We start from the raw sequence: 72,089 nt of genomic DNA on the forward strand, positions 1-72,089 counted from the left end.
TAGAAAGACAGTTTTTTTTAACATTAAGACTTGCTTTCAAAACCTTGAGAAACGTGGCCTTTAATACTTTTTTTTGTAAATGAAACATAGTTTTGGAGATCAGGCCTGCAATGTATCAAGCAGGCATAAACTATTTAGAAAGGAGAGAAAAACAGAAAAGGATATAAGAGATATAACTGAAGGGGAAAATGATTGAGCTTGCACATTTTTTGACCTAGTCCAAACCCCTATGAGAGAAGGGACCAGACTAGAGCTTTTAAGATCAAAGCTGCCAAAAACAGTCCTTTACATAGAATGACGGTTTAATAATGTCAGTCAGAAGGAAACATCCTTAGCTGGATACATGGAGATTGCAAAATACTACCTTGATACAAGTTGTTTTCAAGATGAAAAACTCACACTTGAATTTATTTGCTTGTTATAAGTTTTATATGCTGCTGACTCCACATGGTCTCCTGATTATTTACGTCTTAATAAAAACCATTGAAAAGTCAACTGCATCCATTAAATCTGCAGCCATCACTTGATATCTGAAAATCCAAGAGTCCTATTATTTGTTAAATTTATCTGCAGCTTAAGTCACCTTAGGGCTATTCTAGGTGGCATAAAAAGGAAGAAAAATGAAAGTTGTATAAACAGAAGTTAAATAATAAAACAATATAATAAACAATGACAAAGCGACACAGTGAGAATAAATACATCAGTATGATGGCCCAAAGGTACTTTTTCAAAAGGCAACTAGAATAAGACAGATTAATTTTACAATTGAGGTTTTGAATGAATGAGTGGAACACAAACTCCAGGAACTGAAATCACTTCTACCAATAGAATAATTGAAGGAGGTCACAAAATTTACAAAGAAGGCACCAATAGCACAATACTACAATAGCAAAGAACAACAGAAAGGTATTTTTTTACTCCAGACAGAGTCAGACAAACCCACACACATACACACATACAAAGAACCAACAAAAAGGAAAACAAAGTCCAATTGCCTTTTGAAAAAGCACCTTTGGGACAACCATGACCTGGAAGACTGAGTATCTCCATAGATGTCAATATGATGACAACTATGGATCTGTAATGGATGGATTGGTGGAGTGCAGAGAGCAAGGGAGAGAGAGTGTATCATCAATCTAGCAACCACTTCCAGTTTGTTTATTGATTAAAAGCTCAGTGAAATTATGCCATTTTCACTACTGAAAGTGCCTAGCGAATGATAGTAAACATGATTGTGATCCTGGTGTATCCAATTATTGGGAATGAAATTGTTTGCCATCTGAAGAATTTTGCAGTCTGACCTATCTCTGACACTGATGCAGCAATGAAAGGCACTCTTTCCTCTTGGCATCACTTCATCTCAATTGTTTTTATCACTTTGTCCACCTAAAGCTCACCTTGTGGTATGAATTTGGAAGGAAAACGGGTCAGTCAAACTTTCCTTAGAATTAAATATACTTCAGTGGGGCAGGTTAACGTATGGTGTTATTTTTAATTTTAACTTTTAATATGTTTTGCATACCCTGCTACAAGATATATTTGGTGTTTTAAACAATTTTGTCATGACTTTTCGAAATGGATTGCACTGATATACACATAAGGTGAGATAGAAATAAAATAAAATAAAACAGCTGGGATTCAAATGTCACATTAAGCTACAACATGGTTTATTTGGTTTTTACCTTTAGCTCAATCTGTGAATTGAGAGAATAGGGGCTTAATCAACAATAATTAAATAAAACAAAGCAGCTTTATTGTGGTATTTTTTCAAAAATTAGACATTTACTTTTGCCCAGATAGATACATTTCTGTGTGTCTCAAAACATTTGCCAGCTCTAACATTGCTGAATTCCACCAAATAGCTGATGGAGAAACCAAATCGTCCTTTAGGCCCCTTATTTTTAATTTATTGTTAAACTTTCCAGTTTATAAATTGTGCAGGTGTGGTGTGAACCCAATCTGTCTTTCTTTAAAAAACATCTACAACAGGAATGACAAATTTGCATCATCACAGCATTGTCACGTGATGTATTGGGACTTTCCCCCCCCCCCTTTGCTATACCAGGCAGGGGCGGGGCCAATGTGTGATGCATCCAGCCTGAGGGCCATGAGTTTGACACCCCTGACCTACAAGATAAGTCAACATAGCTGTTGAGATCACCATATATCTTTCTTCAAAATCATTCTCCAGTCAATTTGCCTGTTACATTTTTAATTTGATCTTCATTTTAAGTAGTATTTCTAATTCATTTTAATTAGCATATAATTAATATCCCTTAGGTCATGGGTGTGTGAACTCTGTCCACCTGCAGTTTTCTGGGTGATATGAACAACCAACAACATCCCCATGCTGGCTGGGGAATTCCAGAAGTTGAAGTTCACACATCTTAAAGTTGTCAAGTCTGAGAAACACTCCTTTAAAGACTCAACACCTGACTGACTCAATCTCAGTGCATAAATGAAGCAGGATGGGGACTTAGAACTTGGATGCTATTAGGACATTTCAGCTGTAGGTTAGACTAGGACAGGGGTGTCAAACTCACAGGGTCACATTGTCATCACTTTGACATATCATGACTTTTTTTCTTGTCACTAAACTGGAGGTGGGTGTGGCCAGCATGTGACATATCCAGCCTGTGGTCATGTGGACGGCATGACTAAATGCCGAAGGTGCATGGAATGCTGTTACCTTCCCACCAAGATGATCCCTTTATATCTACTTGCATTTTTACATGCTTTCGAATTGCTAGGTTGACAGAAGCTGGAACAAGTAACGGGAGTTCAATCTGTTATGTGGTGCTAGGGATTTGAACTGCCAAACGTTCAGTCATCAAGCTCAGCGTCTTAGTCACTGGACCACCACGTCCCTTCAACAACCTGTAAAAAGCAGGAAAGCAGCACACCCCTTCCACATTGCACTTCTCAATTTTTCTCTTTTCCCCTTCTGTTAGGATTCTGCCAAAGTTCAAGACATCCTTAATCAACCAACATCATCCCTGTGGCTTTTTAATTCACTCTTGTAATTTTTTTCTTGTGTATTAATAAACAGGAAAGGCACTCTCCCAATAATCAAGCATGGATTGTTATATGGCATACATTAAAGCAGACATCTTATGCATGCAGCCCTACTATTTTTCAACATTCTCACAGCATTTATAACTTCCTTTTCAACAATTATTTTAGGAAGTTAGATTTTTATCTTCAATTCCAAAACCTGTCAAGGTGTGAACAAAGCAGTATTGGAGCAAACTTGATATAAAACTAATTTTAGACATCAAAACACTAAAAATAAGCACGTGAAACACAAAAAAATAAAGTATTACAGCATTGTTTGAAAAGACCTGCCTGCTTTATGGCACATTACTGTATAATTTCTAAGCTGGTTTGCAGTGGTGTATTAACCAGTAAGCAGACTAATAGCAATAGCAGTAGACTTATATACCGCTTCATAGGCCTTTCAGGCCTCTCTAAGCAGTTTACAGAGAGTCAGCATATTGCCCCCAACAATCTGGGTCCTCATTTTACCCACCTCGGAAGGATGGAAGGCTGAGTCAACCCTGAGCCGGTGAGATTTGAACCGCTGACCTGCTGATCTAGCAGTAGCCTGCAGTGCTGCATTTAACCACTGCGCCACCTTGGCTAAGCATGTGCTTAAGACACCAGGCCCAAAGGGGACACTACAAAGTCGAGAAAGAAATAAAAACCAATGAAGATTTGCATTGTATATACAAAGGAGGGGCACCAAGATTTGTCACCAAGTACTTAGGGCACCAGTGAACCTTAATCTGCCACTTCTGCTTCACAAAAACATAATTTAGGAAATGATCCACCTGTTTGAAATTCTATCAAAAAGGATTGTTTTTTTTGGATAGGAGGTTGATTAATTAGTGTCTCAAGTGTTTCTAACAGAGGAGATTTAAGATATAACTATTTATTCAGTGAAGTTACTGTGAAATGCTTGCTGGGTAAAAGAGACTCAATTTTAGTGGTTAAGACTCCAAGCTAAAAACTAGGAGATTATGAGTTCTATTCCCGCCTTGGCATGAAAAACCAGGTAGGTGATTTTGAATCAGTCCAACTCACCTCATCAGGTTGTTGTTGTTGTGGGTAGAATATGAGAGGGAAATAATGTTAGGTGTGTTCACTGTCTTAAGTTACTTACGAAGTAGTAAAGGTGGGATAAAAGTCAAATAAATAAATAAGATGGGTGATTTAAGGTTCTACTCATCTTGATATTCTGCTTTGTCAGAATAACTACCCATTTCCCTGAAAATAAGATCTACCCTGATAATTGGGTTTTGAGTGCATGCGCTAAAATAAGCTCTCCCAAAAAATATTTAAGTGTATGCACAGCCGGTCCCCACCATTTCCTCTGGTTACTTGCCACGCAAACAACATGAAGTGAGGAGGTGAGGCCAGAGGGGGGGGGGAACATGCTCCAAGCACCCCACATGCCCTTACCTAACAGCTGCTCCTACAACCCTAGCCATTGTGCCCCTTCTGTCATGTTAATGGCCACCACAAAGAGAGTGGCAGGCCCAGCAATGCACTTCACTGCTACAGCAGTGTAACACAGCAGCAGCCATGAGGTAACCACGCCTCCTGCACCTCAAAAATAAGATAAGGCCAAGCACTTATTTCGGGGGTCAAAAGAAAATAAGACATTATCTTATTTTCAGGGAAACATGGTAGAATGTCTCAAATCTTCCCAAATATGCAAAACAGCCTAGTCGTGCTGAAGATTTCTTGTAAATTCATGTTTAGTTTGAGAAAACATGTATCAGCCATTGACTTTTAATACCAGAAACATTGATCAGGGCAGCTGTGTGCCCATCATTCTCTTTTTGTCCACCTTACAAAAGAGTTTCCATTTTCAAGCCCTGCACATTGCAACCTTTTTCTAAATCTGCGCATCTAATTCAAAGAGTTGCACCTTTATGTATGCATATAATTATTTTTTTATTTGCATTTTATCCTCTGGGGTCCTAATAAGCTTATTAGTTAACTGATATTTTATCATTATATCTCAAATGAAGGAGGAGTAGGAGGGATGAGAAATTCCTCCATTTTTCATGCTGCTTGATCTGGTTTGTTAACACCATTATTAACAGAAGCTATTTATTACTTAATCTTACTTCTGCTAAGATTTTTTAGTACAAGGGTTTTCTCAAGACCACTTTGTCCTGTCCTTGATATAAGATGTAGAACTTTAGAATAAGGCTCTTAAAGGTCACATCTACTCATAGTCTCCATAAATGGCTTAATTTATTTAAAACTCAGGGTGGATAGATAACATTTGGGAATTTTCATTCCTACACACACATATCACAGTTCTAAGGCACATCAAAAAAGACGACCTTCTATCACAAAACATAGAATAATAGATTTGGAAGGGGCTTTGGAGTTCTTCTAGTCCAATCCCCTGCTTGAACAGGAGACCCTATACCATTTCTGATACATGATTGTCCAGTATCTTTTTAAAAGCCTCCAGTGATGGAGCACCCACAACCTCTGAAGGCAAGTTGTTCCTTTCGTTGATTGTTCTCACCATTAGGAAATTTCTGCTTAGTTGTACGTTGCTTCTCTCCTTAATTAGTTTCCATCCATTGTTTCTTGCCTTGCCTTTGGGTGCTTTGGAAAATAGTTTGACCTCCTTGTCTTTGTAGGAAACTCTCAAGTATTGGAACATTGCTATCACGTCTCCCCTAATCCTTCTTTCCATTAGATTATACCCAATTTCTGAAACTGTTCTTAGTACAGTATGTTTTAGCCTCCAGCACCCTAATAATTTCTTTTACTCTTCTTTGCACTCTTTCCAGAGTCTCAACATCTTTTTTATATTGTGGTGACTGGAACTGGAATGCAATATTCGAAATGGCCTTACTAAGGCTTTGTAAAGTGGTACTAGAACTTTATGTGATCTTGATTCTATCCCTCTATTAATGGAGCCCAGGATTATGTTGGCTTTTTTGACTGTTGCCACACACTGTTGACTTATATTTAAGTGATTATCCACTAGGACTACAGGATCCTCTGATAATTACTGGTACTGAGCCAAGTTTCATCTAGTCTGTAGCTACACATTTGCAGTTATAATCTTAATGGAGACATCTTCGGACAGCGCTGGCTCTTTGGCTTTGAAATGGAGATGAGCATCACCCCCTAGAGTCAGGAACGACTAGCACATATGTGCAAGGGTGGCCTTTACCTTTACAGGTCCTTAAAAAAGTATATATGTGAGAATGAGAGCTTCTTGTGCTTTGACTTAGAGAAAATCTCTATACTAATGAAGCTTGAATTATTGAATATTTTGTGAAACTGTGGAATTGAAGTTTGGGGTTGGAATGGTAAAGCATGTATGAAAATAATGGGCATGCTTAAGGGATTAAGCAGAGAACAAGACAAGGACAAATGATACGTGACCCGTCAAAACTGCGGAGGACAAAATCGCGCTCGATGAAAGCGCGCATGTGACGACATCACAGCGCGACAAAAAAAATTTAAAAATTGAAATAAAATTAAAATTAAAGCAAGCCGATTCACATAAAGGTAAGGGTTAGGTTTAGGTTTAGGGTTAGGGTTAGGTTAAGGGTTAGGGTTAGGTTTAGAGCATTAGGGTTACGTTTAGCGTTAACGTAACACTAAACACTAAGGGTTAGTGTTAGGTTTAGTGTTACATTAACGGTTAGCTTTAGGGTTAGATTTAGGGTTAGATTAAGGGTTAGGTTTAGGGTTAGGTTTGGGGGGGTTAGGGTAAGGTTTTCGCTTTTTTTTTACATTTTTCGATCACAGCGCGATGTTTTCATCGCGCTGTGATGACGTCAAATGTGCGCTTTCGTCGAGTGCGATTTTGTCCTCCGCGCTTTTGTGGTGGAACCCAAATGATATCCCTTTATGGATAAATGTACAAGGAAAGCTTGTAGAGAACTCACACCTGCTTCAAAAAGTAGAAACACAGATTCTATTCATGGATATTATTGGCATAATATTTGAATTGTATAGACACATGATGGCAAACCTATGGCACTCATGCCAGAGATGGCATGGATTGCCCTTTCTGTGAGCATGCATGCCATCGCCAGCTGCTCTTCTGGTCTCTGGCACGCACATGCATGCAGGATAGCTGGTCTCCCTGGGCGCCGGAATGTCAGAGAGTGGCCTAAAAATCGCCAAAGAAAATGGCCAAAAAACCAGTTAAAAACAGGCATTTTGTGACCATTTTCAGACTGGGTTTTGGGGGCAATTTTTGGACCAAAAATGTTCCCCAAAACAACCTGAAAACAGCCCAAAAAACAGCCCAAAACAGGCATCCACCTGCTGGCCAGCTGATTTTTGGTTTTCTGGTGCTCTGGCATGTGCAAAGACCAGCTGGCTGGCGCACATGCCGGAAACCCGAGGACCAACTGGCTAGTGTGCATGGGTTTCTAGTGCTCCGACATGCGCATTCCAGTTTAGGCGCTCAGTGCTAAAAGGTTCGTCATTACTGGTATAGAAAATGTAATGGAAAATGGAAGATGAAGAAATGCAACCCAGACAGATAAGATACTTCTTGGTCCAGTTTGTGAAGCAGAATCAAATTCCTGGTGTCAGTTATATGGTTGAAATTGAGAAGGTAAAAGAATTAAATGCAAATGCATACTGCTGGGAAAAGTTGAACAGAGAGGCAAGCATTCCAAATTGAAAGAATAGATTCGGTAACAGTTCGTTCATGTAAAAGAGAACTAAGAAGCTCTGGGAGTAAATAAGAGTCAGTGCGAAAATTGAAATGGAGGAAAAAAAATATTTCCAAGTGTTCATAGAAAAAAAGATCCAGGAAATATGACAGTTAAAGAAGTGTGGAAGATGAAAGTCCTGGACAACAAATACATATGACAACCAAATGTAGCTTTTCAACTTCAAGCAAAAATAGACAAAGAAACATACTTCCATTGAAGATGTCAACATACTGTATGGAAGAAAATAACAAGAAAAAAGAAAATAAGTGTTTTAAGAAGACAGAGAAGTCACAGAAAAAAATGTACAAAAATATAAAAGGTAGGAATATTGAAGGGTAACTCTGAAAGAAAGTTAACTAAATAAATTATGAAAGGAAGAAAGACTTTGCTGAAAGCTCTTTGCAAAGAAGATTATAGCATAACAAACACTAGAAAAACACCTATATACTATATTCCACTGTAAAGTGAAATTTGAGATGCAATCAACAGTTGTCAAAGGCATCGGGATATCTCAATTGAAGAGGAAAAAAAAAAAAGACAAATTGCAAATGCTATTACATTCATTCTCTATTTTGCTTAGGACGTTGCAAAGAAGAATAAAACCATACAAGGAGACAGAAATTTTTAATCAATTGGCAGATTTTGAGATGAAAGAACTACAGTATAGAAAGGGAAAGAAGTGGAAGGCCATTGTCTTCCTATCTGTTTCTTCCTAACCCCCTTTTCATATATGTATATATGTATGTATGTATTTGTGTGTGTGTGTGTGTTTATACACAAACATACATACATACACACACACATATATGGAGGGAGGGGGGATACAGACATAGCTTTTGCCATATTAATGGTAGATGAGCAATCCATTCCCAAGGATCTTCTCTTTGCACATTGCTGGTGAAATCATAACAGTGAAAAGGAAGCAGGTAGGAGGCATGTCACAAAGACAGCCTGAGAGGTGATGAACAGCATTCCTATTTCACTCCTGCCCTGTTAATCTGTCACAGCCTGGTAAGGCTGTGAAAATGTCTATATTTACAAGATCATTTCAAATCTCAGGATTGTATTGATTTCAGCTGAACAAACCTAGAAACCTTGCAGGCTGGGAGGTTGAATGAGTCTGATCACATGGTTGTAGGCTGAAAGTTTTGGCAGAGACCCAGCTGCATTGTGTTAATGTCTTTGTGGTGTTGGGTCTGGCTTGGGTTTTGTTGTTACGCATTTAATCTACCATTGGCTGCCAGAGCAGCAGAAGTTGCCAAATACATTTTTTAAGTAATGGAAATAAATTAAAATTTATGATATTTGGGACTTGGGTGATCCTAATGATTTCCATGGAGCTTCATGTGTGTTTGGTTCACAGCAAAATCTATAAATACAGTTTTTAATCATGTTCATTTCAGCCAAAGTTTTAATCTGATCCCACCCAGATTTACCTGGATTCAAATCTATGAAGCTGAATTTAAAGGAAAGCAATTTAAGATTGCAATATAACATACATTTCAACATACACTAACCATCATCTTTTAATAATGTTTAGGCTTTTTTTAAAATTTGCTTCTTTCCTGAATATTGAAAGGAGGCCATGTCCCTTACGGCAAATGTTTTACATTGCAAACTACACGCACACACATACACACTTTTACTTTCAAGTCTCCCAATCTGTTTGCATAATTGGGGCTTCTACAGAGAGTGAAAGCTTTAAAAAAGATGTTTATTTGTACTTCTAAGCAGCTCTTCTGAGTCTCCACATAACTGACATTCTGGGTGATTTCAGTGCAGCTGACATGAAAATCATTTCTTTTTACAAGCAGGGAATTAAGCTCCAAAGGAGGCTTGGTGCTACTAAATTAATCCCCAAAGTGCCAGAGAAAGAGCTGAAAATTTCAGCCTAAATATCAGCCAAAAGAGGTATTATAAATTGTGTTTGATGTGTGGATTCTAGGAGGTGGAGGGAAAAGACCATAAATGCATTTCGTGTGAATATATTGAGATATAAAACACCTCCACTTTATGCCAGCAACTACAACCCCAGAACAGGGTAGCCCAAATCAATGAGCTATTAGTTCCTTGGAAACAGAGGCATTATTCTCTGTCATCAATCAAGTGGCTTCTTATTAACATATTTTCTATTTCAGATGCATATGTAATCTCCACAGCCACAGGAGGGCTTCCCTTTGAGCTTTGTACTTTGATCTGAGAACTTGAGGTCATTAGGCTCCATAATACTCATCTGACTTTCAAAGGAAATGTCTTATAACCCTTTCATTAGCCACGGAGTTCCCTTCCCCCGCCACCCCCTGCGATTCAAAAATGTGACGAGATCAGGACAAACAAAAATTAAATGTCAGTCTTCCTGTTGAAGCATCATTATGCAAAACAGCTAGACTCCATTCAGTCCAAAGGCAGCTATCCTTGTTCTGCTCTGATAATTTTACAGTTATTAAACTGATAGCAAATGAATAAAAAGTCATTTGCTTTTGCCTTTCCCACCTTTTGTGGAAAACATTCATAAAAAGCAAATGATATAATTCCTAATCATGTTTTTTGAAGTAGCACAATTCTCCTTACAAGGCTGGAAAAATATTCCAGAGACACAGAGAAGTCCTCTCTGAGGAGGATGGGAGATTCAGAAATGTGAAAAATAAAACTAAAATAAATATTAGAAAGACAGATTAAAGAGAGAGCTATATTTACATTCAAGTGGAGTTCTATTTCAGACTTTCCAGCCAAATGCATAGAGCTTCAACTTCTACCCTCAAAATGATGCTATAGAGCACTGCACACCAAGACATCTAGACACAAGAACAGTTTTCCCCGAAAGCCATCACTCTGCTAAAGAACTAATTCTCTCAACACTGTCAAATTATTTACTAAGGCGGCATTAATATTACTATTAGTCTTCTCATCATTCCTATCACCCATCTCCTCCCACTTATGACTGCAGGACTGTAACTTTGTTGCTTCTATCCTTACGATTTATATTGATATTGTTTCCTGATTGCTTATTTGTACCCTATGACTATCATTAAGTGTTGTACTTTATGATTCTTGATGAATATCTTTTTTACGTACAATGAGAGCATATGCACCAAAGACAAATTCTTTGTGTGTCCAATCACACTTGGCCAATAAAGAATTCTACTCTACTCTACTCTACTCTACTCTACTCTACTCTACTCTACTCTACTCTACTCTACTCTACTCTACTCTATTCTATCCTATTCGTAATAAGGCAACCCTAGAATCCTTTCTCTATCCATTCTAAGCCCTTACTTGAAGCAACGTTGCAAAGTGCTTATCAACTGGATTATTTTAGACTTACTTATATTTCATTCTTTATCCGCAGAGAACAGGATGATGGGGTTGGTTCATGATGACCAAGAGGGAAGAAATGATAAAATGGGTGTGACAACACTGTGTCAAATGTAGTTGCATCAGGAAGAAGGAAGCATGTAGCTTTTGTATGAAATCACTGCATGTATGTCATCCTTTTGATGTCATTGTGATTTGCTAAGGACACTGCTGCTTTGTTTCTCTCTCCAAAATTAAAGCCCAGAGAAGCAAATTGGTCAGAAAGTCAGTGCCTGGACCAACAAATGTTGATTATTAGCACTTGGATTTTTCTGAGTGCTACTATCTTCAGCCACCCATGATTTTCCACAAAATTGGCTTAATATTATGATTTGGTCACCCCACTCCTACTCGGATGGAAAGGTCAGGACATGACAAAAGACAGGTTCCATTTTACAGCCTGGGAAGAACTGATAATGAGAATAATGAGAGAGTCTGAACTGCTAACTTGAAGGTTTCTTTGTTTGTTTTAATTAACCGAGGGCTTTGTGTGACCTGTTGGGCAATGACAGACCTCTAAAGCCAGCACAGTGCTTAAGAGGTTTTCAGCTGCAACCTAGATAGCCCTTCAAACCAGAGCTCAGGGCATTTCTGGAGAACCGGTCTGTCAATCACCCACAACCTTTCTGATTCTGTGATTAAAATGTAGTTGATATTTGAGCTAGTTATCTTATTTCCACATATATTCCATTATCTATTCCTTCTGGTATGTTTGTTTACTCAATATTTTTGGAGTCTTCCCAACTCTAAAAAGAATCTGGGTAACTATGGGTGTCTTACATTATTTAAAATAGTGTAAAAAAACATGATTGCCTAAACCAACAACAGCAACAGTCAAAAAGATTTGACAGGCAGCCTAGTCATGGGAGCATATTTATGACCTTTCTTTTCCAAGATTCTTTCATGCTTATAGGTTTTCTCAGCCATTAGCTGGACTGTCCAAGGCCAGACTTTAGCTCACCATGCAGTACTCTATTGTGATAAATTCGCAGGGCATTTCAAGTTTGCTTGCATGTACAGCATTTCAAATTATTTACCTCTCAGATCCTGTTGATATAGAGGCACCATCTGGCACAATTTATGGGAGCACTGATGATGTTATCTAGTCAGGTAATGAAATGTCTGCAAGCGAACAGCCAAGCTCAGGGGAGCCCCAAGGACTCTACAATTTATGGGATCACTTTCAGTTATCTCAGCCTGATGAATTGGATGAAAAGTTTGATGTGTGTTAGGGTAAATCCCTTTGCCCTAGGACCTTGCCTGTTAGGATCCAGGATGAGGCTCTACTGGATTACTGCATTAGAATTAGTAGAAGCAAAACAAGATCAGATAGGGGAAAGGTTTTCTCAACCTAAATGACAAGATATACCCTTCCTGATCAAGAAGTGAGGTGGGTGAAATAAGAGTGAGTTGCATACATATGAACTGTACTATATTTGGTAAGCCCCTAAGGTAAAGGTTTCCCTCACACATATGTGCTAGTCGTTCCTCACTCTCATCTCCATTTCAAAACCAAAGAGCCAGCACTGTCCGAAGACGTCTCCATGGTTATGTGGCCAGCATGATTAAATGACAAAGGCGCACAGAACGCTATTACCTTCCCACCAAAGATGGTTCCTATTTTTCTACTTGCATTTTTACATGCTTTCGAACTGCTAGATTGGCAGAAGCTGGGACAAGTAACGGGAGCTCACTCTGTTACGCGGTACTAGGGATTTGAACTGCCGAACTGCTGACCTTTCAATCGACAAAGTCAGAGTCTTAGCCATTGACCTACCCCATCCCTTAAAGGACCTGTAGAAAGCAGGAAAGTGGTCTGTGCACTCCTTCCAAACGCCGAAGGGGCACGTAACACTGTTACCTTCCCACCAAAGGTAGTCCCTATTATTCTACTTGCATTTTTACATGCTTTCAAACTGCTAGGCTGGCAGAAGCTGGGACAAGTAATGGGAGCTCACTCTGTTACGCGGCACTAGAAATTCAAACAGCTGAACTGCCAACCTTTCTGGTTGACAAGCTCAGCATCTTAGCCACTGAGCCACTGTGTCCCATAATCCTGACATACTAATATTGTTACAAAGCCAAATTGTAAGCTATTGACAAAATTGGGACATGCATTCCAATTTTGGCATCTGCTCTGCAAACAGATATTGTTCAAGCCTCTCCTTTCTCATGCAAAACAAGTGTGAGTGTGCCTTTGGAAAGTGGCCAGAATTTGGACCCTAAGATTAAGCAACACTGCTCTCCTGACTTTGATTTAATGTTATAATCTTATGTTTTATAACAGGAAGCCTGGGGAAAGACTATAACCTAATCACTCATTTATCTCATGATCAACTAGAAAAATTGAATAAGATCACCCTTTCTTCAGAGAGTACATTGTAGGTAAGCTTTTTATATCTGTTGACTCTATATAAGTTTGGTCATTGTACTATATGTTTTTATGCAATTTGAAATCTCAATACCTCAGAATTGTTATTTTTGCTTTTGTTAGTTGCAAAGTCATGTCCGATCATGACCCCATGGACAACATTCCTCCAAGCCTTCCTGTCCTCTACCATCCTCTGGAGTCCATTTAAGCTCACACCGACTGCTTCAGTGACTCCATCCAGTCACCACATTCTCTGTCGCCCCCTTCTTCTTTTGCCCTCAATCCTTCCCAGCATTAGGCTCTTCTCCCGTGAGTCCTTCCTTCTCATTAGATGGCCAAAGTAATTGAGTTTCATCTTCAGGATCTGGGCTTCTAAAGAGCAGTCAGGATTGATCTTCTCTAGGACTAATCAGTTTGATAGCCTTGCAGTCCAAGGGACTCGCAGGAGTCTTCTCCAGAATTGTTATTAACTAAGAACAAACCAGCACTACTTTGTGGTCTAACAGAAATTTTTATTTTCCTTTACACAAAGATTCTTGTAAGGTGTTTTTTTATTTTATTTTCTCCATCATTAACATTTTGCACATGAGTACTTCAAATTGAAAAGTTTTATTCTTTTTATACCTTGTGAGATGGATCTTATCCTGAGCCTCAAGAATGTAGGATGCAATAGAAATTATTTATTTTTTTTATTAAATTTATACAACTGTCTAATTCTCTCGTGGTGACCCCAGGCAGCTTTGCAAGATAAATTACTACATGTTATCATCATTTTTTCCCTTTTACTTACCAGTAGAGTGAAAAAGTTCTAAGAGTCCTCTCTTCTCATATGGAAAGATTAGAGTTGCTAGTGGCAACTAATAACTAACAATTTGCAACAGCAAAATAGGCATTAAGAATTAAAGTGCTTTGGGGAGATGAAGCTTGATAACTTCAGTTCTTCACCCTATGAGCTCAACCAGGCAATTGCAAATAATCATCACAATAACTTTCTGCAAGATCAATGTCAACAGTTAAGAGATTTAATGATCATGGATACAAATACCTTCCTTTATCTTCATAAAGCAGTGATCGCTAACCTTTTTCGAAAGGTGTGCCAAAACTGTGTGCGCGCGTGCCCAACCACCTGCACATGCATGAGCAACCCCCCCACCTGTACATGCGTGAGTGCCCCCCCATGCACGTGTGAGTGACCCTTGTACGCGGGGGGGGATTTTTGCTCTCCCCAGCCTCTAGAGGCTTTCTTGAAGCCTGGGGAGGGCAAAAGTGGCCTCCCCAGGGGCCAGGGGACACTGTTTTTGCCCTCCCTAGGCTTCAGATAAGCCTCCAGAGCCTGGGGAGGGCAAAAAACAGGCCCACGGGCCAACCGGAAGTTCATTCCCAAACTTATGCTTAGGCCGTTGGGCCTATTTTTTGACCTCTCTAGACTTTGGAGACTTTCCTGAAACCTGGGGAGGGCGAAAATGTCTCTCCCAGCCGTCCGGAAGACTGAAAACCAGCTGGCTGGCACACATGCTCACCAGAGCTGAGGGTTGCCGAGGGCTGCCATGCTGGCAAATATGGCTACGGGTGCCATCTTTGGCATGTGTGTCATAGATTTGCCATCACGGTTCTAAAGAGAGAGTTTTTCATTTCAAAGCAAGAAGCCTTTTAGTTTAATGATTACGCTAAATAAACTATCAAGATTAATTATCTTGCCTTTATAAGCATTTAATGTACATCAAAATGGTTCTACAGTTTGATCTTCTAGCATTACAGTTGTTGACATATGGCAGGAACAGCTGCAGAAATGACCGAAAACATTTGCATACAACTAACAAGTTCAGTCACATAAAATGTGTGTAGCCTTATATTTTAAAATAAACAGCATTAAAATGCAGATATCACTTTTTACATTTTGCACATTACTTGACAAAACATTTTGCGGCATAGGCAATGAATGCCAGATAAAGCAATCAATTGTAAATATTTAAAATAACTGTTCCAGTTTCTGTAGTGAATTTCACCCTGATTGTCAGTGGCATAAATGTGAACAGTGGAAAATCAGTAGGCCCTAGAATTTCATGAGGAGAAGAAGAAGAGGATGGGAAAAGGAGGAGGAGGAGAAGGAGGAGGAGGAGGAGGAGGAGGAGGAGGAGGAGGAGGAGGAGGAGGAGGAGGAGGAAGCAAATTATTACATTCTTCAGATCAAGTCAGCCTACATGGAGTATCTCATTACTTTATCTTCTAGCAACAAGTCTAACTTTCTGAAAATATAAATCAAACTGACATTATACTGGTCTATCACCAAACAAGAGTGATACCTGGATATCTATTTCAATAGTTCTAATATTGGGGAGGGGGGCTAGATTAGAAGATCTCCAAGGTCCCTTCCAAATCTGTTATTCTATAAAGCAGAATATCAAACCAATGTAGGTGTCAGGCCTGCAGCGGTTCCTTTAAGAATATTTGGCCTGCCACACTCTCATTAAGGGGAGGGTTTAGCAAAGGGTAGAATGTGTTGTTTTCAAAATGAAAAATTCCTTTCTAGAAGCTCAAGGTCATCTTTTGTCTCCCAAACCTTTGCACCTGACCGGAAGAAGCTGGGTGTGGATGCCAGCGTGGAAGAAGAAGATTGGACCATGTGATGGACTGTGGGTGTAGGGACAAGATCATGAACTTTTAACTGGATGGGATTCTGATGTAACTTTAAGAATTGGGATTCCATAGCAATATGCCAACATGCCTGCCTTATTAAATTGGAAGTTTAAGCATAGTTTTGCCCTTGACTCTGATTTAATTCTGCATGATATTTAGAACACTGACAGTAGGTCAGTACTATTTTTATTGCAAAGCTATAGTAACAGAAGTGTTGGGTGTGCTTTCCCCTCCCTCCCATTACCTTTGGATTAGCCATGGTGAGGCTTTGTCTGAGTCATTTCTCTCACATTACATTCTTGGCCTGAGCTCAGGAATCATTTATCTGACAGTTGCCTCAGTAGTGGCTCTACTCCTATCCTTCAAGGCCATTCCCTCTTCCCTCTACAAAATGGGGGGGAGAGCTTTTTTTCCTATCAAAAGAGGTTTGACAGTTAGTATTGTGGTCATTCAGCTGTAAGCATAGGATTTTATATTTTCTCAAGGTTTCAATACTTAAAACTTCCTAATGATTCAGGTTTTATCATCTATGAAATTTTGATGCTATTCTGAGCTTTGGTACAACAATTTTTTAAATTATCTGTTTTCATTTTATTGGAAGTCCAGACAGATTCTTCTGCAGAGAACTACTGAAGTGGGACATGGGATAGGAAGGAAGGAGGAAAATAGCTCTCCTGGCATAATGTTATGTGTACCTGTAAGTGTACACAAGGATGTCACTTTTATGGCTACTCAAACCGGGTTTTTAACATATAATATGCAAAGTTAAACATCATGAATGTTTGACAACTGAAGCATTTCAATTTTTAGAAAATAACTGTAGATCATTTGGAGTTCTAACCAGTGGTGGGATTCAGCCAGTTCTCACCTATTTGGGAGAACCTGTTGTTAACTTTCTGAGCAGTTTGGAGAACCGGTTGTTGGAAGAAATCTCATTTTGTTTTGTTTTTACCACTTTACAGGGCTAATCCTGTAAAGAAGGCAGGAAGGAAACATTCTGGTGTTGTTTCTAGCCTAATATTTATTGCCCTGCTTACAGAAACTGCCTCTCCGGTTAACCCTTATTACATTGTAACAGCTAAGGCGAAGAACCCATTGATGTGAGTGACGTTGAGTTGGCCATGCCCACCCAGTCACATGACCACTGAGCCACGCATACCCCAGCTAGTCTTTAGGGCAAAGAACCGGTTGTTACATTATTTGAATCCCACCACTGGTTTTAACAGTGTAAATGGGTTGCCACAATGGTATTATAATTGTTGCTGCTGCAATTTATGTCTGCTGAATGATTGAATGGTTTTTGTTATTCCTCACCTTGATTACTACTTTATATTACTTGGGCCTAGAGATTTTGGAGTAGAGAGGCATACAAATATTTGTAAAAACAAGAAAGCTTGTTTCTCCGAGATAGAAAACATTCTGTTTTTTTTTCTTTTTTGAAGTGCAGTTGAAAGGCTGATTTAAAAAAAAATAATTTTCACTATAAAGGCTGCTCTCTCAAAACACTCTTCACCCATCAGAGGCAGCATAACTAGCATTTAATAAAATGTTCAGTCAACAGCTGGCCTGAGCCTTAGTTCCAGAAATAAAATTGACAGGACCCTAGACTAAGTGGATCTTAGTGAAATCAAAGAGCTGTTATAGTCTGTTCTTTTACTATGTAGCAAGAGAACAATTGCTGCAAATGAAGGAATCAGAAGAAAGCTAAGTGAATTAAGTGAGGAGGTTGGCTACATTTAGGAATGTTAGCTAATTATTCTAAGGCTCAGCTGGTAGCTCTGACACTATAGTTGCTAAGAAAAAAAAACACAAATGCCTTTGGCTTTCTCACCTTTCCTAGGCAAGCGTTACATCGATCGTTCTATTTCAAGAGTAAAAACCTGCTTCTCTTGAGTATGTTCAAGAAGGCTTGCAAATGATAAAACATGCCCACCACACAGCTGCTCCTATAGAAATGTATGTGAAGGAAAGGTTATAATGTATGTGAGGGAAAGGCTATAAAAAAATCAGGGGTGAAATTGCCTCTGATATTCTTTGCTATTTAGCACTTCTTTCACAATTATATGATTACTTATCAATCTGAAGCGTAAGTTGGCATTTGTAATCCTCCACACACACACCAGTGGTGGGTTGCTTTTACTGTCACTACCAATATGTTGATCACACGCTCGTGCATTCTGTTTGTGCACACACCTGACTTGTGCTGTGCGTGTGTGTGCAATCCAGCGCCCCTGTGACAACCAATTGATTGTCGGGGCTCGCGCAGGCACTGCATGCTGTGCACGCGTGCACACTTTGCCGTTTGCCATAAAAACAGATATAGAGCGCTGGCGGGTGGGTGGGCCAAATTGAAACAGCACCATTGAACCCCTCAATTGAACCCCACCATTGAACCCCTCAATACTTAATCAGGCTACTTGTCTTCTTCTAACTCAAAACTTCAAAATTAAAAACTCTGCTTATGCTCTTTCACCTAAAGAACAGACATAAGGAACATATTTCTTTCTGCTTGAAACACAGGAAAATAGTTTTTTCGCAAGTAGGAAAACTGGGTGGGCAGTTTAACCACATTATCTTAGTCATAGAGCGCAGTTTAGGATAATCAAAGTTCAACTTGTAAACAAGCTATAGGTTAACCATATTTTTAGCAATATATCTGAGTGGCGTTCTGACCTTTCCTTTTTCTGCATGAGTAACTAAGATTCACTTCTCTTTTAGTTTCACTTTACTTCCCTATTGTGGTTTGGGAATCATGTATTGTAATTTTCCTTAAATATTTGTAATTTACCCGAAATAACCTTGTGCTGACTTAGGTGAGAAGTTATGACCTGGATTAGTGCACGCCTATATGACGTCTATATGATTTGTAATAACCATTTCAAAGGTATAAAACCTCTGTCAAAATGTACCTAAGTCAGATCAGTTAGGTGGAAATCTACTGGTCTCTTGAATGCATTCAATAATAATAAACCTTTCTTCTCTGGAAAAGGTGTCGTCTCCTATTCTTACGTAAGTAGAAAGGCAGACCCTGATTTTGCCATTACATTTCTTGGCGAGCCAGCCAGGAGACGATAGGGTTTTTGGGGACCCTCTGGGACACCTAACCCGGGGGGCTGGGGGCTCATCGGGTCAGGAACCTCTCTGGCGCCAAACGGACCTTTTGTTCCGAGGGAATTTCCCGGCAGCGAGGAGCACTCGGCCTCGGCGGTTAGCGGTCTCAAGAACCTCAGAAAACCAGAGGAGAAAGGAGAAAAAGTCTGGCCAGCACCGGAGGAGGAAAACCACAGATAAAAGGCAAGTAATTGTGGGTTTTCTATTTAAGGCCCGGTTTTTCTTTTAAACCGGAGAGTGAGGTCTGATCCACCTTGCTAGGTATAAAGGTTTTGGGAATTGGACTGTCCAGAATATATGTATGTGTTTAAAAGGGTAAAGTGTTAAGATTGTGTTATCCAGTATTTGGGAAAATTATGGGTGGAGGAAGTAGTAGTCAGACTCCGCTGAATTCTATGTTAAATCATTTTAAAGAAGGATTTATGAGTCAGGATTATGGAATTGAGTGGAGTAAACATGAGCTTAGGAAGTTTTGTGAATTAGAATGGCCCAGATATGGCATTGGGTGGCCTGAAACAGGTACTTTTGACCCCCACATAGTTTTAAAAGTCCATAGGTTGGTGTTTGATCCTAAGCTAGGGAGTTTAACTCAGGCTCCATATATAGATGTTTGGAAAAAATTGATTAATCAACCCCCAGCTTGGTTAAAGAAATGTAAACAACAATGTATTCTTATGGCTGTCAGAGTTACAGACCCCAAAAGTCCTAGGCAGAGACCACCAGTCTTGGCTAGTGCCCCAGAAGAATTGCCACAGCCCCCTCCTTACATGGCACCTAGGGGGGTCAGCTTGCCAGCCACACCGCAATCCTTGTCACTGACTTATTCCAGAAGAACTACACCCAGCACAAAGGATTCTACAGGTCTGTTACCTATTGAGGGAATCGAGCAGGGATTGGATGCTGTAATTACTAGTATGGAACAAATAAGATATAAAGAGAAAGAAGAAAAGGCCCCTCTAAGCTCACCCGACACAATGGGACCAGAGTTTTGGGAAAAGAAGGAGGAAGAGATGGACCAATTGTTGGGAGCTGTGGGTGGAGAAGCGGAACCAGTGTCAGCCAGAACTAGAGCAAAGACAGAGACTGTTTTTACAGCACCACTCAGACGAGTCGACCAATTCTTAGTAAACCCAGATGACCCCTCCCAAGTTTCAACAGGGACATTGTTTCAGCATGTTCCTTTTACCACCTCTGATTTGCTTAATTGGAAAATGCACTATGGGCCTTATAGTGCTAAACCAAACGAAGTGGCAGAATTGGTAAAAACTATTGTGGATGCTCATCACCCAACTTGGCTAGATTTACAACAACTTATGGCAACACTTTTCAATGCTGAAGAAAGGGAAAAGAGCAGGAATGCAGTGTCTAATATTTTAAAACCAGATGTCCCTGCACGTACAACTTTAGCAGACTTTATTGAACAGCGTTTCCCCTCAAAGGATCCTAATTGGAGTCCTTACGATTCTCATCAATTAAACTTATTGCTCAATTATCAACAGTTAGTGGTAAAGGCTGTGCGCATAGCAGGAAAGCCCGCAACGAACATGTCAAAACCAAGTTTGATAACCCAAGAAGCTACTGAAAGTCCGGAGGCATTTTATTCTAGATTGGTTGAGGCATATCAGATGTATACTCCTATTGACCCCACCCTTCCTGAAAATGCTCGTATGCTAGCAATGGCTTTTATTTCACAATCAGCTCCAGACATAAGACATAAGCTTCAAAAGTTGGAAGGAGCGTTGGGAAAACCTCTTAGTGAACTCATGGAAGTTGCCAGAAAGACATTTGTCAACAGGGATTTGTTGGAGGAGAGGAAAAAAGATAAGCAGATGAAGAAAAAAGCAGAATTGCTAGCCACCGCTTTAATGACTGTGTCAGGGGGAAATAGAGGAAGTAGGGAGAGGACTATGATCCCCTCCTTGGGTCAAAATCAGTGTGCCATATGTCACAGGTATGGGCACTGGAAAAGATATTGTCCCAGAAGAGAAGGAATTGGGAAAAGGGAGATTGAACAGCCAAGGGTAACTAGAAATCCTTCCCCTTTGCCAAGAAATCTCTCCCTCAGCCGACCCAACACCTTCAGGGGACGTGGAACATTCAGGAAGCCCTTTGATGGCCTGCGAAAGAGAGAAGCCAAGGGATTTTCCCCCGACACTCCTTTGATTGGATTGGCAGAAGCTGAGGAGTGGGATTGACGGGGCAGTGTAGGTTCGATTAGCCTCCCCGAACCTATGGTCTGTCTGAATGTGGGGGGCAAAGAAGTTTCTTTCCTTGTAGATACAGGAGCGACTCGCTCTGTATTAACCCAACCCTTGGGACATATTTCTTCTCAATCTATCAACATTCAAGGGGCAACAGGAAAACCACAAACCCAGCCACTTTTAGAGCCTCTATTATGCACAACGGGAGGAAAAACGTTGACTCACCAGTTTGTTTATCTGCCCAGCTGTCCGCTTCCACTCATGGGTAGAGATTTACTTTGCAAACTTAGAGCACAGATATTTTTTGATGAAAAGGGATCCGTAGGAGTGAAATATGGCAATGTGAATTTAGAGATGCCTAAGGAAGAGGCTTGGAGAATCATGGTGGTGCAGGAAGTCTCAGGAGACAAATGGAGGGAGTTCCAGGTTCCTGGGCTGTGGGCGGAAGATAACCCCCCTGGTTTTGCTGCTCACCACACCCCTATCATTGTTGAGGAACTACCAATGAGCCCTCCTGTATGCATCCGCCAGAGGGGGTACCCAAGAGAAATTGTGCAGGCTATTCAGGAAGTCATACAACTGTATCTGACTTATAAGATTCTAGTGCCCACTGACTCCCCATGGAATTCACCGATTCTGCCTATACCAAAAGGGGAAGGGAAATATCGAATGGCTCAGGATCTTCGTCGGGTCAACAGTTCAACAGTCACAATTTATCCCACGTTGCCAAATCCTTATGTGTTACTTGGGTTAATTCCACCAGAAGCTAAATGGTTTTCAGTTATTGATTTAAAAGATGCCTTCTTTTCTATACCCATTCATAAAAAAAGCCAGCACTTGTTTGCCTTTGAATGGGAAAATCCGACAACAGGAAGGAAACAGCAGTATACTTGGACACGCCTTCCACAAGAATATAAAAATTCCCCAACGCATTTTAGCGCGGCGTTAGCTACGGACTTGGAAATTCTAGATTTACCCCCTCCTGATGTTGTGTTACAATATGTGGATGATCTTTTGGTAACAGGGCAAACAGAAGGGGACTGTCATGCCAATACAGAAGCCCTGTTACTTCTGTTACAAGAAAAAGGCTATAAAGCTTCTAGGGCCAAAGCACAATTGGTCCAGTTGAATGTTAGGTATTTGGGATATGATATCCAGCAGGGGCAAAGAACTTTGGGACATGAAAGGAAGGAAGCCATTTGTCAATTACCAGCCCCAAGAAATAGGAAGGAATTGAGAGGCTTTTTAGGAGCAGCAGGATTTTGCCGCATTTGGATTCCTAACTTCGCCTTGTTAGCAAAGCCACTTTATGAAGCTACAAAAGGGAATGAAAAGGAACCTTTGCGATGGGAAAAAGAGGAACAGAAAAGTTTTTTGAACTTAAAACATGCTTTGACTCAAGCCCCAAGTCTGGGACTGCCTAATTTAGACAAACCTTTTCATTTATTTGTGGACACTAAACAGAATATGGCTGTGGGGGTGTTAACTCAGAAGATGGGAACGTGGTATCGACCAGTTGCATATTTGTCAAAACAATTGGATCAGGTAGCAAAAGGGTGGCCCTCTTGTCTTAAGGCTGTAGCAGGCACGGCTTTACTTACTCAGGAAGCAAATAAACTTACTTTTGGACAGCAGTTGAATATCTACACCCCCCATGCTCTTCGGGCCGTTCTGGATCAGAAGGGCCATTTGTGGCTTACCAATCCACGTATGTTGAAGTATCAGGGGCTTATTACACATAACCCCCTCATCAAGCTTGTTCAGTCATATGCTTTGAATCCTGCCACTCTGTTGCCTGAACCAGACTCTGAGATCTCTCATGATTGTTTGCAAACTATTGAGGAAACCTATGCTAGTCGCCCAGATTTGAAAGATGAACCCTTTTCCGACCCGGATGCAACTCTTTTTTACCGATGGAACCAGTTTTATCCATGAAGGTGTAAGGAAAGCAGCTTATGCCATAGTTACTCTTGATGATGTATGGGAAGCCAAGCCCTTACCTGCAGGAACTAGTGCCCAGTTGGCAGAATTACATGCACTCACTAGGGCGTTGGAATTAGCAAAAGGTCTACGTGTCAACATTTATACAGACTCCAAATATGCCTTTCTTACAGTTCAAGTGCATGGAGCTTTGTATAAAGAAAGAGGTCTTATTACAGCAGGAGGAAAGGACATTAAATATGGACCCCAAATTTTGCGTCTATTGGACAGTGTGTGGGCCCCCAAACAAGTTGCCATTATGCATGTACGAGGTCATCAGAAGGGGATTTCAACAGCTGAAAGAGGAAACCACAAAGCTGATCAGGTGGCAAGGGCAGCAGCTTTGGATCCATTCTCCCTGCAAGCTAACTGCCTTACTTTGTGGATCCCGAACCAAGAGGATGAACCCCCCTCATATAGCCACTCGGAAGTCCAGCAAGCTGAAGCTATAGGGGCAGAACTAGTAAATGGGTGGTGGACTCTGCCGGACAACCGGGTGTTTGTACCTCAGCAGTTAGCATGGGAGGTTGTTTCTTCCCTGCATAGGCATTTACATTTAGGAAAGACAGCTTTGAGAAAGGCTTTAACAAGGGAAGTCTATATTAACAATTTGTCTAGTCTAGCAGCTGCTGTTTGTTCTCGATGTCAGGTGTGTGCTGCTAATAACCCACGTCAGGGCCCAAGTCTTCCCCCTGGGCACCAACCTAGAGGGGCTTATCCTTTTGATTATTTAATGATCGACTTTACGGACATGCCGAAAGTGGGATCATACACTGCTATGTTAGTTGTTGTTTGCACATACACAGGGTGGCCTGAATGTGTTCCCACTAGAACGAAAAAAGCTTTGGAGGTAACCCGAACTCTGTTAAATGTAGTTATTCCACGATATGGGTTGCCCTCACGTATCTCTTCAGATAATGGGCCTGAGTTCATTCATGCAGCCACTCAGAGGGTTGCCCAGGTATTGGGGATTACCTGGAAGTTACACTGTTCTTTCCACGCTCAATCGGCGGGTGTCGTTGAAAGAGTTAATAGAACTATAAAGAATAAATTGGCTAAAATTTGTCAGGAAACTCATCTGAAATGGCCAGATGCCCTCAGCATGGCGTTGCTGGCCGTGAGGTGCGCACCCACAGGGGGGCTGGGTGTCTCACCATATGAGTTAATGTATGGAAGGGTTCCTAATTTGGTTGGTCCACAGGTGTTGCCCACTCCTCAAGTGGCAGACACAGTGAAAATCAAACAGTTGCAAGCCTTGAATACTGTTGTCCATCAATTACAAAAATATGTGCTGTCATGTCGTCCTCATGTGATTGTAACTCCAGTACATAATTTCCACCCAGGACAGGAGGTCTGGGTAAAGGACTGGAAAAAGTGCCTTTGGAACCCAAATGGTGTGGGCCATATACTGTTGTTATTTGTTCTCCCCTTGCTGTTAAGGTAGCTGAAATTAAGCCTTGGATCCATTGGACACGCCTGAAATTGGCTGCAACCCCGTGTGAGACTGTTTCCAAGGACTCTGTCCAGCCTCTACACCCTGCCAAAAGGAGAAGACGAAGGAAGGACGCCACCTCGCCTGCTGATTCACGGGAAGCAATCGCTCTACGGCCAGGTGGTGAAGACCCCTCTGCAGGTGTCGCTCCAGGTGCCGCCGACACCCATCGCACAGGCAACGCATCGCGTCTCCCGTGGAACCTTCGTCCCCGTCCAACGCGGAAGACCGGCAATGGATTCCAACCACCGTCTGCGCCAGACTGCGTGCATTAGGAATGGTCTGATCCCAGCGATTTTAGTCATGATTTTTCTCTTATCTGTTTCTGTTCTCCTTAACTTTCTCTATTTCTATGCCACCATGACAAATAAGATCGCCCGAGGGGCGCCGCCAGTACAGATATGGGAGGTTCCCCCTGATTATGAGGACCCATTTCCTGAAGGGGGGAATGTGATTAGTGGGAGTACCTCGCAGCCACCACATGTGAGGGATGGGAAAAAGGGCACCCAACAAACACCAGATGTCAGGGCCCTCACAGTGACGAATGACTCCCCTGTAAAAGGTAACTTCTGAACCACTGCTAGAAGAAATGGGACCAGGGCCTTTTCCTCCTTGTAGGCATTGCTTCTATAAGGTCCCGAGTACACAGGGACTCGGTTTTGCCTATGTAAAACGCTGGGTAGTAGATTGCCATCCAGAGGAAGGGTTATCCCCCTGTTCCGAGGGATCCAGGAACTATTGGCAATGTAGATTGGACCCCAATGTTACTTGGGCACCAAGTGAATATTATAATTCAACCATAATGTGCCATACTTTGAGGCCCATTCAGAGACCATACCCAGAACCCTATCCGGAAAGGACAAGGACTCGGGGTAAGCAGACACCCTTGATTTTAGTTTGGACATGAAATATGACATAACGAATGATCAGCTTCCGATCATGGTGAGGATATATTGTCAAATCATGGGTAATGTGAGAAATGTGTGGTTGCTGCAATGGTGGTCAGATGAAGAGAATCTGTCAAGTATGAAACCTCAGGTACTGAGCGAGACTCGGCACCTCGGCGTAATACGTAATTATGATGAGAAATCTAGTTGCTTGAAGGTCTGGATCACTCATTCTAATTACTCGGAATCATACCAGTGCCGAGCTGTGACACTTGGTAAGATCATAAGCAGAACGGCAACAGTCACATTGAATGCAGAAGGAAAAGGGATGGTGGTTCTGGAGCCGCTCTTGCAACCAGGTAGGAACCTCCATCCCACATCCATTCTTCCCAAAGGTGGGAAGGATGGATTAGATGGGAAGGGACCTATAACCCCTGCCCCATTGGAATGCACTGCATGCCTAATGGGAACAAGAGGAAATACTTTAAAGTTCAAAATGGGAAAACCTAAATCCTGTCAGAACTTCAATCTTCCGAATTGTACTTTTGGAAGGAAGCAACCCCATCTCTATAGCCAATGTGAGGGATCTGAAGGGGTGGTATGTTATCTGCCTGCAACACCAGGGCTGGATGAGTGTGGCCCATGTCTTACCAAAGCTAAGGTGGGGCCTCGTACCATTGTTACAATGATCTACCACACTCAGGCCCCAGTGGACTGCACCCCTCAGAAAAAGACATGTGTATCTAACGGTACCATGTATAACTATTGCATTCAGAAAAACCAGCTTGTTTGTTATCAACCAACCACTCCAGTTTGCATAAAAGTCAGTGTATGGGCCGGCCTGGCCCTACTTGACAACCCCAAGGAATCTCAGCTTTACCACCTCACCACAGTTACTGCTTTAAAACAAGGACAGAAGCCCATCACCGTAGCATTTGGTGTATGTGCTGCAATGGATAGGGTGGCTTACAGAAGCTGTGGAAGTCAGGGATGGAGACAAACTTATTACCACAATCATAAGTATCTCTGTCCCCGATCCCATGTCTACTGCCAAGGATGTCAGAATCCAAGTCGGGATTTGTATTCTCCTTGTGCAGATCGCATGGACAAAAGAAACCCGTGCAGAGGATGGGATTGTGTCTGTCAACATACTGGAGGAGGTTATCCTACTTCTCCTCATCTAGGATTTCCAATTTTCGCCGCCTCCCAAATTCAAACTCAGTCGCTTTTGAAGTGTCCCGCAATCACCCAGAGGAAGAAAGTTATGGGATAGGCATTGATGGAAATGGGGCTGACCCACTGGCATACATTACAATAAGGGTGGAAACTTTGAAGGAAGGGGAGGAAAAGTCATTAGGATGGTCTGTATATGATAACCTTCGAAAGTTAGAGGAACCCCTTCCTCTTAGCCCTAAGGCTGTGAATTTGTTTGTAGAAATGGCTGAAGAAGTAGCAAAAGCCTTAACTGTTAAGAATTGCTTTGTTTGTGGAGGAACTAACATGGGAGAAAAATGGCCATGGGAAGCCCTCGAAGCAACCCCAGAGGTATATAACAATATGACCCTCAAAGGCAACCTCACTCAACGAACACAGCATACGGGTATTGTTTGCACCCTAACTACAAATTTGGTGGGCCACAGCTGTTTCTCTCGAAATGGATCATATCCTGTGGGTCATCTAATTTGTTTAGGGGAATGGGATGATACTTATACCAAGTGGTCATCACCATCTAATCTCTCTCAACCCCCCAAGTTTGATCTCTCACTCTTACCATACCTAAAAGAGCCACAGTATTCATCTGGCCCATGGGAAGCCCCTGAGAACATGTATTGGATTTGTGGCACACTTGCCTATGAAATTCTTCCTGCAGACTGGGCGGGCTCCTGTGTTCTTGGGTGGATAAAACCTTCTTTCTTTTTATTACCCATCCAATCACGACAGGTGCTGGGAATTCCAGTGTATGACTCAGTCGATCCCATTCGTCAGAAAAGAGAAGTGAACACAGCCTTCTCTAACTTTCCTTGCAAGGAACTTACTGAATATGAGAAATCAGATACATGGAGTTCAGAGAGAATTGTATGCACGTATGGAAGGGCCACATGGGCTGAAGATGGGTCGTGGGGTTACCGCACCCCGATTTACATGATAAACAGAATCATGCGATTACAGGCAGTGTTGGACCTGGCTGGGGAGAGAATTGACAAATCCTTGAATATTCTCTCCACTGCCATGGACAAACTTCGTACTGCAGTATACCAAAATCGATTGGCTCTCGATTACCTCCTCGCAAGAGAAGGAGGAGTATGTGGGAAGTTCAACTTATCAAATTGTTGCCTTCAAATTGATGAAACTGGGAGTGTCATTAAACAGCTGACCACGGAAATGGGACAGCTCACTCATTTCCCAGGACAAGAATGGAAAGGATTGAATCTCGCCTCATATTTTAGCTCTTGGTTGTCAAAATTGCCCGGATGGCAGGCTATCATTACTTTTATTGGCCTGATTGCAGCAGGATGTATAATCATTCCCTGCATTATGCCACTTTTTGTCCGTGCTATCAGCAGTACTTTATCTCTCCTGGTGGAAAAACGGGCCACTGCCAAGGTCCTGACACTTATGGGACACACAGGAGAGGAACATGAGTATGTGGGGCTCATAGGCAATAGGGAGCCTGATACTTATGAAACTCCACAATAATCTTAGGATTGGGTGAAGTTTCAACAGGGGGGAATGAAACAGCATGGGGTCCACCATTGAACCCCTCAATACTTAATCAGGCTACTTGTCTTCTTCTAACTCAAAACTTCAAAATTAAAAACTCTGCTTATGCTCTTTCACCTAAAGAACAGACATAAGGAACATATTTCTTTCTGCTTGAAACACAGGAAAATAGTTTTTTCGCAAGTAGGAAAACTGGGTGGGCAGTTTAACCACATTATCTTAGTCATAGAGCGCAGTTTAGGATAATCAAAGTTCAACTTGTAAACAAGCTATAGGTTAACCATATTTTTAGCAATATATCTGAGTGGCGTTCTGACCTTTCCTTTTTCTGCATGAGTAACTAAGATTCACTTCTCTTTTAGTTTCACTTTACTTCCCTATTGTGGTTTGGGAATCATGTATTGTAATTTTCCTTAAATATTTGTAATTTACCTGAAATAACCTTGTGCTGACTTAGGTGAGAAGTTATGACCTGGATTAGTGCACGCCTATATGACGTCTATATGATTTGTAATAACCATTTCAAAGGTATAAAACCTCTGTCAAAATGTACCTAAGTCAGATCAGTTAGGTGGAAATCTACTGGTCTCTTGAATGCATTCAATAATAATAAACCTTTCTTCTCTGGAAAAGGTGTCGTCTCCTATTCTTACGTAAGTAGAAAGGCAGACCCTGATTTTGCCATTACAAAATGAGCCACCGTACCAGTACGCTCTCAGCTGTTTTGGGCCACTACCAGTACAGCCGTACCAGGCCGTACCCGCAGCAACCACCTCTGGCACACATGCCACCAGATGCTGATCCTTTGAACAACCCTTTGCGGTAGGAGAGAAATGATCTTCAAGGGGATTTGAAACTGGATCTGAAAAGTCTGATGAGGGGTTTCTAAGCCCGGTTTATTTCAAAAGGATGAATGTTGATCATGCCTTGGCAGTGTCTATGAATTGTGAAATACTCTTTTTGTCTAGATCGGGTGTCAAACTCGATTTCATTGAGGGCCACATCAGGGTTGTGTTTGACCTCGGGAGGTTGACTAGGCTGGGCATGGCCAGCTCAACATCACTCATGTCAGGGATGCCTCTGGTGGCCTGAGCGCTCTGCCAGTGAAAACGAGCTCCCAAACTCTGTTTCCGGCTGCGATAGCCTCCTGCAACCCTCTGCCAGTGAAAACAGAGCTAAGGAGGGATGCATGCTGACAGAGGCACCATGGACCAATCCTTTGCGGGCCATTTCTAAGCATCCCTTGAGTTTGATCTAGATGCTGTCTTCCCATTATATAAATGTTAGTTCCCAGTAACTACAAATGAATTACTTCCTAGTATCCACTGTATGCAGTTTATTTCCTCTATATTAAAGAAGGAGGATGAAAGAGCATGTCAGTGTTGAGAGGATTTGAAGTCCACTATTTTTCATGTTTTATTCTCTCTGACTATCAGCTCATATTTTAAAATTCTAGCTGTTACACAGGAGATTAACACATTGGGTATGAGTTTCATTAGAGTCCAAAGTTTTAGCATTAGGACTGAATTTCATTGTTTTTGGCTTCTAATTGACTCCGAAATGCTGAAGATAAAGAAAGACATTATAAGAGGAAATAGGATTGTTACCTCCCAAAAAATTTCCTCAGTACAAGGAAGGGAGAAATATGAGGAGGCTCAAGGTAAGTCTCCCTCAATTATGCTAGATATAAATTGATCTGGAGAACTGCTTTGATAGGCTTATTCCTTACCCTATTAGCTATAAAGATCTATCTAGAAATCCAAGTGGCCCTTCTTTCATGATTTTGCCAGTCTGTCAAAGCTTGACAACTTAGTAATTTAGATGACTGCCTCCTGGAGCTTTTACATTAAATCATCTTTGAATGTCAACCTTCTCTAGCCCAGACACATCTATATACAATTCTCCAACTTCCTAACCAGCACACTATTTTTCTATCCTAATATGAAGTTCAAATCTAGTGTTTTTTCTTATGGCAAATTGGAAGACTTTGTTGCTGTGAACGAGAAGACATTAAAGAGAGGGAGCCCAGAAAGGATGCCTATAAAATAGAATGAGGTACAACTAATAGTGATTCATGTAATGATAAAGTTCAGTTGGTATTTGGTATGGAAGTTGAAGAACATTCCAAAGAAAGACTTCGGTAATGGTGCCAGGAACTTTGCATGATATCATGCAGCTCAGCTTGACCAAATTTAAGAATTAGAAGCTTTATAATAACTAAAGGTGAAGGAACCAGCTGACATCAACACTCCACGTCAGGCATTACAATTGTCAATACGGAGACGAAGCAGAGCCTTTATCTTCCAAGAAATCAACAATATCCGGACTACCCCAAGGTTGTAACAAGCATTATACTAGATGCTTGCAACTTCTCAAACTTCCTTTTACACTCCATGACAGTGTCTTAGGGTAGAAATTGGCAACCTGAAAACCTTCAAACATTTAGGACTATCAAGCTCAGAAATACAGTCTGGAGAGATTTGAAGTTCAAAACATGGAAGGGATGTCAAATTGTGTTTTCCACTTTTCCCTAAAAGAAATGTCTAGGTTATGAAAAATAACACCACCATCAAAACATGTACCAGAGTTCAATAAAATGAACTGGGTGTGTGTGTGGGGGGGGGGGGGAAGAGCGTATTCCAACAATAAAGTTCTGAAATCAGTCTCTTTCTAACACTTCTGAAATTAAAAGATTTGCAAGCAACACTAGCATAGTTTTGCTTCCAGGGGAGGTCAATTCACATGATGTGATGCTGTGGGTGACACGAAATGAATTTATGCCAATAATTCCTTGTCTTTATTAACAGTTTTCAACCGGGCAACAATTTCTCTTGTGATTACCGAAAGGTTCTTTCTGCCCCCTGTGCCTTCCGCCCCCCTCTTTCTCAACTGCTTTCTCTCAGCTCAACAAACAATTGCCAAGCAACTTCAAAGACCGAACCAATGCTGTGGGGGAAAGAACGGTTTATACATGTCTTTGCAATACACAAATAAACCCTCTAATGAAAAATATACAGCAGGCATGCATTTAAGTTCTGCAATATGGCGAAGACACCTTTCATGTATTAATAATAAAGCACTGAGATTCTTCCTTTATAAATTTAGGGGGGGGGGGTTATCTGCATCCTCCCTTCTCCTAACACACGGCAAACGGAAGAAATAAGGCACCTAGTTTGCTCTTGTCCAGTTACTGCTCCCCCCAAATAAAACAGTCCATCGCCCCCCCCCCCCCCAATCTCCACTCCACAGAATCTCTCTCTTGCATAGAGGCTACCGTAACCCCCGGCTCCCCAGTACCTTGTTTGCGATGTCTCACCACCCCCAGCCGACACTTGAGAGAAACAGCAAACATCTTCCTTGGGTTGCCGTCTTTTACCCTGTCTGGCTCACATGGCGCTGGATGCTTCTCCCTCAACACCTCTGCCTGGCTCTGCACGGAGCTGCAAGCTTTACATTAATTTATGATTACTGTGAAATAGAGTTGTGCTTCATTTCTTGGTAGAAAAGCTGGCGGGCCAGAGAAAAGGCTGCAAAGAAGGATGGGAATACTATCTCTTCTCAGGGAGCCTTCAGGGCTATGTGTTGTTGCTTTAGTGTGCTACCCAGAACAAATGCATGTGAAATTTATAACTTTCTCTTGTTTGTTTTTCCCATCCTCCTCTCTTTGGGTCTCTCAAAGCAGCACCCAGAAACACACAGGGATATGCTCCCTTGTGATTTGTTTTTTTTAAAGGATATTAATAGAGTGATTAACAAATGTAGGGTGGGTTTTCTTTCCTATATGCCCCTTCATATTTAAAAGAAAACTTGCACAAAGATAATTTAAGGAAAAAAAATCTGTTTTCACATATTGTTTTTCCAGATTAAAGTGTGATAATAGAGATTAGAGCAATTAAACCTGGATATTAATTAATTTCTGAAGAAAAGGTTGTTGAAATATACTGAAAACCTAAGCAATGCATTAGGCTCCTAAAAATAGAAACATAATATGCTTATTTTGAAATACTTTTATTGTTATCATTATCAAAACTTGGTGCTTCTTTTTCTTTGGGATCTCTATTTTACATTTTGACTCTGTTTCATTGTTCTTTATGTGATTAGAACAGCAATCCACTGAGTCTCCAGGGGAAATTACCTTCACAGTTAAGATGCTGCTACTCTGTCCATTTATTTGCTTGATCTTGTTTTTTCAGCTTAAAGCATCAGAAGTACTATTAATCTTGGTGTCCTGGGATTTATAATGGGGCATTCAGGAGTATGCACAATTGGAATAGCTTTATAAAACAGAATGATATTGGGACTATATACTCCAAGCTGCAGGTTATTACTTGTAGCTACTAAAGATGATCAATACACATTATAAGAACACTGAATGATGTGAGGCTGCTAATCACTGGAAGTAGAGATAAGAGTATTAGTCTAAATCCAGTCCAAAATGTTCATATGATAATTCCATTTCTTAGTTGGGTGGATATCAATTAGTAAAATATTGTCTAGATTAGAGGATTCTATCTTGCATAAAACAGTATGAGTGTGACTGGGATAGCATTAGCATTAGCAATAGCACGTGGACTTATATACTGCTTCATAGTGCTTTACAGCCCTCTCTAAGTGGTTTGCAGAGTCAGCATATTGCTCCCAATAATCTGGGTCCTCATTTTACCTACCTTGGAAGGATGGAAGGCTCAGTCAGCCTTGAGCCTGGTGAGTTCAAAGCGGGTGCACAGCAAACCAGTACTAACTGGTTCAGGAACCTACCCCTGGTGCAGATCTGTTGTAAACTATTGCATGGACTTCGCTAAAATTTCCAAAATCAAAGGGGGACATATGCATTATAACTGTAGTAAAGAAATGCTAATAATACTCAATACTTAAATACTTAATACTTAAAATAATACTTAAACAGGTACAATATGTGATCAGTGGACTATTACAAATTACATCTAACATATGATGCAAGGTGTCCCTGAGCTATCTGAGCATTAATATTAACAACCCCCCTTTAAACCTATGATTTCTTAGCAAGAGAAAAATAATCCAAGGCAAAAAAATTAACAATTCCTTCCTTTTTAAATTTAATAACCCACTTTCCAAGAATTTAAGTCAAGCAACAGGGATCTCTACTGCACATAGGTTCTGCAGAATGAGACATGAGAAAATGATGATATGATTAGGATGGGACAGTCATATACATTCAATCACTTCTATTCTTGCATTAGATGTTGGTGTGAAAGAATGTAGGGGTGGCATTTCATAATGGCATCATTGTGTATGCATCCATCATTTTGGTATCACCCATTCTGATGTGGGACGGCTTCATCTATCTTCAAGTAATACATGAGCACCTTTGTCAAGATCTTGCTCCATAATTCTACCCTGAATCAGTCAGTAATGGTGTGTTCTGTCTCATGGATTGAGACAAATAACTACATGGCTCATTTTTCAGGATTTAGCTTGCAGCTAATCCCATCTCATTGAAAGAAGGAAGATACATTATGAGCTATATGGAACATACTTAACTCCTATTTTTAGATTTCAAAAGTGACTTTGATCTGTGGTTCTCCTTTGTAAAGAATAGAATTTCACTGGCTATATTTAGTTATTAAACAGAGATGTCACACAACTTCAAGTAGTGAGACAGCTCTGTAAACTTGATAAGCTATTACAATTCCAGATAAGGGCAGAGAATGTAAGGGCACCTCTAAAGATAATACTATACTATTGACTTTTAGTGATAGAATAGGAATTGAATAGGAATAAATGATTTTCCACAAAATTAGCTTGCAATCAACATCTGAAAAAGTCAGAAATGTTATATGATTGCTATCGGAGTGAATTCAATTTATAGTGACACAATAAGTTGGGTAAGTGGAATGTTATCTGTTAATTGCTTTTAAGAAGACAATTCAGAATTTAATATATTCCACAAATACTCAAAGCATACATTTGTGATTTCTTACAATTATCCTAAACCATGTGATTTGCTTATAGTTTACAAAACAAAGAAATGCAGCTTCTTGTTTGCATATTCATGGTGAACTTTATTTTTTTTCATAGTTAATGTGATAATAAATGTGTTCATGATGAACTAGGACTGGTTTCAAATATTCTTGCTTTTAAATGCAGTAGAATGGCATTTTCTGAGCTTCCATAAGACACTCTATTATCCTTTAGCTATCAACCCATATCTTATTTCTTAACTGATTTTTTTTCTTTGTGAATGGATAATGGCCTAGGAAGACTGAAAACATTGAACTCTGATTATACATTCCTTTACAAAGCTCATACAGGTAGTCTTCAGCTTACAACTATAATTGAGCTCAGAATTATGATAGTAAGTCATGCCAGTAATGAAATGGGTCACCACGTGCCCATGCCTGATTTTGCCACCTCTTTTGCAGAGATTGTTAAGTGAATCATCATGGTTTTAAGTGAATACCCTGGTCATTAAGTAAATCTATTCTCTGCAATGGGCATTTTTTACTGGAAACTGGAAGTAAATACTGGTTTCCAGCAAAAAGATGTCATAAATCACAGTCATGTAACTAATGGGCACTGCAGATGACCATAAATGTGATTGGGCCTCTGAGTACCCCAAATGCAATTATGTAATTATGAAGGGACGGGTGCCCAGTCATCAGAACGTTTGAAACTGAGTCATAAGTAGCCCTGGTCAGTTCCTCCATAACTTTAAATACTTACTAAAGAAGATGCCTCTCAAGTATGGCAGTCGAAATGTTCTGGCCACTCTGTGTATTCAAAGATGAAAATACTTCCCTGGCATTGTACTGAATGCAAACATTAGGAGCGGGGAGAAACAGTTTGGAGGAAGAGGAGGAGTCTTCATTCCTCATTGTCAAGATCAGTTTCTTTTAATTTGCTAGTTGTCGAGACTACAAGACACATTAGCAAATGAAGTTTAAGGTACTGGTTCCACCCCATCTGTCATCATCTGGATTTAATTAAGAGGAAGGGAAGGGGAGGTATGAGGGAAGGTATTAGCGAAGCAGATGTTCAAAGACTGAGAACCATTTTGGAAATAAGAAAAAGACAACTGTCCACCTGGTGAATGAGCTCGTTGCTGTCTTTAAATTCTTGCTGTGGGAACATCAGAATTAATGAACTTTAATGTAATGTAAAGGCACAAGTACAGCACCTCCCAGGTGTTATTCAGCGTGTAGGCTGGGGATAATCCATTTAAACAGCTCGTGATTAGCTAAAATGTGGTGGGAAATGCTATCATACAATCATAAGCAATGAAGTTTCTACCTACTTGTTCCCATCAGCTGAATCCTGATAGCTCACTTCTGTACCCATCTTCCTCTCTGATGCTTCTCATGCCATGAGAGCAAACTTTCTTCCATACTACACCTTTTCAGATTATGTATCTTCCAGTCAGAACATACTGCAGTTCTGCAGCCTCCTTAAAACAGAGGCAGAAAATGTATTCTGACCCAGCTCTCCAAACACAACAAGCCCTCTGAAGTTAACTCAGATTCCTTTATTAGGAGCACCAGCAGCCCCGGCAAAAGGTTTTTCTCTCAACGCAGGCTAACAAGCTCATCCGGCCAGAAGATGAATAGTTGTCTGCCACATATATTCATCTCTGCCCCTGCCTTTTATCCCCTGAGCTAGGTAAGGGCTTCGCTAGCAGTGGTGACTCTTCCTTCCCAAGGATCAGCCCACGGATTTCCACTGCACTCCTCTCCTCTGCTTTCTGCGCATTTGTGCATCAGGCACTGGACCCAGCAGTTCCTCCTTTTCCTCATCAGCCACCTCCAGACCTGGAAGGTTGTTGACTCTCCATCTGAGGGTTGACGGCTGGCCCAGGCTCCACTTCTCTCTCTCTCTCTCTCTCTCTCTCTCTCTCTCTCTCTCTCTCTCTCTCTGCCAGCTCCATTCCCTCTTCCCACTCAGAGTTCTCAGGTTGCCTTGATGTTGACCCTGACTCCCATGCCTCTTCCTCCTCTTATTTAGCTGCTGAAGAGGCTGACAGACCAGAACAGAATGTGTATGTGTTAGGCAAAACATCAAATGCTTTCTATTTCTTCTTCCAAGGGCATCATTCTCCAAACATACCAGCAGTGTCTCTGCATAGTGTATGCGTGTGTATGCACTCATTTTGATTCCATAACAACTGATCAGGCAGTCAGAAGATGTATACTCCAATAATAATTTCATTACGAAAAGTGACAACTGCACATTTTTCTTCGTAGAGAAAAATCACAAAATAAAACGTATTTTCTTTATCCGACACCACTAAAGGAATATTATATACATAACTATTGAAAACACAACTAACATGTCAAGCAGAGTCCATGTCAATGCTTTCACCAAAAGGGCTTATCCATCACCAATGGCTTGCTCTATGACACTTTTCTCTGGTGCCATTTCAAAATCACAATATGTATCCAGATTTCATACAGAAAATTGCCAAAAAAATGCATGCATCTGGGAAAAAGATGTACAAAAAGACACAGATATTTATCAGCCCCCTTCCCCCCCACCTTGCAAAGTCACATCATTGCTTTCATCAGATTGCAGCAAGTTGCAAATAAAGGTGTAGCCAAAAGACCAACACCATCAGTCTTTCTGATTTGTAATGACATTGTAATTATATCATGCTTGCAATTTAGATTTAAATTTAAACTTAAGATTTATTGCCCTTCCTTGCTTCCCTAGTAGCAATATTGCATCCCGTCTATTGTTGCACCATTTCTAAAGAAAAAACAGAGAAATGTTGCTTTATAACACAATGTTGAAAATAATAAGCCTTAGAGCTGTTTTTCTTCTTTAAGCTACCTTGACCCCTTCCAGTCCGGCTTCAGACCTGGTTACAGCACAGAAACCGCTTTGGTCGCATTGACCGATGATCTCTGGAGAGCCAGGGATGGAGGCCATGCCTCCATCCTGGTTCTCCTTGATCTCTCAGCGGCTTTCGATACCATCGACCATGGTATCCTTCTGCGACGACTGCGGGAGGTGGGGGTGGGAGGCACTGTCTTACAGTGGTTCTCCTCCTACCTCCCAGACAGGTCGCAGTCAGTCTTAGTGGGGGGGCAGAGATCGACCCCTAGGCCCCTAACATATGGGGTGCCGCAGGGTTCGGTCTTATCCCCCCTACTATTCAACATCTACATGAAACCGCTGGGCGAGATCATTCGGAGGCACGGGATAAAATACCACCAATATGCGGACGATACGCAGTTGTATCTGTCCGCCCCGTGCCAACTCAATGAAGTGGTGGACGTGATGAACCGGGGTCTTGAAGCCGTTAGGGACTGGATGAGGGCTAACAAGCTTGTACTCAACCCGGAGAAGACCGAGTGGTTGTTGTGTTTCCCTCCCAATAATTTGGTTAGTGCTCCATCACTCAGGCTGGGGGGTCAAATTTTATACCCCTCAGATAGGGTTCGCAACTTGGGAGTCCTCCTGGACCCACAGCTGACTTTCGACCACCATCTGACGGCTGTGACCAGGGGGGCATTTGGCAAGGTTCGCCTGGTGCGCCAGTTGCGACCCTACCTGAACCGGGAGGCTCTCACAACAGTCACTCGGGCCCTTGTGACCTCTAGGCTGGAATACTGCAACGTGCTCTACATGGGGCTGCCCTTGAAGAGCATCCGGCGACTTCAGCTAGTACAGAATGCGGCCGCGCGAGTGATCGTGGGCGCACCTCGGTTCGCCCACATAACACCCATCCTCTGCGAGCTGCGCTGGCTACCTGTTAATCTCTGGGTGCGCTTCAAGGTCCTACTTACCACCCATAAAGCCCTTCATGGCAGTGGATCTGTGTACTTGAGAGACTGCCTCCTGCCAATTACCTCCCTGCGACCTATTCGATCGCACAGATTAGGCCTCCTCCGAGTTCCATCTGCCAGTCAGTGCCGACTGGCAACTACGCGGAGGAGAGCCTTTTCAGTAGTAGCTCCGACCCTCTGGAACGAGCTCCCCGTGGAGATTCGTACCCTCACCACCCTCCAGACCTTCCGCACAGCCCTCAAGACCTGGCTATCCCGCCAGGCCTGGGGATAAAGATCGTAACCTGCCCCCACCCGAATGATGAATGTTGTGTTTTATTTTTACTTGCACTGTTTTCATGTTTATTGTTTTATTGTCTTGTACCCCCCCTTCCCTATAAATTGTAAGCCGCCCTGAGTCCCCTCAGGGAAAAGGGCGGCCTATAAATAATAAACTCAAACACAAACTCAAGCAATCCCCCTTTTTTTTAAAAAAAAAAAAAGATTATTTCATGCACATTATACAGATTTTGAGCCATCTATCTTTTCCATGAGACTTCCATACATTGTTAACAACACAGAATCCCAACTTTTATGATCAGTAGAAATAGAATTTGACGTTAAAGCTGTATTATTAGTGTATCTTAGGCCAGAAAAGAAAAGCAAAACAAAGGAGATACATTTGCATATTTTATAGAACATTTTGTCTATAAAAAGAATAAATACAGGAATTATTTTGAAAATGCCACAAAAAGACACAGTAACGACCCTCTCCTGTTTATCCCAATATATCCCACTCAGAGTTAAACAGCTTTTGTATACACAACAAAATGGAACAACAGCTGAATAAAGAGAAGGTTTAACAGTATTTTGTAAAAAGATCTATTTCCATTTATCATGGCTAGCTGGAGGAAAGAAAATAATGATATATTTTTTTAAAATGAAGGTATGGGGTCAACGATGCTAAAATAAAAATTCAGTAGAATCATAATATTCAGCAATATGTATATTGAATATTATCATTTGTACCGTACACTTATCTTCATTTGATACATGAATGAGAATCAATAGATTATGTCAGAAAGCCCTACAATAGCTAAACCTTTCAACTCTAATTCAGTTTACAACTGCTGCTGATAGTCACTCAATTTTCCCCCTTAAATCATTTCAAAATATATAGTGAACAACATTAATTTGGATGTCCAACACAACTGATGATTTCACAAAAGCCTATGTTTAAAGTGTGATAATCAAAAAAGATCCTACCAGACTCTTGATTCTTGGGGAGCCATATAAACTGTGTGTCTATTAATCTCATAGGTTTTTGTTTTTTGTTTTAAATCTTTTATCCACTCTGTCAAAAACAGGCAATTTAGGCATTTTGAAACTGAGTGTCTCGAAGAATAGACCTCTCTCCGAGTCCAAATATGTAATTCCATTTTTGGATGTGTATATAGTTTGGATTAATAACATTAAGAGATTTGAACATATCTGCAAAATAGAAGTTTTTGGTTCACTGATACAAATGGGGAAGAAATATTTCTGCAGTTACGCATTTTTACGGATAAGCACACAGCCAGGATACTAGGATTATGTTATGAGTCAGACATATCAGTTAATGTCACTCTAATCAGTGCCAAACAGCCAAATACCCTAAAATAAATTTATGTTGACCTGTTGTACCTGTAATGGCTTGTTGGCCTGTGGATAATAGATCTATGATATCAGCTCCACTCTTGTCACTGCACGCATATTTACTTTAAGCTATTTAGAGTGGAAGGAGCAGATTTAGAATAATTCCATTCAGATCAATGGAACGGAACATCCCGAAGATAAACATTTAAAGCTGCTTTCAAGTGAGTTATAAAACAAAATGTGGTTTGCTTGCTTTTAGCTTAATGGGATATGTGATCCCAGCTAATTGTGATTTATTTAATAAACCATAGTTACACCGACTTGCTTCAAGGTAGGAACCCAGCCAATTCTTATGCTTGATTTCCCTGCAAAGAGTTCCTATGTTTGTTTTCGATCACCTTTCGTCTTTCATACACCTAAATACAAAACAAATCCAAAGTACGGGAGGGGGGGGAGAAGAATTGGAAGGCTTCTCTGGCATCCCTGCCCAGATACCAGGGATGTGTGTGGCCTTATGAAATGGCCAGCAATTTGAAGCAAGTGGTATACAGGTGCAGTTTGAAATAGATGTGTTGTTAGGCCAAGAAAATGACAAAACTCAGTGCTGTCCTTTGTCAACAGTACATGGTATTCTCTGTGGGTCCAGCTTGCCAGACTATGCTCCACATTCCCTGGCACTTCCCAAGGAAACCCTGGGAGATGGAAGAAGTTCCATGCACTTTTTGTTGCCTTATTCCCCACTATTTTGTTCAGAGACTATTACTACTCAAAACAAAGGTTTTTCCGGACTAGGGTCACGTCACCCTCATGCATTAGTTTCAAAACTTCCCGTTTGCATTTTTCATTTTCAAATTATATTTGTAACAGAGCTTGCCATGTAAAGTTTGTCCTCAACATATAACAGTTCACTTATTGACCGTTTGAAGTTACAACGGCACTGAAAAAAGTGACTCATGACCAGTGGTGAGTTACGACCAGAATGCCCCGGTACAGGCGTACCGGTGCCTGCCGGGAGCACTGGGTACCATTCCAGTACGGTGTTCTGGAGGGCCCACCCGCCCGCACTCCTTACCGGTATTTGAGCTCTTTGGTGCTTCCGCACACGCACATGGAACATATGGCGCCTGTGCATGCTCCACCGAGCAGTGTCACAGAGGCGTCGTGGAGCATCACAGGAGGTAAGGATGCATGCACGCACTGTGTCCATTCATGTGGTGGACGCCAGGCCCCATTGCACCGTACTGGTTGCACCGGGATCTGGAACTCATACTGCTCATGACCATTATTCACAACAGTCACATTGGACCCTTGCAGCCTCCCCATGGTCACATGATTTACATTAGGATGCTTGAAAACTGACTCACATTATGACAGTTACAATGTAGGAGTGAGTTCCTACCGGTTTGGATGGGGGTCGACCGAATAGGTAGTAACTCGGCCTGCCACGCCCCTGAACCAGTTTTATTGGTGCTGCCATAGGTGTCGCCATCTTCTTTTTTTGCTTCTGCACATGCACCAAAGCAATTGCTTTACTACTGCGCACGCATGCATAGCATGCATGCGCATATTTAGTGTGTCCCTGAGTGAACTGGCAGTAGCAGAAGCCGGAACCCACCCCCTGTTACAGTGTCCCAGAGTCATGTTTTGCAACCTTCTGATGAGCTAAATCAATGGGGAAACCAGATTCACTTAATAGCCATGTTACTAATTTAAGAACTGCAGTAATTTACTTAACAAATGTGTTGAAAAAAGTCATAAAACAGGGCAAAATGCACTTAACATATTTCTCACTTTACAGCACAAATTTTAATCTTAATTGTGGTTGTAGGTTGAGGACTACCTGCATACATATACACATCCAATACAGACAATTCACCACATGAAAGTTCATTCTAATTCCTATTTAAAACACATGACTGAAAGTGAGAGATCCTGGTAATAGGAAAAACAACAACAACAACAACAACAACCTTAAAGCTATCTCTGCATACAGCTGGATGTGAAATATCCAAAGCAATGTAACCACAGTTATAAGGAGAAGAAAGCTTACACAATCAAAGTAGTCTAGATATGGGAGTAACCTTTTCCATAACAATCCTCCATGTTATAAGAGAAAGTGATTAAGGCTGCCATTGCTGGAACTGAACTGTTTTCCAGTTAGGCACATAAATATAGAATAGACAGGAGTCTTTGACAACTAAATTAATGCTAGCAAAATATTATAAATCAGAGATTAGCAAAGGTTAACACAGCATCCACTGTTTTTATAGCCTCTGGGAACATTCAGACAAGTTTTTTCCCTCCATGTTTTTTTCTTGACAAGGAATGAATGAAATGGAAGTTGCCTTAACCCTCAATCTCCCAATGAAGGCACCAAAATATGATTTTATCCCAGCATTATCAGATTACACTATGTACTTGTGCAAGGGTGAAATTCTCTGAAGTCTGATTCCAGTTCGCTTCCTGTGCATGTGCACTGCAGGCACTAAGAAGCCTTTTCTGAGTCTGCAAAGGTAAGTAGAACAGTGAGGGGGTGGAAATCATGAGCTGTGCCTCATGATTTAGATCCGCTAGAGAGCAGGGTTTCCTGTTTTCTAGCGAATATAAACCGTGCAGTGCAGCTGATAGTCATACAACTGATCATCGGAACTTTTTAAAAACATTTTTTTTAGTATTTTGTTTACTATCGGTTCGCCACATTCAGGCGAACCGGTAGCATTTTTTACTACCGGTTTGGGGTGAACCAGTCCAAACTGGTAGCATTTCACCCCTGCCCTTATGGCATTGAGAGACTAAATGAAAGTCCCACAGCAAAACATACAGAACCAAAACCACAAAGATGCTATCATAGAGATACCTGAGAAAATTAGTCATGAATAGGAAAAATATCATTTCACATATTTTGTATACATTGGTGATCCTGGAGTAATACTTAAGGTGTTAAATTAGGAGTGAGGAAACCCAGATTTGAGTAGTAATTGGCTTTCAGTTATGGAAGTTGAAGTGGTGATTTTGACCCACTTTTTGACCTTAAGGGCTGTTATGGGGGGGGGGGGGGGGTGGCAATATTTCTATTATTAAAATTAATTTCTTTAACAATACTATTATTATTACAGCAAAGAATTGAAGGCATTTTATTTTATCTCATCTTTGTAACTGACTTTACATTTTGAGAGAGGTGCATATTATATGTACAGTAAATGTAATAATTAAATAAATGAACAGAATAACAGAGATGGAAGGGACCTTCCAGTCCGGCTTCAGACCTGGTTACAGCACAGAAACCGCTTTGGTCGCATTGACCGATGATCTCTGGAGAGCCAGGGATGGAGGCCACGCCTCCATCTTGGTTCTCCTTGACCTCTCGGCGGCTTTCGATACCATCGACCATGGTATCCTTCTGCGACGACTGCGGGAGGTGGGGGTGGGAGGCACTGTTTTGCAGTGGTTCTCCTCCTACCTCTCGGACAGGTCGCAGTCGGTGTTGGTCGGGGGACAGAGATCGACCATGAGGCCCCTAACATATGGGGTGCCGCAGGGGTCGGTCCTGTCCCCCGTACTATTTAACATCTACATGAAACCGCTGGGCGAGATCATTTGGAGGCACGGGATAAGATACCACCAATATGCGGACGATACGCAGCTGTATCCATCCATCGCTCAGGCTGGGGGGCCAAATTTTACACCCCTCAGACAGGGTTCGCAACTTGGGAGTGCTCCTGGATCCACAGCTGACCTTTGATCACCACCTGTCACCTGTGACCAGGGGGGCATTTGCCCAGGTTCGCCTGGTGCGCCAGTTGCGACCCTACCTGAATCGGGAGGCTCTCACAACAGTCACTCGCGCCCTCGTGACCTCGAGGCTGGAATACTGCAACGTGCTCTACATGGGGCTGCCCTTGAAGAGCATCCGGCGGCTTCAGCTAGTCCAGAATGCGGCCGCGCGAGTGATTGTGGGTGCACCTCGGTTCACCCACATAACACCTATCCTCCGCGAGCTGCACTGGCTACCTGTTGATCTCCGTGTGCGCTTCAAGGTGCTTCTTACTACCTACAAAGCCCTTCATGGTAGTGGATCTGCATACTTGGGAGACTGCCTCCTGCCAATCACCTCCTCTCGACCCATAAGATCTCACAGATTAGGCCTCCTCCGAGTGCCATCTGCCAGCCAGTGCCGGCTGGCAACTACACGGAGGAGAGCCTTTTCAGTAGCAGCTTCGACCCTCTGGAACGATCTCCCCGTGGAGATTCGTACCCTCACCACCCTTCAGACCTTCCGCACAGCCCTCAAGATCTGGCTATCCCGCCAGGCCTGGGGGTAAAGACCATAATCCGCCCCCACCCGAATGTTGTATGAATGTTGCTTGATTTTAATTATACATTGTGTTTTTATGTTATTGTATGTCTTCCCCTCCCATGCAAGTTGTTAGCCGCCCTGAGTCCCCTCAGGGAAAAGGGAGGCCTATAAATAAACACAACTACAAACTACAAACTACAACTACCTTGTAGCAGAGGTGTGTTCCTACCAGTTTGGACAGGTTCGGGCGAACCGGTAGTGATTTGCAGGCCTGGATCACTGGAACTGGCAGGGACCCAGGCCTGCCATGCCTCCGAACTGGTTCCCTGGTCAGCGCAGCATGTTTTCTTTTTCATTTTTTAATGTTCAGACCTATTTATGGGCAACTGTGCACACACACAGAGCGCACATCTGGTGCATGCACAAAATTCTGTGCGCACCGAACTGGCAGTTACGGCGGTAGCAATCCACCCCTGCCTTGGAGGTCTTCTAGTCTATCATGTTGAACTCCCGTAAGAAAGGCAATAAAATCATATCAATCAATCAGTCAATCAAAGTGTGTGGTGTGTATGTGTCTGTGACTCATAGCTATTACAAATCTATAGCTATTACATTTGCTGCTTTAGAAGGTGAAAAAAAATCATTAATTCCATTAAGGGATGGTCTTGCAACTGGCTTTATTAATAACAGATTGTATCACACACACACACACACACACACACACACACACACTTCCTCTTTTCTTCAAATGTTCCTGTGGCTTATGGGCCCAAGGTTTGTAATTTTCCTATATTTGGCCTTTATGGGTCATGCTAGGGCTGCATTTCACAAGGAATTGGTGGGACAAAGTCAGACAATGATATTGGATTCTATCAATTCCATCGAGAATTGCTTTTGATCGTGGTGCAATGAATCCATTGCACTTATCCTTAAAAGTAAATAGAGATTTCATTAATTCCTAGTCATGTGTTTCATCATAATTCTGTTACGTTGCATTAACATATTAATGGTCTAATGGTTAAGAAAGGAGGCGGGAAACTGTGGCTTTTAGTCCTGCCTTAGGCATGAAAGCCAGCTGAGTGACTTTGGGCCAGTCACTTTCTCTCACCCAAGTCACCTCATTGGGCTATTGTGGGGGGAAATAGGAAAAGGAAAGCATGTTTGCTGCCGTGAGTTATTTATAAAATTTTATAAAGAATAACAAAGACATGATAGAAATAAAGAAATCAATCAATCAATCAATCTACAACTAGCAACTTTTTGGCGACTCTGCAGGCCTCTCCTGAATTTTTTGGGCCTCTGCTTTTCATTGTGCCATCCCAATAAAGAAGAAATGGAAATAATAAATTGTATAAGAGGCCATCGTAGAATGATCAGCTATAAAGCAAGAGAACCATATTCCACTTTGGAATCAACTGTTGGAAAGTGGGAGATATAGGATGGCAGCATCTAGCATGCCTTGACTGATTTCAAAAAGCTAAGCAGGGCTGAATGTCTCCAATCCTTGAACAGGAGATCACGAGGGAAAACCAGTGCTATAGATTAAATTGAGAAGATGAAGAAACCTCCCAGAAGAAAACAATGGCAAACCACTTTCATAGAGGTGTCATAAAATCACCAGACATTCAGCTCAAACTTGAAGGAAGTTTAATTTATTTTTCTTAAGAGCAGTCACTGGGGGGACTTGATCTCTACTATATTCTAAGATTCAACTTGCCACATGGCTGAATAATTGAGTCAGGAAGAGACAACCTTATCAACAACCAGGCATTTTAATTTGGAGCATGCTAGGATCAGGGGACACCTGTCACCTGTCAACCACCAGCTGAAAGAAATGGCAGAAACTTTTAAATTCATTTATGAAGTAGACATTTCCCTAGCACTGTGGTTCCAATTCAATTGCCTGCTGTTAGAATACATAAAAAGGAAAGGAAAAGTCAAATAGCAGATTTAGCATTATTTTAGTTGGTCCTTTTGGTTGATCACAGCAACAACAAACATCTATGCAAGATGCCGCTTTGCACCAATGCACCGTGTACAGAAAGAGCCCATTTTGCACAGGCAGTGCATGACACATTTTATTGTTGTTGCTCTAAAATAGGGTAACAATACTGGCATTGAAAACACTAATGCCATTATAAAGCAATTTCAAGGAGATGTGTTATCAATATGAAAATTGGGTGCAATTATTCTACAAAAATAAACACTGCACATCTTAGAAAGAGGGGAAAATAAACCATTTCACAAGAAATTAAAAGTTGGCCAATTCCACACAATGTGGGATGAATTACACAATGCCATTTAGTGTCCTTCTGTTTTGCCAGTCCTAATTCATTTTATTGGCATTGCAATATTCTTGAAGAGGCCAAGGGCTATGATATAATAAAACTGTCCCCTGAGCAGTTCTTCACATGCCTGCAAAGAAAGCAGAGGTAATATAAATAAATATATAGGTTCTGTCGTGCTGATTTAGGATCTCAATGATTGGTGGAAAGCCATTTCCAGTAAAAGACAATATTTAAGAAACCCAATCTTCCTCCTCTGGAAAATGTAATCTAGGGCATAGACAATATGGAAATGGATGACATACTCTGACCTATGGTTCATGTTGACAATCCTGCCACAAAATAATTGGAACTGTTCAAGTATTGTGTGAGCCAGAGAGTATTCGCCTTCTAACAACCTGCATTTACACATATGAAACAATCTCATGTTCTGTCATGCAAATTAATGCTACTGAAAACTTAGCCTTTTCCACTTTATAATACAGTGGGGTGCAGAAATTTTAGAAAACCCAGTAATTTGCCACATTGCTTGCAGATGCAGGCTTAAAATATCACTGAAGCTTTTGTCTGTCTTTCTATACAGTGAATTAAAGCAAGCCAGTGTTTCTCTTTTCAGATGGCAAAGCATTTAAAACTCCAGCTTGGAAATGAATGTTCTGATTTGGATATAATTAATTTAAGTAACAGTCTTAAGTAATATTTAAGACTTGGCTCAGTGAGGTTTTTATTGCTCTTGTGGCATGTTTATGAGTTTCATGAAGAGTCTCTGGGAAAAAAACAGATGCATATAAGATAATTTACGAATGAGATAGCTTAATAAAGCATTCAAAGTAATGTGTGCAATATCTCACTCTGGAGAGGAGGTGGTATCTAGCTGGACATCCATTGACCTTATCACTGTTTAACTAAACTTGTAAGGCACACAGAAGACTAGAGCCTTTAGCCTTGGATTATGGGTAAACTCCATCGAACTCAGTGAGACAATGCTATTATTGAACAAATAATAATACCACCTTCAGAATTTGAACTAATGGTTCCTAACCAGTGGTGGGATTCCAAATGTTTTCCTACCAGTTCTATGAGAGAGCATTTCATGTGCATACTCATGCTTAGCATGCACAGCACTCAAAGACCACCCTCGGTGTCAAAAAAAAGTGGGTAGAGGGGTTAAACATGCATTTCTGTGCTGAGTGGTTGGACTCTGGGCCCCAAGGCTACCTAATACAAAAAAGGAAAATAGGAAAGGCCAAGAAAAAGAGGGGATGGCTCACTGCTATTCCTCAAAATCAGATCCTACTTGTTCCTTTCAAGAAACTTGACAGATTTGGTCCCTATTTGGATGCAGCTACAGGCATTACCAGAGCAAGGGCCACAAAACCCAGTAAGGCTTGCTTTTGAATAATTGGATTGGATTGGACAGAGATGAAGAAAACACCCATCCTACATTTACAAATGCAGCCAATGAAATGGACTTCCCATTCACAAACTTGAAAGTGGGTGAAGAGGGAAGGAAGACAATTTACTCAAGGTAGTTAAGGTGGCATAGCCAGCAGCTCCACCAGAATGATTATGTGTTCCTTCCTCACTGATTTCCATAGATCATAGTAGATTGATTTTTACTCTTGGCTGCCATTTTGGTTTCGGCATAAATATTTTCAATGGTATGTTTTAAGATTTTATATTGTGGTTTACATTTAAATTCTGTACACCACCCAGAATCGCTGTGGTGGCCATATGAATTGGAATTGATCAATCAATCAATGCAAAGTCTTTCTCTCCAGATTCTCTCCAGGAAGATCATGAGAGCAGCTTGTTCCCTCTGAGTTGGCTGCTTGTTTTGAGAAAGCTAAAATGTTTGCCATAGTCTCATTACAACAGAACACTGAAATGTGTTGTGGCCCAGCAGGAGCCGTTGGAGCTGCAAACAGACTCCAATAGCGACGGGCCCTATGAGCCGGTTCTGGAGGATGTGGAGGACCTTGGACAGGATTCAGACTCCGAGTAGGGACCAGAGAGGCTGGTTGGTGACCAGGTGGCACATGAGGCATGGAGCAGCGGTGAAAGCCAAAGGGAGTGTGCCCATGACATCAGACCCTGGAGCAGTGGTGAAGACGTCAGGCCTTGGGGCAGTGGGGAGGAGCTAAGGGAGCTGGTCCCGGATGCCAAGCAAAGGTGGGCAGATAAGCGACGACAGCAACTACGCAGATACAAAAGATAATTGGACCCAGGTGGTTGTAATTCGGCTACTCCCAAGAGAGTATATAAGGAGAGACTTTGGGAGGAGGCTGTTTGCAGGATTCAACTAATATACCAACGCTGTAGAAGCTCTTGTGTGTATTTCTTATCTTAGAAGTCTGGATTGCTGCCAAAGTCTTGTTGGTGTGTTAATTTACTGTGAATAAATTGTCTAGCAGTAATCTTGTCTCGGAGTGCCTCGGCATATGGAGTGGGGGGGGGGGGGTCAGAACAGAATCTCATTTTCCCATTGCATCTTCAGCAAAGTTACTCTTCTTCCTATAGCTAAGTTCCATTGCAATAAAGGTTGGTCTGTGTCTGATAAAATCTAAATTGCTAGATTTTCAGATAAATTGGTATGGTGCTCTGAAGTGTACAAACTGAAGCAGAGCAGAGTCTTCCTAGCTTTTTTGAATAAATTGATGATCCCTCACTGGAGACACTTTGTAATTTAAAAAAAATAGTGATTTAAAGCTTATTTATGTAAGAAAGGACCCACCTCACATTTTTGTTCAATTATGTCTTCCTATCAACCTTTCAAGGTGTTCCAGACAGGAAACCAAAAGCTGTTCTGACCTAGGCTTCTTGAGAAAGCATAACTCACACACTTAGTCCCAAAAACCCTCTTTTATTTAAACGGCTGTGAATTATGGTAATTCACAGGCCGTAATGATTCACAAACAGTCTGTGAAGATTCCAGCAGATGTCTGCTCGAGTTGACAGAGCCTCTCAAGGTAATGTTGATAAACACCCACCTTTATTTCCCTTGAAATGCTCCCAGAGACCTAATTGTCAATTAGTTTTGCAAGGCAAAATGTAGCACAAAGTCAAACAGGACCTCTCAGAGCTTGAACCGACTATATGAACTAATTACTTCCTGAAAAGGCTCATGTCTGTTTGCTCCTATTTTATGTCTTATGGAAGGGGCCAATTATCTCCAAGCCTTACTCCCAAGTTGCCCGTTTTTTCTTGTGGCAGCTCTATACATGTGCACACTGGGAACAGGCTCACACTGTTCTTCTACCTCACTGATTGCAGACTCTGGAGGCAGCACATAACTACCAGATAGTCCTGGCCCCCTCACTGCCTCCGACACAGAGCCCTTGTTTGAGCCTTCTCCAGACTCCAGGACTGGCCCATGTTCCTCCCCAACCTCCTTACTGTCTGACTCTGCTGCCAGCTATGCAGACTGCCGGCATACCACAACAAAAGCATGATTATTAACACTACATTTATTGAAAAGTTACAGTAACATAATCTTTCCAGCCAGGAGGTGCCTCTCCATGCCTTTATTTTCCAGAGAACTATGAGGGAATCTTTTGAGATGGTTTTTCCACCTCCCTCCCTTCCTTGAACTCAGATTTCATTTATCAGAACTTTGTGGGATTTATCCCATAAATCCCTGACTGTGTATCCTTTGACCTGTTTTAATATTTTTAATATTATGGCGGGTGAAATTTAATGTCTTGCCTTGGATCTTTCTTCTGTTTCTATCACGGATGTCTTTTTGTATTGTGGCTGTTCACAAGGAAAGTTGATAGCTTTACTTCAAGGTATAAATCCCAACTTTGGGAAAGGATGGGCTTGTTTGTCCTATTCGAGCTGGCCTTTTAAAATCATGTGTAGCCTTCTGAAAACAATTATCCCATAAATCCCTGACTGTGTATCCTTTGACCTAACAGTTTTCATTGGATGAAGCAAGTTCCTGACAGCTTGGAAAGGAGCTACATGTACCCTCTTTGAACCTATAGGGACTCTCTCTCTCTCTCTCTCTCCCTCTCTCTCTCTCATCTATCTATCTATCTATCTATCTATCTATCTATCTATCTATATATCTATCTATCTATCTATCTATCTATCTATCTATCTTTTCACTCATGTACAAGATAACAGGAGTAAGAATAAACATGAATAAGAACCAATCACTGTTTTAATCATGTGAGAGAGAGACTTTTTGCCGGGGCTGCTGGTGCTCCTAATAAAGGAATTGGTGATTAAGTACCAGAGGGTTTGTTGTGTTTGGGAAACTGGGTCAGAATATACTATGAGAAAGACAATATATGCTCTTAGTAAATTAATACAGGGTAATTTTATTTGTTTGTTTGTTTGTGTATTTATTAGACATTCTATCCTTCAAATCCAATAAAAAACTATCAAAGTTTGGTTATACCACTAGTAGTGTGGATTATATTGGTTGCATGGAAGGTAATGTCTAAGGTGCTAGTTTTTTGCTTTTTGCTTTTTTCTGTTTCGTCGTTGTTGTAAGCTGTGTTTTTCAGAATATTGACTGTATAAATCAATCAATCAAATAAATAAATGCAGTCATGCAGGCACAAACTCTGCATTACATATTAACCTGCATACTGATTCACAAAATAATCTACCCAGCCCATGAAATAATTTTATACCTCAATGGATTTTTGGCCCAGAAAATTGTAGGTAAGTTTGTCATATGAATACAGTCATTGATAGCTATGACTCTGTCAGGTCTCAATCCTACCTAGAAATGGATCCTAGCAGGGAGTGCAACCTGTCTGACCTTGGCTAAATTCTGCAGTGAAGTTGATTTACTTTACAGATATGGACAAGAGATTGCAACATGTTCCAGAAGAAAGCAGTGGTAAACACTGCTTTACTGTTACTAAGAAAAAGGCAAAGGCTGTGTCCATGGAATGATCAGAAATTCAATTCAGTCTCAGGACTTCTTGACCTTAATATTCTAGAGATTGAAATTAGGAATTTTTTTCTTTGTACTCAAAGAATCATTGAGCTATGACTGATTCACTTCTCTGCATGTGAGAAGACTCTAGACCATTTGGATTGAGAAGGGCATGGCAACTGTTTCAACAGTCCCTTCCCACATGCACGGTACATCCTCAATCAGCAACATCTTGTCTAAACCTGATGTTTATTTTCAGTTTTATCCAACTGAATTTAGTCATTCAATTGCTCCTCCAGAAACTATAGGAAGGCAAAGTCCCCAGGGAAATGACATTTATTCAGATGTCATACTTCACTTTTACCTTATCACAGTATTCATTCAAATAGTTTTGATCTCCAAAGTAACAATTTCAACAGTTGTATTTTAATCTTTCACTATGGCGTTCCATTTGGGATTACAATCTTTTGTAGTCCATCTCCCCAATTTGTAAGATGCCATAGTTATTTGCAAAAAACATTACTCCATTTTACAAAGGTTTTTCTTTTTGCTCCCCAAAGTAATATTTAAATGCTTGCAAATTATGCACCAGACGGTTGTGGAAGAGACACGTCTATTATGCTAACAGTGGAAAATGTTCTAACCTTTTTATCTCACCAGGCTTCCAAATAGCAAATTAGGATTTTTGTTTTTATTGATTTACATATTATTTGGCAAATGCAGCTATAATTCTGTTCCATTCATTCAATGCTCCAGTTTTCCATCTACCTGCCTTAGATATCCTGTATGCAGCATTTTCCCTTATGATTTTCATAGTCTGGGATGCATATTAGGGGACTGCCATAGAGAAAATCATATTCTTTTCTATGGACATCCCAAAAATACAATTTTCAAAATTGCTGTGAGTACATGAGGCAAGCTACAAATATGAACATGTCTACATTGTCGTATAATTCAAGGTTTTAATTGACATTATTAATGAAAAGTTATGAGGATCAGCCTCCACTGTGGGTCTTTGCAAGATCATTCCATTTTTGTTAAAATGCACCATTACACCCTCCTTTTGTCACATTTACCAATGGGGCTTGCATTGTGGCTGTGTGTTGCTAGATTTCTCCTTTTGCCTCTGCTTCCCCTTGTTGGCCTGAAGATGCCAATGACATCTACCTATTCACAACTTGCATAAATTACTCCTATCAGTCAGCATGATAAATTGGGCTGCAATTAGCTTGGTCTGCAGGCAGATTTAAAAAGGACTCTCCAGACTATGTTTAGCTTAAGAATAAAGATGACCATGAACAAAGAACAGGACTCTGAAGCACAGATCAAGTACCCAATGAACTACTGACCCAACAACTTGCTCTTTTGCTTCACTTTTTTCCTAATCCATGAGGATTACAATCGGATTTGTAGATTTTCTGCCCTGCATTTCTGAGAATCCATATCTAGCTAACAGTGTTGTTCCGATAAGAAACAATATTGGATTTGTAAGATTTCCAGTTCGAGCTCTGTCCAAACACAGTGATTTTATCATATTTCTGCCTCAGTTACCTCTCTGTAAAATGAAACCAGCTGTACCACTCAGGATAAAAATGAAGATTGAGGAATAATGTGCATTTGTATCTGTGTGCATATATGATAAGATGTCAGGGCCATAAATACAACCAGAGTTAATTAGGGAGATAAAGAGCAAGGCAGGAGACCTACCTTGCTTTATAAAAATACCCCCCCCCCCCTATACAAAACATGCTATTATGCTTGGAGGCTAAAAGCAGCAGTGACCAATATATCAAAAGCAGATGCAATTTCCGTGGGTATTGTGTCTCTGGGCACATTTAGCCATAGCTTCTTATGGCCTACTTGAATAAAAAAAACCCAGATGTAGATAGGTTGCTGTTCAGATGGATGGAACGACAGTCTGTGACATAATTAGCATAGAGAAAGATAGCCTATTGTTCCTATCTCAATGTTTCAGTAAAATTAAATTAAGGTGAGGGAGGAGGAGAGAGGTAGAAACCCTTGTGATAACGGGGAGCTGTCCTTATCATTGAAAGATGCGGCTTTATGGTTGGGAATGAATATAGCAATAGCACTTACATTTATATACTGCTTCATAGTGCTTTACAGCCCTCTCTAAGCGGTTTACAGAGTCAGCATATTGCTCCCAACAATCTGGGTCCCCATTTTACCAACCTTGGAAGGATGGAAGGCTGAGTCAACCTTGAGCCTGGTGAGATTCGATCTGCCAAACTGCTGGCAGCCGCTGATCAGCAGAAGTAGCCTGCAGTACTGCACTCTAACCACTGCGCCACCGCAGCTCATATAAAATTGGCAAGGTTGTCACATATATAGGAATGGGTAAGAGTAAATTTATTTATTTTGGAGGTGAATTTGGGTGCTTTTTATCCCAAAGGTGCTTTTTCAGGAGGCAACTGGACTTTCTGGTTTTTCTTTGAAGACATTTTGCTTCTCATCCAATAGTTTCTTCAGCTTCTTGGATGAGAATCGAAACGTCTTCAAAGGAAAACCGGAAAATCCAGTTGCCTCTTGAAAAAGCACCTATGGGACAACTTTAACCTGAGAATTTCCATAGGGTGCTTTTTATGTTATGTTACACTCATTTACACTTAGAATGGAGCAGGAGCTGGGTGATATCTTCACAAGACATTAAGCAGAGCAGGGCCAGGATTTTTATTCATTTATTTAGCCCGCCTTATTAATTTCATAAGGGGATGAATTTGAGGCAGTGAACATATATAGTACTCCTTCCTCCTCCTATTTTCCCCACAATAATAACCCTCTGAAGTGGGTTTGGTTGACAGAGAGTGACTGGCCCAAAGTTACTCAGCCAGCTGGGTGACTTGAATTGAGCCTAGTGAGCTGAAATCACTAGGAAATATGACAGTTGTTGATTAGACTGATTAGTACTTCATTTGATTAGCTTGGTTTTCCATGAGGCTGAAAATTAAAAAAAAACCAAAACAGAAAAAAGACAGTTGTAGAACTTTGGCCACAAAACCCATGAGTCCAACTTGACTCAAAAAATGTACTTCTACAAACCTTTCCTAATGTTTTCACCACGTTTCCTGTGATATCTGCCTCAGAATGGTAGGATTTGTGAATCTTAGATTTCTTCAGAAAAGCTAAGAGAAGGTTGGCTCATGGTTTTTAAATATGAGGAAAGTTGTGCTGCTAGTAAGCACACCAGTGCTATTCTGAGGTTGCAAGCATCTGTACTAGGGCTAGGCAGACTGAGCATCCTTGAGATTTGGGGTCTGTAGCTTTTATGATTTATTGCCACTGGACTTTGCTAACTAAAATTGGCAAATATTAAAGACCAAAACACCCTGAGGGTGCCAGCTTGTCTCCCCTATTATATAGATTTACCGAGGAATAAAACTAATTGAATTCACAAGTAGGTATGTCCTGTTCTGGTAAACCTGAGAATGATTTCTGCATTAAGTCAGAGAGGTGGAACTAGTGGTAAAATTCAATTTTTTTAACTATCGGTTTTGTGGGCATGGTGGGTGTGGTGTGGTTTGGTGGGCATGGTAGGGAAAGGATACAGCAAAATCTCCATCCCACCCCACTCTGGGGCCAGCCAGAGGTGGCATTTGCCGGTTCTCCAAACTACTCAAAATTTCCACTACCGGTTCTCCAGAACCTGTCAGAACCTGCTGGATGTTCCACCCATGGGTAAAACATATGTACGTACTATGCTGGAGCCACAGTCAGCTTAATGTTTTCAATGGAAATTTATCTTTCTGGATTTTCCTATCCAGTTTTCAGGTGGGTGAGGTTTTTCCCCCTATTGTGTCTAGTGTTTGCACACATGCATATAAGTCATATATACACACACCTATACTCATGCATACACACCATTCTGCCCTCAATAGCTAATTCATGAGCATGATCATCCAATAACAGCTGTGATGAAAACTTGTGTAAACCTGACTACAACTTCTTTTGCATCTAAGTGAGGACTATAAATTTATCAAGCCAACACTTTCTATGCACATGGTTCATTGAACACACTTCTAATGATCAAATAAGACTTGAGTCACCTTCGGAGGATGAGGTAGGAAATGAAAGTCAAGGCAAACTGATCCAGCACAATCTCCACTGGATTTAAGCATTGTCTGAACAAATAGCCTTTCAAAGCATAAATCAAGAGCAACTATTCTGAGGAAGACTTTCTGCAGCATTATCTTATCTACACTGAACCTCCAATACACAACGATCTTTTTTCATATCTTTTCTTACCCTTGACACAGAGATGCAGACTGCACAAACAATTTGGCGATCACAGTATTCTTGGGTCACCAGCTCCTCTTGCACCCCATATTCTGCTTTATTTCTACTCCTCTTCCTTCTTGAAGACTTTTGAACAACCTGGAAAACCTTGAAATGTTCTTCAGTTGTCCACAACTTCAAAGAAAGAGAGACAATGGTAAAGAAAAAAATACAAAATCTACAAATCCACTGCATTCCTGCATTTTAGCAATGTTCTCCTTTTGAAAAAAAATTTGTATGGAGAAGGAGAAGGAGGAGGAGGAGGAGGAAGTAGTAGCTGCCTTCTCATTAAGCAAAACTATTTGCCTGATGATAAAGTGAAAAAATAATATTTTTCCACTCCAGGGCAATCTGTGGAAGGAAGAATAGGAACAAAGCTTGAAGCTCCAGCCTGCATGAAGTGCTCTCAAAAGTAGGAACAGGTCCAGGTCTTTGCTGGTAACTTGAGAGAACAAATACTCAAAAGGCCAGCAACTCATTTTACAGGTTTCCAATTTCTGTTTTCATTGCTATGTTCCGACAGTTTTCAAATGCTCTCCAAAGAATGTCCACAGGAATACAGAAAGTGCAATGACTCTTCAAAAAGCAACATTGATCTGAAGCATCAGAAATAGTTAGTGCGGAGTCTTATCCAAACACACAGCCAAATAGATCCCTTCTCCTTAGCATGGTCATTGTTTTGTCACACCATTTTTTTAGCAACCATGTTGTACAATCCAGAAGTCAATTTGCAGTGGATTAACTCATCAAGGAAAGTGCTATTTGAAACAATCAGTTATGGAATTGCTAAAACAATGAATGGCAATATTGGAAAATAATGCCCAGAACAACAATAAATACATTGAAAGTGCCAGACAAGTGAAATGTAGAGATTATTAGAATTAGAAGTTTACAACCGTTATTGTTACAATGCATGGAGAAAATATGCATGGAATCTGAAGTCAGGCTGCATCTTTCAGCTTTTTTGATGAGAAAACTAGAGGATAGCCTATAACAAATCCCCCTTACCAAAAGGAGCCCCCTTGTTTTTTGTAAAATCAATCCCTCTTACCAGAGGGAGCCCCCTTGTAGAGTACTGTGAAGACATTATCATGGCCAACTCCACTGTGCTGTACAGTACAAGTCATTTTAAGGCACAACAGGCTGTATCTTAACAGAACTTGAATCCAAAATGCAAAAGTACTGTGATTGACACTATAGATATAATTCATTCCTTTTCATTTCAGCAGCCCAGGCTTTCCAGAGTTATGCTGGAACACACACATAGACACACACACACACACACACACACACACACACACACACACAGGGGTGTTAGGGATGTCTTACCCCCCCACAGTATTTTATTTATTATACCCTGCCTTTATTATTTTGTATAAGTAACGCAAGGCAGCGAACATATCCAACACACTTTTCTCCTCCTATTTTACCCACAACAACTCTGTGAGGTAGATTGGGCTAAGAGAGAGAGTGAATGGTCCAAAGTCACCTATCTGGCTTTCATGGCTAAGGCGAGACTTGAACTCAAGGTCTCCTGCTTTCTAGCCTGGTGCCTTAATCACTAGACCAACCTGGTTCTCTCTTCATTAAGCAAACCAATTGTTCACTATGGGCCGGTGTTACCAAAAACGGGAAGTAAGTGTTGGTTTTGGCAAAAACATAACAAAACATGGTCACATGACTACGGGACACTGCAGACATCCGTAAATGCAGGTTGACTGATAAGCGTTCAACATAAGGTCACATGACCACAGGAATGGAGCCTGGCCATCAGAATTTTGGAACTGGGTCGTAAGCACCCCTGCGGAGGTCCGTACTAACTTCAAAAAGTTGATAAGTGACCAATCACAAGTTGAGGACTATCTAGACATGACAAAATAATACATCCTACCCTTGGGTTAGAGATGAACAGAATCAAACCTAGTCCTAAAAAAATAGAAGGCAAAAGTATTCTAAGTGCTTTGGTTATTAGCCAGAATGGATTTCAATAACTTTATCTTCCTTTAGTGCTTTTTAAAAAGACATTATTGTATTTTTTTAAATACAAGAGAAAATCATTTAAAAAACAAATTAAAAAAACTATGTACACACAGTACATCCAAGCAACTACTTCTGAAGTTACAATATCAAAATAAGTAAAAAACAGAAAGCTCATACATTTTTACAACTGTTCATATAGAATATTTAAGCATATCACATTCTAATTTAATCATTTTATTAAATCATTTTATTTTAATAAGAAAATTATTCTTTAATAGCATACCAAGTTATAAAAAATTTCCTGGTCTTATAAAACACTACAAAATCAATGCCAAAATGCAATAGAAGATCTTCCACAAATAAAATGAAATAGAATATGTATTTTTTCTATTAAAAAAAAGAGGAGAGCAAAACCTTATAATGGGATGCCAGCTTGTTGAGGCTTAAAGAACTACCCTTGACTCTGAAGCCGCTTTTTCAACTGTGGCAAGCCTGGAATTAAATGATTCATTTTATTTTAAATTTAAACTTCATTAAAATTACATTTCCAAAACTCAAAAAAAAAAGTTAGTGTATGAATACTCTCTGTGCATTTTGTAGATTTTCCCCTACATCTCCTTAAAAATACATTTTAGTGCCAACTTCTGCATGAGGTTCAGTGGGCATTTCTTAAGATTTGTGGAGGAGGTTGATGTGGATCTTGAAACATCACATTAAGCCCTTCTAATTAAGAGGAAGGAAGGAAAGGAATTTCAGCCTGGCCCTGAAACAAACGTGGCATCAGGTGAGCCTCCTAAAAGAAAAAATCGGACAGCTGGGAAAGGGAACTGAACTGGCTCTTTCTGTTTCCCACCCACTTTATAGATCAAATAGTGGAGATCATCATCTCCTTTTAATGACCACATAATCCCTTGTGGGGTCAAGTCTGGGCAACTGAATGGAGCTGAGTGCTTACTGGCCAGATGCCCTTCCTGTTGCCAATGCGGAATTTTATTCAGCAGATATATTCTCATTGTGCCCAGACAGCATATCTGCCTCCACCTAGGATTGAACTCACAGCCTCCTGATTGTGAGGCGAGAGCTCCATCTCTAGGCTGCTGCACCACTAATCAAATAGCAGAGATGTCTAGAAAAAAGATTTTAAAGCCATCTGCAGATTTGGACAGCTCGGTATGGGATCAAGTGTTCTTTTTTATTCCTTCTTCCTGGGTCATATGAGCTTATATTGAACTCAGTAAGCACGGATATTCTAATTTATACTTGGAAAAGGATCTCTGTGTGCCCAAAATCTTTTTTTTCCCTTTCAATTGCCACCACTGTCTATACTGCGGTACTGATTTCTCTTTGACACCAATGGTTACAATCCTGTGTAAATTTCCCATTGGTAAGATTTATGAGTTCAGCCCATTTTATCTTGCTGGTTAATTCCAGCCCTAGCATGATGTTGTGACTGTGGTAATTAGCAATGAAGCTCATAGTGCCAAGCCAATGTAATAGACATTTTATCAGTTTCTGGCTTCATTAGTCATAGCTGACACAATCAATTTACGTTGCCATTGGTTGGCCCTAATTAGCAGCAGGACTTCTCCCATGCCAGAAAACCTAGCTGAGAGAACTACAGAGAAACAGGTATTTTCTTGCTAAGAGCAGCACAAGAGAAAACCGGAAGGCATCTTTCAAATCACAGTTAATCTAAATCCAAATAAAAGAAATTCCAGGAGTTGGTTTCTGAGAGGGCAAATAATTCCCTTAATTCAGCGTAGAGCTGGGGCGACTAATGGAGCTGGTGTTTATTGATTGGATGCCTTTCTTGATGCCACACGGAGTTCACAGCAGATATTTTTTTTCTTTGCACCCTAGGACAGAAGCATCTGCTGCTACCTAGGACTGAACTCTCAACCTTCAGAGTGGGATGCAAGTGTCTTCATTACTAGGCGACAGGTTTATTAGATTCTACCTTTTGTCTGTTTCTGGCCCTTGAAGGCTATTGCCCTCTTTTGGTGTCTCTTCAACCAATGTTGAGAAATGGTCTTCTGAGATACAAAACATTAAAGAAAGCAGTGATCTTTATGTATGCAGAAAAAGATTACTTCCCTTCCAAATAATTCCTTTCATCTGTGGCCATGTACCTCTGCATCCAACCAGGCTTCTGATCTCCTCCTTGTTCTCTTTTTTTTCCTATGGAACATTATCTGTTGTTGTTAGTTGCGAAGTTGTGTTTGACCCATCGTGACCCCATAGACAATGTTCCTCCAGGCCTTTCTGTCCTCTACCATCCTCTGGAGTCCATTTAAGCTGGATGGTGACTCCATCCAGCCACCTCATTCTCTGTCATCCCCTTCTTCTTTTGCCTTCCATCTTTCCCAGCATTAGGCTCTTCTCCAGCGAGTCCTTCCTTCTCATTAGGTGGCCAAAATATTTGAGTTTCATCTTCAGGATCGGCCTTCTAGAGAGCATTCAGGGTTGATCTCCTCTAGGATTGACCCAGTTTGAATGGGCCTGGCATCATCCACATGAACACGCACAGTGCATGCAGCACACGCATATGTCATACCTGCCAGCGACGCCTCCGCAAACCTCCGTGACGCTCCAGCTGCTCGGCAGAGCATTGCGCAGGCACTGTATGCACCATGCATGTGCACAGAAGCCCAAAAAACTTTAAAGGAGAGGTAAGGAGCTCAGGCGGGTGGGTGGGCCCTCCAGAGCACAGTACCGGAACGGTACCTGGTGCTCCGGGCAGGCTCTGGTACACCCGTACCAGGGCATACCACCTGCAAACCCACCACTGGACTGTCAGGTTTGATCACCTTGCAGTTCAAGGGATTCACAGGAGTCTTCTCCTGCACCATAGTTCAAAGGTCTAAATTCTTTGGTATTCAGCCTTTCTCATGGTACAACTTTCACAGCCATACATGCAACTGGGAGAACCATAGCATTGACTATACACACTTTTGTTGGGAAGATGATGTCCTCTCTTTTTAGTATGCTGTCTAGATTTGAACATCATCTAAGTTTATATTAATCCAAAATGCAAGGGTAGGTATCTCTGATGGCAATGGAAGACCTTTTGGCCAAAAATAGCATGCACTGTGTTATAATATATTTTTTTTAAAAGACTGGGTTGAAATTGGTAATAAGCAGATTAATTCTTTTTCTTTTCCCATTTCAATTCCCTTCAAATCATTGTTCAAAAGAGAATTTCATCTGGCTGTGATGTAGTCATGATGAAATTCAAGAGGTGAAACTCCAGAGTGTTGACTGTCAATATCTGCAGTATTGAAACTACATGGAATCATCTTCTGCTAAAATTTCTTAGGAAGAAAAAAAGGGGTGGACAACAATAAGATAGCTCATTGCTTTCTTTTCCCCAAAAACATGTGGTTCCAAAACAGATGGCTCTTGTTTTCAGAATGGATTATATGCAGGCCATAAATTACAGCGACCAAAATGCTCCTGGGTGTTCTGGAGGCCTCTCTGTCTCTTTAGAACAGATTCCCACACAGTGAAATTAGGCCCTGCAGTTTTCTTCATTTAGTTGCTCAATACATTCTCCTTTTTGTAGCATTTAAATCTACTGATAGCGCAAATAGGAATGCTGCAGAAATATCATAGAATGGGTAATGGAAGAGGTAATAATAGCTGTGTTATTTCCTAAGATCAATAAGCTCATGCATGTGCTAAACACACCAAAGCACACAAGCTTTTTATGTCACTGCTTGATTTATACATCATGATTTATAGCAATAGGAAGTAAGACATTCCCATGACTTCAGAAACAGCCCTTAGAAATACGGTATAAAATATAATGCCTTCTCAGTAGCATGCGTATAAGCAATATAGAGCTCTTTGGATGAATTTTACCAGGCAGGGTCATAGTTCCCAAATGGCCTGTCTCTCATCACCTGAATTGGGAAACATGTTTCCTAACCTTTCACATCAGCATTTCCTACCTCAGTGCCTCCGGCTATTGTTGGCTTGGAGAACCCATAATTTCTGTACACTAGTTGTACTGTCAAAGTATGGTGGAAAAATATTCCAACAACTAGCAAAAATCAAATTTGAAAAAGGATTTCCATTTTCTGCAAGCCTACAAGCTTATTCCATTTAATATGGCAAAGTTTTACAACATCACTGTCGGCTCAGCAATGTGAATGCCTTCTGGAGAGTATCCGAAAATATGTGGCTGTTTTCAGATTTAAGAATTTAAACATCATGTTGACTGTGCAGAAGAAGAGAATAACGGATAATAGCTACATTGCTGGAAATTCCAGATATAGTTCATCAGTAATTTGTTTTCCTGCAAACTTCTACCATCTGTTATGTTATCCCTGTATCATTTTTTCCTGGAAGTAAAGCATGGGCATTTCATGCTACTCTCCATTTAACTTTAATTTTGGCCTTTAATTATAAAGGAACAGCACTGACACAATATGAGTCAGTAGATTAGAGGGTAGCCTTTTGTCTGACAAGAGAAAGAGTTAATAAGTATTGTTGAAGTCATACACCACCCCCTTACCCTAAAAGAAGTACTATATTTATTAAAAAGGCCTTGCTTTACTTCAAAGAGATTTGTGTGCAGGTAGGTTCAACATTTCAATATACGTAATACCAATTGAGTCTAACTCCTATTATCTTTGATGAAATCATATAAATGGTGTAGGAGTTTCTACATATCCTAAATGTTGGATTCATTGCAGTCTGTAGGCCAGAAAACTCTGAAAATGTCAGAGAGAAGATCAGAAGCTGATTATTGGGGACAAATCTTTTCATAACAATTTTGTAGTAAAAATGATAATTTGAGGGCTGGGGGTAAGACTGAACTTTTCAGGTCTTCAATCATGTTTGAGGGTTGAGTAATAGGGCTAAACCACTAAAGCAAATAAATAATCTCACATAGTTCACCTAAAGCAGCAGTAAAACCACCACAATTGTAAAATTGAGAGCAGAAATGTTCTGAGTATATTGCAAATAAAGGCCAAGTTGCCATCTCCTATAAGAAGATTTCTACTTATCAATCTCCTATGAAGGGTCCTCACATAAACTTTGCACAACACCAAGGACCCTGCCAAAGCAAACTTTAGCACAGGTAGCTGCAGATGACTCAATCAAAAAATGACATGAATTCCATCAAGTCTGCTCTCCTGGGCTTATAACTTCTTTACCTCTGCATTAGCAAAGGCACACAAAGAGAGTAATCTTTAAGATTGGCTCTTACTATGAATTACCTAGAGAGGAAGCTTCAGTCCTTGAAAGACTAGCCCTTATTTGTCAGGGAACAAAAGGAAGAAATATGAAGTTATAAAAATCAATACTTGGCATATTACAGATTCTCCATTTCCTTTCCTCCTGAAAGTACCCTGCTGTGGTTAACCGTTTCCATCCAAATATATCTGCAGAAACTTAACCTCATTCTGAGGAATGCTCGCTCTAGAACAGTGTTCTCAGCCTTGGTACATTTAGGAAATGTGGACTTCAACTCCCAGAATTCCCCAGCCAGCATGAAAGGTGTTCTTTTTTCTTTGCTTGTTTGCCAATCGTGGAAATTGTGTCTAATTCTGAAGTTACATATGTTTTATTTCAAAAGCAAGGCAACATATGGTGGCCCACTTTACAGGGGACAAAGGACCCAAAGCAGAATTACAGAACTGCAGGAGCATTTTGGGCTGATTACATTTTAAAATATATATCCAAAGACACTGGCAAATCTCCACCACACTGAACCCACCACATTGTGCATGAATATGCCATTGTCAGGCCTGCAGTCATATTTCTTTTTAGGGTCTTTGTCCTGTCATACTCTCTATTATTTCATTATGCTGTTTCATTAGTGTAGTAATTGGGAGAGTGATAGAAAGGGAGTAGAATTGTTGATGTGGTGTTGTCATTCCTTTTTAGAAATCAAGGTCATCTTTTGTCTCTGCACCTCTGCATCTGACCAGAACTAGATGGATGAAATGCCAGGGTGGCTGAAGAAGATTGGACCATGGGATGGATTTATGGTGGGGGGATAAGATCCTGAACTTTCAACTGGGTGGAATCCCGGGAAGCTTTTTAGATTTGGGATTCCACATTTTGTGCCAAGATGTCTGTCTTATTAAATTGGAACTTTAAGGATAGCTCTGCCTTGGACTCTGATTTAATTCTGCATGATATTTGGAATGCTAACACCATTATTCTTCTAACTTTCCTTGGATTATCATTTGGATCACTCAATTAGTATCAAGACATAACAGATAAGAAAATTCCTTCACTGTGTTTATTTCCTATGTTTTTTTTTCAGGATTAACAATTAAAATTAGTGGATTTCTCTCCAAGATGGCTGCTGAATAGAATAGAATAGAATAGAATAACAGAGTTGGAAGGGATCTTGGAGGTCTTCTAGTCCAACCCTCTACCTAGACAGGAAACCCCTATACCAGCGATGGCTTGCATGCCATAAGCAGGGGGACGCAGGGGTGTCGTGCATGGTTGCTGCACCCATAATGCAATGTGCACCCCCTCAGCACGCATGCGGCATGACAGGTACTCCCCACATTTTTTGCATGCTTTTTTCCTCTCCCTAGGCTCCAGAGGCTTTATAGGAGCCGGAAAGGGCGAAAACAGCCCTCCCCCCCAGAGGCCCTCCGGAGGCTTTAGGAGCTTCCCTGAAGCCTCTGGAGCACAAAAATGGCCCTATGGGCAAACTGGAAGTTTGGGAATGTAAGGCTGAAGGCTCCAGAGGACGAAAAAATGACCCAATGAGCAAACCAGAAGTCACTTCCTGTTACTCATAGGGCGGTTTTTTAGTTCTCCAGAGCCCTTCAGGGACCTTCAGGAGGCTTCCCTGAAGGCACTGGGGACTAAAAACAGTCCTATGAGCAAACCAGAAGTTCGTTCCTGAACTTCTGGTTTGCCCATAAGGCCAATTTTTTTTTGCCCTCCGGAGGCTTCAGGGAAGCTTCTGAAGCCTCTGGAGGGCCTCCGAGGAGGGGGGGGGGCAAGGGGGCGGTTTTTGCCTCCCCAGGCTGAAAATGGCTTTTAAAAAGGCCAAAGAACTCAGCTGGCCAGCATGCACATGCCATAGGTTCGCAATCCCACTCTATACTATTTCAGACAAATGGTTATCCAACACTTTCTGTATGGTATTATACTTTTTCTCTCTTACTGACAATCTGCTGTTTTGCTATCAAAGCTGGTTCTCGGGCAGTGCTCCTCCCTGGATTTGAATGGAAGCACTCAGGATTGACCCAAGATGACTTTGGATTTTCGAAATTGAAACGTTTTTTGTAACCTACTCCTAGTCTACAGGCGTATAAGCTAATATAGCTAGTTTATTCAGTCCTTCTTTGGGAGATAGGACATATTACATCACAAGAGAGAAACAAAATCCAACTTTTTTGAAGAAAGAAAAATCTAAGTGTACGAACTCGTTTTAACTTTAAATGTTAAAATACAAATGTTATTTAAATTGTGGATGGCGACTTAAAAGAAACCCAGATAGAAAAAATGAAAATGAATGCAAGATTCTGGAGAGACCAAAGATAATGCTGGTCTTCTAAAATGACCCTTTTTTTCAGAAGTTTGGAAAGATCCTGACTTCTAGATGAGGATTCTAGGATGCATTAGACATCCCTGCAAGCATTTCCACAGGTGGGGACCGCATCACAGTGAAGATCAGTGATCAGGAAGCAAGTTCTAGCTGCTGAAATTCCCTCTGGAGAAGAAGAGATCAGGAGATTGCCCATTTGTGCTCTGGATAACTGCTTCTTGCAAGAAGACCTCGTGAATTGGGTTTCTTGAGGCTGATTGTGGATTGAGTGGCTTGGGGAGCTGAGTGATAATGTACAGCCTTAATGGACAATTGGCAATTAATCTACAATTTTCCAAATCGCAGGAAATAATACCATAAAGACATTCAATGACTTGACATTCAAAGACTATTTTAAAGGATTTTGATTTAAAAACAAACAAAAAAGCACTTAACAAGTTTTAAATTCAGGAAAATTTTGAACAAAGTGAACCGTAATTTTAGAAAGAGTAATAATTCTTTTCTTTGATGAAAATGGCTTTAAAAATAGTAAAATTAACTAGGCAAATAGGATAGAACCTCATGGGAAAGCTGACTGATTATTATTAAGGAAAGTAAATAATTGGTGAATTTTACAAAATAAGAAGACATGAACCAGACTATATCACTTTGGCTACGAAGAACTAATTGAGACTAAAATATTGAAGACAGAGAAAAGCAAAACAAAGTGGAGGAGGGAGAAGTTTGCCTTTTATTTTTATCCTAGTTATTGACATATTTTATTACAATAGCAACCACAAGAAAACCAACCAAAATAGGAGAAAAAATAAGTTAACTGTAGCAACTTACAGTTAAGGGAATCATCCCATATTTATTGCAGAAAATGTTTGAGGAAGAAAATGGCAAGAGCAGAGGTGGGTATTCAGCAGGTTCTGATCAGTTCTGGAGAACCAGTAGCGGAAATTTTGAGTAGTTCGGAGAACTGTAAATACCACCTCTGACTGGCCCTGCCCCCATCTATTCTTTGCCTCTCGAGTCCCAGCTGATCAGGAAGAAATGGGGATTTTACCTTCCCCTGGAATGGGGGGGGGGGGAGAATGGAAATTTTACAGTATCCTTCCCCTGCCACGCCCATCAACCATGCCCAAGCCATAATATGCCCACCAAGCCATGCCCACAGAACCGGTAGTAAAAATAATAATCCTACCACTGGGCAAGAGAATCATTCTGACTCAGTTGTCAATAGTGTGGATGCTTTTAAGAAGGAAAGATAAGAAGGATTTGCAGGGATAAAAATGATATGAAAGAATAAATTTAGTAGATTGAGGAATTTTATTAATACATCATATTGAGAATATGGAGTAGCTATAAACCCAGGCTGTCCTTGAAACACCCTTTAGGATCTCAGCAGAAGAAACATGTTATAGACAATAGTCAAGACAAAAGGTTATATATACCAGGAATTATTGGAAATCCACCAGGCTAAGGGGAATATAAAATTAAATCAACAGAGCAACTAATGACAAAATATATAGTTTGCCAATGCCATTTATAGTTATCGGAAATATTTAAAAATGGGATAAAAAAGACTTATTGTATGGAGCAAAGTAAGACAGAATTTGAAGTATAATTGTGTACCAATGATGAATATGTGCATTGCTAACATGTATAAGATTTGTTGACATTTGAAATGGAAGAAGAATAGGTTAAGAATATTCAATAAACTGAACTAAGAATCATTGAGAAAATAAATGCTGAAAATGTGAACAATATGAAAGGACATTTTATGTTGTACATGTAACCAAAACTAATACACATATTAAAATGGGGATTTTAAAGATTAATATTCAGTTGAAGCCAGAACTTTTCCTTCAGGTTCTTTATGAAGCAATGATTAGATTACTACTTGCAGTCTTGTAATCTCAACAACTAGAGAGAATCTCAGCAAATATTTTTTTAAAGATCAAGCACTGAATACACTGTGCTTGTACCTTTTTTCATACTGACAGTATGATAGTTTGCTCTGTAATAATCCACAGTAATCCTTTTTCCCTGCGTTACAACAAGTCCTGAGATGTTTGGAAGATAACTAACATGAAACCCTCAATGGCAAAGAAAAATGCTTATTAAAATGATCCCTGGCATTGCCTACAGTGGCATTGGTACATAATTATACTTCAAGAGTGGAAATACAGATTTAAGACAGATTGGCACAGGAAAAAAAATCTATCCACCTGGTCCCTAGGGTTAACTTCAACTTGATGGCACACAATCAATCACTCAATCAACTATTAGGTTACCGGTATCCTGAAGATTCACAAGCCTATTTGTAGGGATTCTTACTTGTGCTAATTTGGGATGTTGTTTTTGCCTTCCTTTAGAGTTTCAAGTTTTGCAGCTGCTCCTCCAATTAACATGCTGCTTAAATGCCAAGCCCACGTCTTGCAGCTGAGATGGTATCTGATTGCCACACTGCAATTCTGCATTGGTACAGATGTTCTGAAAGAAGAACATTCAAAACTGAATAGAGCCATTAGAACAAGCCATCAGAAGCCCTGCTCTTTAGTTGCTGGGATGTCTCTTTGGATTCATCTGAAGAAACTGATGAGGCTGCAAAACAAAACAAAACCTTCAAAGTGTTACGATCATTCTGTCCACAACATTCTTTCCCTTGAAAAAGATGAAAAACGGTAGCAGCCACATTAATAATAGAAGGAAAGATGAAGTAACTAGGTTACATTCCATTCTCCTTTGACTGATCAGTACTTTTTGAGAAGTGTGCCAGATACAAGCCAAAAGGAAAGTAAATTCTTGAATATTTAATTTACTGTTACAGTGTATTCTTTATGATTCACTATTTCTCTTTGCTTTAGGGTACAAAATAATAATGTAAAAAGTTCATTCCTAAAATATTGGTATTGATGTGTAATATTGTGAAATCTAAATTAATAGGTTCTCACTTGTGACTTAGGGACCACAGAGAGCCAAGAAAGAATTCTAAGTGGTATTTAGCATAGATACAAATGTAACATTATTTTCTACAATTGTGAAAATTTTGAGATCTAATCGGATTCGGAGACATATTTCAGCCATTAAACATTAGGCAGCAGGAATACACCAGACTGTTCCAATCTAAGCCCAGCATTTTGCTGGTATTGCAGAAACACTAGCAAATCTTTTAAAGAATAAGGCAAGTGCAGAATTTAGCCAGATTCTATTCTCATAAATGAGATATGATATGGAATTCAAATGAAGGATCACTCTACCTTCCTACAATACGTTGACTGAAAGTTATGGCCAATTTTGGCAATCCCATTAGGCAGACCAGACATCAATTCCATAGGAAGGCTAAATTTACTTTTATTGAAACTGCTTAAAATAACACAACATGCAGATCTGATTGTGCAGCATCTCCTCTCTCTTACACTCTAGTGAATTAGGGAGGTATCCAAAGGTATTCAAATTAGGGAGCCTTCCAAATGTTATCTGGACATTCTAGAATAATTATTTTCCCATCCCTTGTCATCTTGAAATAGAGCTTGCGTATCGCCATTAAAGTCATTTTCCTCACTGTTCTCGCAGAGATATAAACTTAGCAGTCCTCTTTTCTTCCTTCATTCCTTCCTAAAAGTTTTCAAGTAGTTTATCCTCTATAATCCCACCAACTCACCTCTTATCCAGTTTTCCATATATATCATTGTAGTGAATGGTTATACATGCAGGCCAGGAACACCATTATCTTCTTGCTCTCCTATAACTGCTAGGCACCCCACCAAAGAAGCAAGAAGGATATAAGGAAAGCTGTGCAGAGCAGCTTCTCACCAACCTCTCTAGTGCCAGCAGGATCTACCATAGCCCTGTCTATGTACCACTATATATACTTGTGGAAATCAACATTGCTAGTCCTTTGAAAGGAGTTTCCTAACATAACCTTCAGGCTATTTGGGGGGGGGGTGTACTTAACTTCATAAGATGGAATATCAGCTATACTACAGAGCCAGATGCTGCAGAAGTAATGCAGGCTGTCATCCAAAACTAATAAACAGGCTGCTCATCTGATCTCCAAACTTATAGAACGCTGCCTGGCAGCTACAGTCCTCAGGGGTGAACTCTTACTCAGCCAATAAAGTGTTCATTCACTATCTAGGATTTCTTGTGTCTGGCCTTGCAAAGCCAATTTTGTTTCAGTTGCTCCGTTTGGCCTGAAGGTACAAATATGTGCTGAGCTGGGGAAGAGGGGCCTTGATCAGGCTTCACACTTATTTACATGCTACATGATTATTAGGGTAATGGTGTTGAGAATGTGAGATAGGAAGGGTCATCAAGCAGACAGCAGCCCTAAAATGTATGTGACAAAATGGGCAACTGTGCCACTTGTACTAAGAGAACTGAGCACTTGCTTATAGCAAAACCTTAAAGAGCTCTTTCAGCTCCACAAAGAGAAGTATGGAAAACATTACACAAATACCAGTTCACAGCTTGTGCCTGATCTTCTCCCAATGTGTTGGATATCACTAAACCAGGCTGTATCATGAATTAGCTTATGAGGCAAATAAAAACAAATGCATTTCTTAGAATGAGAATTTAAAATTGAAGAGGCACTGGCTCTTCAATAGCAGATGAATTGAAGGAATAAATCAAAAAGTTAAGCCAATATTTGTGGTAGATTTCCTAATTTAGTTTCTATGTTCTATTTAGCTACCTACCTACCACTACCTACCTACCTACCTACCTACCTACCTACCTACCAACCACCAACACCAACCAACCAACCAACCAACCAACCAACCAACCACAACCATTATTTTTGGAGTCCTAAGATCCACTGGAATATAAGACACACTGGAGTATAAGACGCACCAGGGTTTTGAAGAGCAAATTTTTTAAAAAAGGTTTTGCACTCTGCAACCCTCCCAAAAACGGCCCATTTTTTTGCAAAAATGGGGCATTTTTTCCAAAAAAAAGGGGCATGAATAGCCTTTAGAAGGCTTGTAGAGTGCTCCTGGGGGTGGGTGGCAAGACAGCAAAAAAAGGCCTATTTTTGCTCATTGTTCTTCCCTCCCCGCCCCAGGAGCACTCTGAAGCCTCCTAAAAGCTATTCACGGCCATTTTGGGTGAAGGGGCGGGGTTTTGGTAGGCAAAAAAAATGCTGTATTCAGTGCATAAGACGCACCCAGATTTCACCCTCTTTTTTGAGGGAAAAAGGTGCACCTTATACTCCAAAAAAATACGGTATCTATCTATCTATCTATCTATCTATCTATCTATCTATCTATCTATCTATCTATCTATCTATCTATCTATCTGTTTCTATATTCCCTCACCACTGTCAACGTATTCACTAAGGCTGCATTACTATTACTACTAATCTTCTCATCATTCCTATCACTCATCTCCTCCCACTTATGACTGCAGGACTGTAACTTTGTTGCTTGTATCCTTACAATTTATATTTATATTGATTGTTTCCTGATTGCTTATTGTACCTTATGACTATCATGAAGTGTTATACAATATGATTCTTGATGATGTATCTTATCTTTTTATGTACACTGAGAGCATATGCACCAAAGACAAATCCCTTGTGTGGTCCAATCACACTTGGCCAATAAAGAACTCTATAATATTCTAATTCTATTGTACAAGTCTAAAATTCTAAGTTCTCATGTAAGCTGATAAATTTTGTGCATTGTCAAAGTTTTGCCTCTTCTTCAGGCTGAGTGTGAGGATATCATACATTACCCAATGTTGCATTGCATATGAAATGATAAAAATAAATAATATTTATAATTATATTTCTGCACATTTAAATAAACAGAAATCACTGCAGCATCTCTGTGTAGATTCAGTCAGAAATATTTCTATTTCTAACAGACCAGCACCATCTTGTGGTCTGTTTCTAATTATTTTCTTTTTTTAAAAAATCAAGTGGTACTATATTTATCTTCTCATACACCAAATGTTTGTACTTTGGATGTTTAACATTTCAAAAGGTTTATTCAACTTAATATATATTTATAATAAAGCTTGATTTTGTTTGTCTCCTGTGAGATTGATTTTCCCAAGCATGAGGGAGGAGAGGGGAAAACAGCTATTCACATGACTTTATGATGCATAGTCTAGAGGCAGCACTATTTGAAAATCATCAGGAAAACTCTGGGAAGACAAACCATGGGAACCGAGGTAATCCCTGGCTCTGAGCAAGGAACCCTGTACTATAAGATACAAGGATGGCTGAAGAACCTGTAAAAAGTCATGACTGGCTTACATATTGACTTCCTTTTAAATTAATGTTCCTCATAAGACTACAAAAAACATTTATTGTACTGAGGGGCCAATGAGCCAAGCACAGTCAATAATGGTATGACAACTGAGATTAATACTTCTTTCCGCTTGTGGTTTATTTGATTTGATTTGATTTTAACTTATTTGTATGCCGCCCTTGCCCTGGGGGGACTCAGGGCGGCTCACAATTCAAGGGGGAGGGGAAGTACAAAACAAGTTATGCACATAAAGACAATACAGTCGTTAAAAAACACAACAGTCGTACTATTCGGGTGGGGTTGAAGTCTTTAGGCCCCAGGCCTGTCGGGACAGCCAGGTTTAAGGGCTACGCGGAAGGTCTGAAGGGTGGGGGAGGGTACGAATCTCCACGGGAGTTCGTTCCATAGGGTCGGAGCAGCCACCGGAAAGGCTCTCCTCCGGGTAGTTGCCAGTCGACATTGACCGGCTGATGGAATTCAGAGGAATTTATTGCTTCTAAACTAGTGTAAAAAAACTATGTTCAATATGTCAGGCTTTATCTCAATTGAGAGAGTTCCAAGATCTTTGTAACCAACTTGAACCACTCAGATAAGATGGCTTTGGTATGTTTGTGGAAGTTTCCCAAAACTGTTAGTTTCAGAGTCCTCTGCAGTATCTCCAAAACACCTCTGTCAGCTTTAGCAGAGAGATAGGCATTACATCTTCCCTAAACTAAAATTCCTCAG

At 40.7% G+C, this 72,089-nt stretch overlaps 1 protein-coding gene across 1 annotated transcript; it reads left to right on the forward strand.

The window, feature by feature from the left end:
• Positions 1-21,650: 21,650 nt before the first annotated feature.
• LOC116524007 lies at positions 21,651-28,445 on the forward strand. The gene is given in 4 exon segments (XM_032239104.1): positions 21,651-23,291; positions 23,293-23,882; positions 24,885-25,014; positions 27,690-28,445. Coding segments are annotated over 4 exon segments (3,117 nt in total).
• Positions 28,446-72,089: the final 43,644 nt, after the last annotated feature.

This window comes from Thamnophis elegans, chromosome 2 (genome assembly GCF_009769535.1).
Source record: "Thamnophis elegans isolate rThaEle1 chromosome 2, rThaEle1.pri, whole genome shotgun sequence".
Classification (NCBI taxonomy): Eukaryota; Metazoa; Chordata; class Lepidosauria; order Squamata; family Colubridae; genus Thamnophis; species Thamnophis elegans.